General features: G+C 35.3%; 2 protein-coding genes across 12 annotated transcripts; one reads left to right on the forward strand and one right to left on the reverse strand.

The window, feature by feature from the left end:
• Positions 1 to 986: 986 nt before the first annotated feature.
• On the reverse strand, positions 987 to 23,776 carry dtna (dystrobrevin, alpha). Of its 11 annotated transcripts, none has more exons than XM_084102483.1 (23): positions 23,537 to 23,776; positions 19,293 to 19,360; positions 18,406 to 18,486; positions 18,026 to 18,239; positions 17,509 to 17,594; positions 16,375 to 16,529; positions 15,437 to 15,542; positions 15,149 to 15,315; positions 14,028 to 14,152; positions 13,661 to 13,744; positions 12,972 to 13,040; positions 12,152 to 12,244; positions 8,276 to 8,363; positions 7,963 to 8,051; positions 7,772 to 7,885; positions 6,494 to 6,590; positions 6,354 to 6,374; positions 4,747 to 4,933; positions 3,658 to 3,747; positions 3,491 to 3,563; positions 3,276 to 3,381; positions 2,130 to 2,166; positions 987 to 2,035 (listed from the first exon to the last, which is right to left on the reverse strand). In XM_084102483.1, the coding sequence occupies exons 2-22, from the start codon at positions 19,357 to 19,359 to the stop codon at positions 2,149 to 2,151; spliced, it is 2,130 nt and encodes a 709-aa protein (XP_083958609.1). In that variant the 5' UTR covers position 19,360; positions 23,537 to 23,776; the 3' UTR covers positions 987 to 2,035; positions 2,130 to 2,148. The 11 variants fall into 11 exon arrangements, 10 of the variants coding, with proteins under 10 accessions (XP_083958609.1, XP_083958606.1, XP_083958603.1 ...); XM_084102480.1 differs by lacking the exon at positions 23,537 to 23,776 and adding an exon at positions 21,168 to 21,299; XM_084102477.1 differs by lacking the exon at positions 12,152 to 12,244.
• ccdc178 (coiled-coil domain containing 178) lies at positions 22,888 to 55,068 on the forward strand (the record flags this gene model as incomplete). Its single annotated transcript, XM_084102064.1, has 19 exons — positions 22,888 to 22,909; positions 27,266 to 27,402; positions 27,616 to 27,671; positions 27,902 to 27,978; positions 28,469 to 28,642; positions 29,913 to 30,133; positions 31,480 to 31,622; positions 32,311 to 32,464; positions 32,683 to 32,778; positions 33,449 to 33,585; positions 35,255 to 35,438; positions 36,089 to 36,151; positions 36,331 to 36,492; positions 36,732 to 36,845; positions 37,004 to 37,149; positions 37,452 to 37,611; positions 41,800 to 41,949; positions 46,224 to 46,358; positions 54,798 to 55,068. The coding sequence occupies 19 exons, from the start codon at positions 22,888 to 22,890 to the stop codon at positions 54,951 to 54,953; spliced, it is 2,487 nt and encodes an 828-aa protein (XP_083958190.1). The 3' UTR covers positions 54,954 to 55,068.
• Positions 55,069 to 67,763: the final 12,695 nt, after the last annotated feature.

Raw genomic sequence — 67,763 nt, forward strand, 5'->3', positions numbered from 1 at the left:
ACTAAACCGTTCAATTCATATGGATTAGTTTTACGATCTTTTTATGAACTTTTTGAAGCGTCAAAGTGGTAGTTGTGTAGCTGTCAATGGAGGGACAGAAAGCTCTCAGATTTCATCAAAAAGATCTTCATTTGTGTTCCGAAGATGAACGAAAGTCTTACGAGTTTGGAACGACATGAGGGTGAGTAATTAATGACAGAATTTTCATTTTTGGATGAACTATCCCTTTAATGTGATATTTGTTGTCTTATTGGAAAAAATATCTAATTGCTCAACAAGGACATCTAGTGGCTGTTGTGTATATTGCATAAACATATTACAATTCACAAAGTTAGAACAGCATTTTGTGCAAAATTATTTGAAATGAAGGATCAGTTTTAACGAACTGATAGCCCAAATTACATAAAATACCATAACTTGTGGACACTTGAAGATATTTGTACAACATAATATTTTTATTTAGTACCATGCAAAATAACTGAAAAGTGCAACGGCTGGCAGCAGGGCACGAATGCTGTTTGTGTTGTGGCATATAACTGCTTGTCTGAAGTAAACAATGAGATCAATGTGACTGCTGAAGTGTGACAGTGGCAAAGAAAAAACATCAATGAAAGAGTCTGGAGATGGTCAAAGCCAAACCAATCTAGTGGACATCTTTACAAGGAATTCATATTCACCAACAAAATCAATCCAAGCATGATAATTATGTTCTAGATCAATATATCTTACACCAAAATATGCTTTTGTAAAAAGGCATCTTGTCGGTCCTTGAACAACATAACTGCACATTCAGTAGTGTCAGATGCTGTCACATGTGTTTGTCTCAAAATGTCTGCATTTCATTGTTTTTTGCAAATTAAATAATAGAGCATGGTAAATATTCCCTTTGGAGTCAAATAATATTTTCCTTTGAATCCAGAGGTACAAAGTTTTGCATGAATCTCATGAAACGGTCATATTTGCCTCTAAAATCCAAATTATTATTATTATTTTTTTTTTAAAGAAAGCATAAAAATCACATATATTTTGCATAAAACAATTAATTCTATATTTTAGAACCAGTAAGGTTTTTTTTTTGCAATGCAAATATGCAACATTATTTTCATGACGATGAAGTAGAGATACACATGTTTTACTTCCAAATTATTGTTGCAATTCAAGAATGTTAAGAAATGTATTATTTAGTATGAAATATGTAATCATATGGCTAAAATTGTAAAGTATATATACATGATGCAAGTATCTGTTACTACTACCTTAAATTTAGGCTGATTTAAATAAAGCATTGTATTACACTGAAAATAATATCACAATTTCAGAAATATAAATGGTCCTAAAAATAGGTTTCATTTTCTTCATGCAAAACATATTACATTTTTAATTTGGGGATTCTAAAGTTAAACGTGACCTGGTGGTGTATTCATGAGATTCATCTGTTCTTCTTATTAATTAAAATGTATGTCTTTAAAAATGAATAAATTGCAACAAAGTACACATACCTACCCACCTATTAAAGTAAACTAAGTCTGATCAGCTAAGGCAGTGTATTTGTAAGTCTCAAATTATTCCACTCTCAAAGAGAAACTGAAGCTACAACAATATCCTAATATTTTATATGCTTTAAAAGACCATCAGGTCAGGGTATTCTGCAGTTAATGTACAATAAAAGATGTTGTTTGTAAAGATAGCAGCTTCAGTAAAGATTCCACTTCTCCTAACAGATATTTAAATACAGTACAAGTTTTGAACAGATACACACGAAAACAAATCAAACTTGAACACATTAACACCAAGTAAATGAAATAATCTGGTAATCATTGGATTTATGGCACTGGTGGTGTTGTAGACAGTTCCATTATTTGAAATTTCAGTTCACAGTATTGTCTTAAAACATTTTGTCGATTCTAAAAATATATTTCTATATTTATAGATTGGGTTATGTACCACAGTATTGTTGTGAGTTGATGCTTTTCAGAAGTGTTGTATGTTCCAGCTCAGGTCTGGTTGCACAGTGCTTCAGAGTCGCTCCATCTCCCTGTGAGGACAGAAGAGACAAAGGAAAAGCCTTGGTTTGAACCATCAAACACTGCTGTATTGCATCTGTCACGGCGCCGCTGACGAATACTTACCATTGCTTATTAAACGCAGCTATTCTTGTAAGGTCACCTGGAAAAAACAGCATTGAGGAAAGTTTAAAACTCACAGAATTGAGCCGAGGCTTTCCGTACCACGATAAAATGATCAGAATATCTTGACCTGCATGGAAGGAGCATTAATATTTCGACCTCATTTGGTCGAAACGTTGCAATACATTCAACTTTTATAGGAGCAGAAATAGCAGTTTTGTTTTTTGCACTTTTTTCGTTGCATGCAAAACTCGTACAGATGCGGTTAAAATGAACATCATCTCGGCCCTCAAGAACAGGTGCCGGGGAAGCAGCCTGGGGATATGTTCATTACAATGAAATATCCATTTGCTTTAATGGATTTTTCATTTCTATTTCATCTCATTTCTATAGCAATTAAAAAGAAATCAAATTTGATAAATGATGCAGCGTACTCATGACACACCGTTGGCATATTTCCCAGAATATTCATCCAAAGTTTGATACTTAAAAATGGCTTTGGGGCAGATAACAATATTGATGTGAATACAGAAACATATGAGACATTATTTATCTTTTGTGAGGGGTTATCTTAAATATAAACCACTTGTTGCATCCATGTATTATTATTTAATTTAAGGCAAAATGAATGCTGCCAAACAACACTATCATTCAAATGTTTGGGTTCAGTAAGATTTAAAAAGAAGTCTCTTCTGCTAACAAATGCTGCATTTATTTAATAAAAAATACAGTAAAATAGTGAAATATTATTACAATTTAAAATAGCCGTTTTCTATTTGAATATGTTGCAAAATGTAATTTATTCCTGTGATCAAAGCTGAATTTTCAGCATCATTACTCACATGATCCTTCAGAAATCATTCTAATATGACGATTTGCTGCTCAAGAAACATTTCTGTTTATTATCAGTGATATAATATAATATTTTTGTGGAAACCGTGACACATTTTCAGTATTCTCTGATCTTATTCTTTTCTGTGACTGATTACTAACAGCATATTAATGCAAAGATATAAGAGTAAAATGGGAGCTGATGACGGTTGGTTCAGTCATTTGGCATGGATGACAATTTGCATATTCCAACATTTCACATGCAAACTTCTCTGGTGATCTAACTGCTGCATTACTGCGTGTGTTCAACTGTCTCACCTGTTCCTGTGCATGTCTGAGTCGTTCCTCCATCTTCAGGCTTCTGTTCAGCTGCTTTTCCAGATCATGTCCGTAGAATTCCCCAGGCTCCATCTTACCCGCTGCCCTATGAGAGCAGAAACACAGTGAGAAATGCCCAGGAGATCTGAACAACACGTGATCACACACTTCAGCAGGTGAAAACAGCAGGTGATTTAGCAACATGTTGTTGTTACCCTGATCTTGAAGCGCTCCGTGCGTGGAGAACGTCTGACGTTGAGAACGTGAGGTCTGTTTCGCTCCCAGCCTCTAAACATCATCATAGGCAAAGTTTGAACATCAGTGAATAACTTATGCTATCGTTGGTGGGCATATGAGATTGATCAGGCTCATTCAATATTACCTGAGTTAAGTTCTTTCACCAATGAAGACATTGTGTTGGTTATGGAGTCTGCAGCTACCAGGAGATCGTTTCTTAAATTCCTTCTGGAGCCTTCAAAAAATAAATCACATTTTTTAATATTAAATATTTATATTTATATTAATATTAGTATTTGTTAGTTGATATTTAATAATTTAATAATAATGTAATATTACTTAATATATTGCATGGTACAGTTTTGATTTATAGGTAAGTGCATTTAACTTAGTTTAAAGCAGTACTTCTCAGCCTTTTTCGACTCAACAACAATATTCAAAGGTCCCATAACCTTTCCATAATTTACTGGGGATAAGGTTTTTTTCTTCTATTCCATGCTAAAATATTTTATCATGGCATATAAAAATGTTATATTCATTTGAATAATACTCATTATCAAAATGGCCATGGACTTTTATGGTTTTATTAACTTGCTTAGGTCAATGTTTTTAACGACTTCCTCATTTTTCCCGATTTTCCAAGATTAAAATGAATTCTCTATTAATTAAAGAAAGAAAAAATCTTGAAATATCTTGTTCTAGATGTTTTGGCTTATTTTAATGTTTGTTTGGTCTCATTTTTAATCATTTTTAGGCCCCCTTAAAAGTTTGCTGAGCCCCCCCGGTTGAGAAACACTGGTTTACAGGAAGATTTGGGGTTCAATATGATCTAGTTAAGCTGTTTACATGGAATCTAGAAAAGCACTATAACTCCAAAATGATTTAGACAACTTCACAGATCAAATAATAAACATGTTTTTAGCTGCATAATTCATGTAACTCTTTTAAAACTATGTTTTCAACCTAGGATATTCCTGTAATGTCAATCTGCCGCAGTGTTGCCAAGTCTGCAGAACTGGGCTACTTTTATACCGTTGCTGCGGGTTGTTGCAACACTCCCCTCCCAACCGGGGATTTTTACCGGGGAACCTTCCCAGAACTGCCATGACTGGGCAGGTTTTGAATGGCAATTGGGCTGGTTTTGTTATGCAAACCTGGCAAACCTGATCTGCAGTAACTCTTGGTTTTAATTGGCTGAAACCGTTTTCAAATGCAAGAGGAACATGTTGGTTACCCAGAGCGAAGGCCTGCTGCACCTCTCCTCCAAGGCCCATCAGCGAGTCCTGAGGCGTTTGACTGGGTGTGGTATTGCCGGATGTTGATTGGACAGGCATGGGGATGGGTGTGGTATTGCTGGATACTGATTGGATGTTGATCGTGTGGCTGGGGGAGGAGCGAGGGGAGGGGCCAGGGCCTTGGTTCTAGGGAGCAAAAGGAGATTATATGATTGTGAGATAAAAATCAAAACTGCTTAATCCAGTTTTGTTATTTTTAACTAAAACTAAAACAGTTAAAATCTTTTGCAGGGTTTCTGCAGGTTTTATGAAGGTAAATTTAAGACTTTTTAAAGATCAAGTAAATCAAATTTAAAGAATAAATTTAATAATGTCAATATCTAAATGTAAATGTCTAGGGAGAAACAATGATTTGTTTTAGCAACACTTTTAGAGTTTGAAAATACAACAGATAAAAAAAGTAGCTTGAATCGTTCTGCTTTTAACCACTAGAATATGGAAATAACGTTTACTGTACCTTCTGATCGCACTGCACAAAAGCAATGTTTTTCCTCAGTCTCTCTGTCTTGTTTTCCAGTGCAAATGTATAAAGATTCCTAAATCAAGATGCATTTGCTGGAGATGCAAGATGATATAAAATATGAAGTCTTGTTTTCTGTTAAATTTATCAAAATGAAAAGTGAGCTTATGATTAAACAAGAACAAATATCTGCCAATGGTCTCAGAAAGTTTTCATAACTCATTGACATACTGTATATTTTGCAAGACTTCACATTTGCATCAAAAATGTATTTAAAGATGTTTAGATATTTGGATTGGAAAACAGGACAAAATTTTGCAGTGCATGCAACATTTAATGCCGTGACTATGAATTTAAGACTTTCTGCTCTGATTTAAGACCTTCATTTTAAGGTCTTCATTTAAGGTCAGCAAATGGTTTAGTGAGTCAAACGACTGTGCAAAACCCGTTGTTAGTGTGTGTTACTGATGGTCAAAAGAACAAAAACCCAAATCTCAGGTCCCTACATGGGATATTTTGCCAGTTGTTTAGCTAATAATTCATGTCTATAGCACAAACAACAATAAGGGACTTTGAGTTACATATGAAAGTTATTATTATTATTATTATTATTATAGGGTTAGAAGTTTGTTCAAAATCATACAAAGAAGAATTAGAGTATGTGATGGACATGCTGGAATGTAGTCAGTCTGAATAACAGCATGCGTAAACTTTGATTTGTGCTATGTGCTAATGAACAAAAGTAAGTTCCAGATGCCAAAGACACAACCAACACAACACATTTCCTATTATAGTTTAATATTAGGGAGAACAAACGCACAACATACATTTAATCTCAAGTCAGATTAAGTATATTAGTTGCACTTTATTTTACAGTGTACTTACAGTGTACTTGCCTAAGAAAGTACTGGCTAATATAAGCTAACTACATGGTTTTAAGTTGTGTTTAGGGGTTGGTTCAGGGTTAGTACCTAGTTATTACCCATTTATTGCAAGTACATAGCATGTATGTACATGGGGAACTGTAAAATAAAGTGCTACCAGTATATTAATACACAGTTTTGTTACTGGGGCTCTGAGACTTACAGCTCTTTTTAGCTCTTCTTCCTGTAGATGGAGCAGTTCAGCTCATTAACAGGCATTTCTGCATCTCCACATTCTAAATATAACTTCTAAAAATTGTGCAATCATCATTTGTTTATGTGTGTGTGTGAGACCTTTTCTACCTTTAACAGAAGCATGAGGTGTTCTAGTTGGACCATAAGTTCTCGACGGCTATCCTGAAGAGCTGACATCCTCTGCTCCAACTCCTCCTTCCTCTGCCTGAGACAAAGAAAGCCACAAGGTTATCGATATAACTTTGACATTAACATAAAATTAATCGTGCAATAATAAACAGCCTGATAGTGTTGATTATTTGCATGTGCTCTCTGTGCTGTTTATCACTACATTCAGTAAATACATTATGCAAATTGCGTAAAAAAATCTGTGCCGAACACAATTTGCATGGTGTAGTGCCATGTAGTGCCTGGTTTAAACACCCAATCACACCAAGTATGATAATTATACTGATAACGATAAAGATATACTTCTAAAAATCGTTCTAAATGTAAAATAATAGCAGAGCCCACACCACAACTATAACGATAATTGTACAGAGAAACAATATACTGTAGTTGGAATCACTTTTTTTCCAGTTGATGAATGATTGACAGCCAATCAGAATCCATCCTGCTTTAATGAGCTTGAGCATTTAAAGCGACAGCGCGCTTAAAATAATTAGAACGATATAGTCAGCAGGTGTGGACGCTAATATAGTTATCGTTATCTTTAAAGTTATCGTTCTTGGTGTGAACGGCTTTTATGGGTGGTTTATGAATAAGATGCATAACAACAAAGTGTTTAGAGAATTCACCCAAAAACATTTGTAACGGATGCTTTCTACATTAAAGAAAATACATTATTTATTTACCATAGCTCGTCCCTGGGAACCATGTTCTTAACTGTGGTATTTGCAGTAGGTTTCAATTATATGTAAAATCTATTTTACATAAATGTAACTATGGAGTTCATTATGAAAATAATAACATAAAAACAAATTTAGAAAACAAACTGCCCAACAAAACAAGCAGATTCTCTCACTTCCCTAACAGAACATTTAGTATGAATGTAGAACTTTTGCACCAAAATATCATGTTACTACAATTAATGTTACTAGAGTAAAACCACAGTACAGTGTCTAGTCTAAATTGAAGGACTAGAGCTTATTTAAATATGCATGCTTGATTCAGTTCACCATTGATTGGAAACAGGAAGGAGTCTCAGTGTTGCAAATTGCTTTTAAAGTACTCGTTCATGAGAGGAGCCATGATCAGGTTACACTCACTTTCAATGCAGTCTATCTCGTAACCATCAGCATCTGCTGTTCACCACATCCGATCAGGTTTCAGGTCTGATTCACGGCTGTACGCTCTGTGTGTGTGTGTGTGTGTGTGTGTGCTTACCTGAGCAGTCTCAGTTCAGCCAGTAACATTGGGTTTTGTTGGTTTTTGTCTAATGGAGGCTGGGAAGCTTCTTCATGTTGTTGTCTCAGGCGTTGTATCTCTTGCAAAATCTCCCTGAAAATACACAATTTATTAACTTTAAGAATGCAAATTCAGATCACTGTGCAATACCATAATAAACAGTCTCATACTTGTTCTTGTTCTCTAGCTCAGCGATGAGTTGCCGTTGCTGTTTATTGGTGTCCAGACAGAGAGAGATGTCTGCTGGGACTCTGGCCTTCTGTTAACAATAGTCAGATTATAGTTAAACAGAGTTGTTTACATGAATTTATTTACATATATCCATTATGGTTAAAGATGAAGTGTGACAAATTCTCTGCCACAAGCTTGATTGCACAAATAATTGCAAGTGTAATTTCAAATATAATGGTTGTTTCCAAACGGGTTTTTCAAACACTACCATTGTCCATAACATCTTATCGTTATTTTGATTGGCCGTCTTACCGCTGCAGCTCCATCAGCAGCCAATCGGGAGGCGTAACGGGCAATGAGGCAGTGCTCATCATCTTGGTTATTACTGCTCTCTTGGAAACTATCAATCAAGGAAAGGAACAAAGCTCAGTCATCTTTACAATTACTAGTTCAGAATCACAAAAGCATTTACTGCAACATTACTATAGCAATTAGTAGCCTATGCAAAGTTAGTTTATAATAATTAACTTCGCATACACACATACATATACTGTTTTGCTAAATATTTTTTGTGTTTTCATATTGAAAATCACAAGAAAGTTCTTGCAAAATTTATAAAAATAGGTTTTATAAATCAAAAGAACATATTTTTAGTGAAATAAGTCACCAATAATACCCTAACGGCAGAATAAAATAGCATTGCCAGCACATTTCAGGATCTAAGCAAAGCATGAAGACCATAGAGCCCCAGTTTCCCCAAAAAAACACTGCAAAGTTAGGAGCAAATGCAAGGATAATCTCCTTATTAGACATCTTTGCTGGGAAAACACAGTCCTAGCTAAGGGTGTTGCGTAATGAGGATATATATATATATATATAAATAATGCGCAATATACTGTAGCCAAAGGTATAGGTTCCTATAGACTGGAATAATCATGTCCTTGAGCAAATCAGCCTTTACTTCAGATAGAAAAACACACCTGTTTAAAGACTAGTGGCCAAGGCTAAAGTAGATAATTGGTGGAGTATTTTCTGTTTTTGCATCCCAAATAGATGCACAAATCTCCCCAAAAATAACACATACTGTACTTCTACACAAAATCCACACACGCAAAAAAAATATCCACTTACATGTTCAAAACAATTCATATATTCATCATTAATCAAATTAGAAATTTACAATTAGGTCAAAGGAAAATTAAAGGGTCAATTTAGAGTTTGGGATGGACTGTGTGTCCTCAAGGACATTTTTGTCTTTTTCAGTTTTGCTTTTTGATCATTTTATCCAAAGTGACATTGCATTCAAGATATGCATTTTATCACTTACATGCATTCCCTTGGAATCAAACCCATAATCTTTATCTAATGTTTGAGATACAGGAATGCTATATAAAGCATTTCAAACGACATAATTGAAATAGTAAAGTATAAATCTATAGATTATAAATCAATGATTATACATATAAAACAATATTATTGTGCATTGATTTTGCGTAGTTTATTATAACCATATACACTCACCTAAAGGATTATTAGGAACACCATACTAATACTGTGTTTGACCCCCTTTCGCCTTCAGAACTGCCTTAACTTGCATCAGTTTAAAGAATATATTTTTTTGCCTTTTATTATGATAGGACAGAAGAGTATCAAGAAAGTTTGACGAACCGGGACTTGAACTCGGGTCGTAATAAGCTGAAAAACAATGAATGTCTGTGCAGCGGGTACTGAACACTAGGCTATTGGGTTTAGCAATTAGCTGCAATGTGATAAATGTTAGTTTGTCAGAAATATGGGGGAACAGAATCCGACGGCAAAAAAAACAGTTGTCGGAATCCGTTCCCCCACTCCCATTATGAGAGGTGTTGATGTAATGGCTTAAAAAAATGCTGATTTTATTTTTGTGTGTGGATGGAGCTTAACTTGCATCAGTTTAAAGAATATATTTTTTGCCTTTTATTATGATAGGACAGTAAAGTATCAAGAAAGTTTGACAAACAGGGACTTGAACTCGGGTCGTAATAAGCTGAAAAACAATGAATGTCTGTGCAGAGGGTACTGACCACTAGGCTGTTGGGTTTAACAATTAGCTGCAATGTGATAAATATTAGAACCTCATTATGTAAGAAACATAGGGGGAACAGAATCCAAAGGCAAAAAAACAGCTGTCGGAATCCGTTCCCCCACTCCCATTATGAGAGGTGTTGATGTAATGGCTTAAAAATGCTGATTTTATTGTTGTGTGTGGATGGAGCTTAACTTGCATCAGTATAAAGAATATATTTTTTTGCCTTTTATTATGATAGGACAGTATAGTATCAAGAAAGTTTGACGAACCAGGACTTGAACTCGGGTCGTAATAAGCTGAAAAACAATTAATGTCTGTGCAGAGGGTACTGACCACTAGGCTATTGGGTTAAACAATTAGCTGCTATGTGATAAATATTAGAACCTCATTATGTAAGAATCATAGCATCTTGCAGTTGATGGAGATTTGTGGGATGCACATCCAGGGCATGAAGCTCCCGTTCCACCACATCCCAAAGATGCTCTATTGGGTTGAGATCTGGTGACTGTGGGGGCCATTTTAGTACAGTGAACTCATTGTCATGTTCAAGAAACCAATTTGAAATGATTCGAGCTTTGTGACATGGTGCATTATCCTGCTGGAAGTAGCCATCAGAGGATGGGTACATGGTGGTCATAAAGGGATGGACATGGTCAGAAACAATGCTCAGGTAGGCCGTGGCATTTAAATGATGCCCAATTGGCACTAAGGGGCCTAAAGTGTGCCAAGAAAACATCCCCCACACCATTACACCACCACCACCAGCCTGCACAGTGGTAACAAGGCATGATGGATCCATGTTCTCATTCTGTTTACGCCAAATTCTGACTCTACCATCTGAATGTCTCAACAGAAATCGAGACTCATCAGACCAGGCAACATTTTTCCAGTCTTCAACTGTCCAATTTTGGTGAGCTCGTGCAAATTGTAGCCTCTTTTTCCTATTTGTAGTGGAGATGAGTGGTACCCGGTGGGGTCTTCTGCTGTTGTAGCCCATCCGCCTCAAGGTTGTGCGTGTTGTGGCTTCACAAATGCTTTGCTGCATACCTCGGTTGTAACGAGTGGTTATTTCAGTCAAAGTTGCTCTTCTATCAGCTTGAATCAGTCGGCCCATTCTCCTCTGACCTCTAGCATCAACAAGGCATTTTCGCCAACAGGACTGCCGCATACTGGATGTTTTTCCCTTTTCACACCATTCTTTGTAAACCCTAGAAATGGTTGTGCGTGAAAATCCCAGTAACTGAGCAGATTGTGAAATACTCAGACCGGCCCGTCTGGCACCAACAACCATGCCACGCTCAAAATTGCTTAAATCACTTTTCTTTCCCATTCTGACATTCAGTTTGGAGTTCAGGAGATTGTCTTGACCAGGACCACACCCCTAAATGCATTGAGGCAACTGCCATGTGATTGGTTGATTAGATAATTGCATTAATGAGAAATTGAACAGGTGTTCCTAATAATCCTTTAGGTGAGTGTATATACTGTATATAAATTATGTGAGAGTCCAGGGAGACTCGATTATGTCATTCACTATGCTTCATATGAGCTGTTTTGGCACGATTCCTGTTCCCACAACACCAGAAGCTTCTGGAATTGGTGGATTATGGATAGTGTAGGATTATGGGTAGTGTAGTTCTTCACTGGGAATTCAGTGATTAATCATCATTTTTTTAAATGACACTCTATAGAAGCATATTGCTAGCTCATGGTAGTTCTCTACTAAAAATATGTATTCATTAGTGCTAAAAGTCAATCTCTCTGTGGTGAAAAGGAAGGGCATTTTTCCCTCTGGACTGTTGTGCTCTATGGCAGTGAAATGTAATATGATCAACACAGAGTAAAACACTGCTTAAACACAACAAAAGCCTAGCCAGTTAGCAAGCTGCAAACATAAGACAGAATTGTGGCCAGAACAGTCACCATCCCACATCTGGGATCCTTTCTACAACTCAGGAATTAAATTACGAACATTTCAAATGTGGAAAGACCTTCAAATGATAGTTTAACAATTAACAATGTTCTTTTGAATTCTGCGTATTACCAGATTGACATGGTGACCTAAGCTATAAAAACAGATTAGGAAGAAAAGTGCCACAGCAACCTCAGCTCACACTGACCATGAACGGTCCTTTCGGAGGAGATTCACATAAAGTCCGATAAGTATGTGCTCGTCAGCGAGCCTATCCGCAATATCGAGGCTGTACTGAACCCTGAAACAATGTTTCAGAAACACAGATGACGTCACAATGACTTTAAGAAGCAACTTTCTGCAGTTGTAATGGTGGAGTCTAAAAAAAACATTCTTATTATTTGAATGTATTAAAATACGGAAACAATTTGTTCCGTAAAATAAAATACGGAGGTTCCATTTGTTCACATTAATTAACATGAACTAACAATGAAAAAAAAGAAGCATTTATTTCTTCTAAAGCATATATTAATATTAATTAATCATAACTCATTTTAACATTTACTAATACATTGTTAAATTCAAAAGTTGTACAGTATCTATTAATATTATTTAATGGACGTGAGCTGACATGAACTTACAATGAACAGTTGTATTTTTTTTAACTAACATCAACAAAGATGAATAAATACTGTAACAAATGTATTGCTCATTGCTAGATAATGTTAGTTACTGCATTAACTAACGTTAACTAATGGGAACTTATTGTAAAATGTTACCAAAAATGCAAATGAAATAGGGTTGTGCGGGATGGAAGTACAGTCCATTTAATATGTCAATGTTGACAAAATGTTGAAAATATGCCAATTTTTTCTTGGCTGAACAAATGACAATCTGATACAAAACAATCCCTCACAGCCGTGTTTTTATTTGCATCTACTTGATAGCCCATTGATAGTCATTACATGATCTTCATAATCACTTAGACCAGTTGACATATAAACATTATTTCAACCAGGCTAACTTACCCTTTCCCTTTTAAAAGATCCGGGGTCGTCCGGGAAAACAGCTTCATTTGCGTTGTCTCATCAAGAGCACTTTTTACCCCCAAAATGACATATAAGAAAACAAATTAATGAACAACACATGTGTACTTAAACAAACATGCATCAAAAGCAGTGTTATTTTAGTATAATTTAAATTAATTGATATACTATTGCATTTTTTATGTGTATTTAGATTTTTTATTTTTATTTTAAGCTTTTATTTTTATATTTTCAGTTTTCATTTTAGTTTAAGTCTTAGTGATTTTTTTATGTTCTGGTCATTTTATTATTATATATAATTTAGTACTTCAACTTATTGGTAACACTTTACAGGTTCCATTTGTTGACATTAGTAAACTACATTAGTTTAACTAAAAACGAACAATACTTCTACAGCATTTAATAATCTTAGTTAATGTTAATCATTAACAAAGGCTAATAAATGCTGTAAAAATATATTGCTCATTCATTGTTAGTTTTAATTAATTAACTAATGTTAACAAATGAGACCTTTTTGTAAAGTGTTGCCACTTATTTCAGTTGGATGACAAGGAAACATTTCTAACTTTCATTCAAGTTTAAGTGTACAATATGTATCATTTATTTTATTTCAGCTTTATTTCATAAAAAAATGCCTGTTGAAAGTTTGTGCTGTCCAGTATTATACTCACGTTTTGCTGGAGTAAGGGTTTCCTGAGGAAGGCATGGAGTGAGAGAGCATGTATTCATTCCCACTGTTCACAGGTCTGGGAGGCCTGGAGGAAATAAAACAATAATTGAGGTGTTGCGACCAAAACGTGCCGTACTGTAGTGCCAAATATCTAGTTATGCCCATCAAATTATTGTGAAATCCTACAACATATGAGGATATATGTCTCTATATCACTTTACTTACCATGTGTCACTGTTTTTCAGCATAAAAGCGAAAAACACAAGGCAGGAAAATGTTAGCATGCACAATTCATGGGAAATTCATTGTACAGTAATATGGTCGACAATTTTACACTATCCATCTGAGCAAAATGAGAGTTTACGTACACAACATGAGTGAGGTTGAGCGGTTTCTCGGGTGTATCGGAGAACGTTGGGTAAGGAGGCTCTCGACTGGAGGCACAACTCAGAGATTTACTGAGAGCGTCTGACAGCTTCTTTGCTGGAGATTTCTGGAGAGAAATAAAGGACTGTATTGAACCAGAAGAATTAATATCTGTAAGAATACATATAAATGTTTAATGAAAAGTATTTTCTCTGCTCTTCTTTTTTAAATGTAAATGTTTTATGTAGAAATACATAGAGTATTATAAGAAAGATTATTTAGGTCTTAAATGTACAGTAACAGATAATACATGTTTAATTCTAGTCAGGGACGGGATGGAAAATGGTCACGTACAAATTATTTACTCACTTCCCCCAAAATAATATGTGTAAAATATATGTTTATTTAATTTCAGCAATTTTGTGTACATTTCCCTTGCCATCATTAAAATTATTGAACTGTATGTACACAAGCCGTTTTTAAGAAATTAATACTTTTATTCAGCAAGGTTGCATTAAATTGATCAAATGTAACAGTAAAGACATTTACAATGTTACAAAAGATTTATATTTCAAATAAATGCTGTTTAAAAATACAAATAAAAGCAAATCCTGCAACAAAAAAATTTGTATCACGGTTTCCTCAAAAATATGAAGCAGCACAACTGTTTTCAACACTGATAATAATCAGAAATGTTTCTTGAGCAGCAAATCATCATATTAGAATGATTTCTGAAGGATCATGTGACACTGAAGACTGGAGTAATGATGCTGAAAATTCAGCTTTGATCACAGGATTTTTTATTTTTATTTTATTTTATTTTTTTTACAATATATTAGAATAGAAAACAGTTATTTTAAATTGTACAAATATTTCACAATATTCCAAAACAAATGCGGCCTTGGCATCAGCAATTGAAAAACCCATATTAGTCAGCTTGACAAAAAAAGAAAGAAAATGTAAATGCTACCAAAGAGGGGAATTCATTGTGCAGAGTCAGATTTAGACTGGTGTCATGACATTTGGTATAAAGGCATAAAGTGATTTGACTGTTTGGATGACGGGACTCAGGCCGTCACTGACACTTACTCACAGTCACGCTCCCACAAGGCCGTTCACCTACCCATGACATGTACTCCTTCATCTGGTGCTGGTTGCTATGGCTGCCCGAGGCATGGCCCCTCCAGAAACACTCTTGGCAAAGTTGGTAATTATCACATTGTTGGCACCGGTAGCGGAATCCCATCATGCTCTGGCCGTGGCAGTAGGAGCACTCCACAGGATGGAAGACTAGAGAGGAGAGGGGCAAAATAAAGTCAGCACTACTAATCAAGCACAGTCACAATATTTGTCATTCATTTAAGTTATAAAATATAAATGTTTTGCTGCAAAAAAACGAAGAATGACGCACCGTTTTCAACATTTGCCAGCCGATGCATCAGCGGTAACCAAACCAGACACTGAGGAGGAGGATCCGACATGAATGTGTCAAGAAACACATTGAGCGAGACCTTTTTCTGTGGAAGGCCAGCGGTTAGTAAACAAATGAGTCAATAAATACCATGTACATACTGTGAAAAACAATGTTTTTTACATTTTTTGAAGAAATTGTGAATGGTGCTTGCCCACGCAAAACTTGCTGGTGGTTGCAAGGACTCTGCTATGCATTTGCTAGCTACATTTTTTGCTAGCTAAATCTTGCTTACTTTAAAAATGTGTTTTATTGTCCGCCGTGCATTAAAACACCATTCAAAAGTGTGTTTTTTAAAAGCTTTTTGAAAGAAGCCTCGTCTCCTCACTGAGATTGCATTTATTTGATCAGAAATACAGTAATATTGTGAAATATTATTAAAACTTTAAAAAAGCCGCTTTCTATTTGAATATATTTTAAAATGTAATATATTTTTGTGATGCAAAGCTGAATTTTCAGCATCATTCCAGTCTTCAGTGACAACTGATCCTTTAGAAATCATTATAATATGCAGATTTGCTGCTCAAGATACATTTATTATTAATATAAATGCTGAAAACAGATGTGCTGCTGCTTAATACTTTTGTGGAAACCATGATAATATTTTATTAGGATTCTTTGAATACAAAGCTCAAAAGAACAGCATTTACAACATTATAAATGTCTTTACTATCACTTTTAGCCATCCTTGCTGAATAAAAGTATTAATTTCTTTAATTTTTTTTTTAACTGATCCCAAACTTCTGAATGATAGTGTCTGATTTCTGATTTCTTAAATAAGTAATAGCACGCCTTGAATGTATATCATAGGCGCACATTTATGCATGGAAATATATGTGTGTGTGTGTGTGTGTGTGTGTGTATGTATATTCACAAACCTCTTGTGGAAAGCAGCTTCTCGTGGACTGCTCAGTGTACCCAAAAGATGGTCCCTCAAAAACCGTCATGGGCAGTTTCAGCACCTCTCTTAGGAACTGGTCAAACTGCGAGTACATCATTATACCGTTTGGGTCCGATATCTGTGAAAATACATCTTGAGGAAAAAAGACAAGCATCAGGAGTGATCAATTTCATTTTTTAAAAGAAACTATGTTCATTTAGATCCAGGTATATTTGAATAACTCAAAGCATGATGCAGGCAGGAAACAATTTTCCTTATTTAATGAATAGAAATCAAATCTAAATATCAGCATATTCTGTACACTACCCTAAAAAAGATGGGGGGGAGGGGTTTAAAAAAAGAAATGAATACTTTTCTTCAGCAAGGATGCATTAAATTAATAAAAAGTGACTTTTTTTTTTATCTGTTCTTTTGAACTTACGGTAACACTATAGTTTAGGGTCCAATTCTCAATATTAACTAGTTGCTTATTATCATGCATATTTCTAGGGTATTGGCTGTTTATTAGTACTTATAAAGCACATATTAATGTGTTTTATTAATTAATTATTCAGCATGACCATATTCTATATCCCTAATCCTACCCAATACCTAACCATAACAACTACCTTCCTAACTATTAATAAGCAGTAATTATGAGTTTATTGAGACAAAAGTCATAGTTAAGTGAGAATTGGACCCTAATCAAAACTGTGACCAAACTTTCTATTCATCAAAGAGTTTTATAAACAGTTTTCAACATTGATAATAATAAGAAATGTATCTTGAGCAGCAAATCAGCATATTAGAATGATTTCTGAAGGCTTCTTTAAAAATCATTTTAAAAAAATATTGAGGACCTCAAACTTTTAAACGTTAGTGTAACGTTTCATTACTAGGAATGAATCACCAGAAACTAGGCGAAAAGTTTTAACTACACTTCCAACTATACTGACATGGTCATGAGAGGCAAATATGACTTTCAAATATGACTTTCAAGTAACGACAGCTGCTCTGACCTTTAAAATGATGATAGAATGATTAATTCTGTCCATTCACTTAAGCGTCCATTAATCAGCATCAAACCACTGAACACTCATCAGTTCAAAGGCAAAGCCAAAGTGAAACTTACATCTTAGTTTATCCAAAATCTTCCCTCCACAGAGTGCAGCCAGGGCCATCTTGACCACAAAAACAGAGATCTTTCCCACACCTTCCCTAGAGAAGACACAATCGTCATCTAACACATTTAGGCCTGGTTTCACAGACAAGGCTTAAGTCTAGTCCCAGACTACAATGCATGTTTGAGCTGTTACGCAACTTGCACTGGCATACCTAAAAATAAGTCAGTGTCACTGTTTTGTCTCAAGATGCACACCAGTGATGTTTTTTCTAAGGCATGTTTATAAAAAGCTACTTAAATGTCCTAATTAAACTAAGGCCTAATCCTGGCTTAATCTAAACCCTGTCTGTGAAACCAGGTCTCAGACGGTCACATAGAGCAAAGTAAGTGATGTATAAAGCAATTCTAGTCAGATCAAGTGAAGACAATGAAGTGTCATGCAATTTTATTCTTTCTACACTTAAATTAATGTCATACTAGACAGATTTAAGGCAACTCTGCAGATGATTCAGTCAGGGTTTCTTACGGGTCGTAGGCCGCTAGCAGGAAGTTGAGGAGGAACGAGATAGACTGGTCTACATTGATCTGGTGGGTTGTGGGTAAGCGCTTGTTCAGCTGGTAAAAGATGGTGGACAGTATTGCTTGCAAATTTGACACTGAGAACTCTGTGTTGAGGTCCATGGAGTTGAGTCTGTTTTCCCGGAACACCTCGATAATATTCCAGATATCCAGCAAATGCACTGCAAGAAGCAAATAACAAATGGCAATATCTGGAACTGCATCATTGCCAAAGACTGAAGCTACTGTGAATACTAAATAAAGTTGCAATCAGAATGTTTGTGTAAAAAACGCTTTTTAAAGTTATATTACAGTAAAATCTTTTGCAGTAAACACCCTCAAACTTACAATTGCACCTCTTCTGAATGAATCTCAGCTTGCATGCTGTCCTATATGTGGACAATCTGATGGAGTCCAGATCTAGTGCACCTGTGAGATGAAAACATCACATTTACTGAACGTACAGTACATGGCAGACCATACAGTTGTTGTCTTAGCCGGTTTAAGACGGTCTAGCTGGTCTTCCAACCTAGTCAAACTGGTGTTTAGGTGGCTTTGGTAGGTGGTCAACAGTCCAAAACCTGTCTAAAACCAGCAAAACACACTAAACTAAACAACATAGCTTGGCTAGGTTGGAAGAACAACTAACCTAACCACTTTAGGCTGGTTAAGATTGGGTTTTTTTTCTCAAAAGGGGAATAATTTGAAGAACTGTTAGCATGTCTAGACTATCAATAAAAAAGTTGGGGTTGGTAATATTTTTGTAATGTTTTTGAAAGAAGTCTCTTCTGCTCACCAAAACTGCATTTATTTAATTAAAAAAATACAGTTAAAATTGTGAAATATTATTACAATTTAAAATAGCTATTTTCTATTTGAATATGTTGCAAAATATAATTTATTCATGTGATCAAAGCTCATTATCATTATAATATGATGCTGATTTGCTGCTCAAGAAACATTTATTATTATGATCAATGTTAAAAACAGTTTAATAATCTTGTGGAAACGGTGATATATTTTTTCATGATTCCTTGATTAATAAAGCATTTATTTAAAATAAAAATCTTTTGTAAAATTATTTAAAAAAAAGAAGAATATGAATTAAAAATATGAATCCTTTCTAATCTAATTTCTTTAAAAAAAATCTTACTGACCCCAAACTTTTGAACAGAAGTGTATTTCCTATTATCAGCATGTTAGCTTGAGTATGGATTAATTAGTTAAATACATACGCATTTCAGCAAACAGTAGTCTTCTGTCTGCCATGGTGCTTCTGTTGCGGCCTGACTCTTCAATCATTCTGCGAAACATCACACATACAGAAAACAAAAGGACAATGTGACAGGCGTCCCACAGCTGTGAAGGCAAACTGGGCTGAAAATAGACCTTTTGAGGAATTAACAATTATTATGGGTAAAGCAACATTTATAATGTATTACAACACTCTCCATAGTTTTGAGCTCTATGAAAACTCCACTGCAAATTTAATAAGACTAATAAAAAAATAAAACTGTATACAATACACAACAAGATAAACTCAAGATACTGAAGTGCTACATAAATGTCAGATCTGCCTAATTCGACTTGCTTCAGACAAGTTACAGATGAATTTGCAAGAAAATAGCGAGTTTGATCGGACCCACAACCTTTGACGTCAACAACAATCGATATGGAAAGCATTTTCTCCTCCTTTTTAAAAGTTGATAAGACTATTTACTTTGCTATCCTAACTATACAATTATTGCTAATTGCATTTCATCATTTGCACTGTATTTAGCATTGTGTTTCCCTGCTGTCTGCAACCCTACCAGAATAGACCTGTGACCCACTACTGACATGTTCCTTGGTGTAATTCATGTGTTTATCTCCCTTGCTTCTTCTAAAGAGACATTTTGTCATGATTCACATTGTAACAGAGGTTTTGGACTCCACTTGTGACCTTGATTAAAAATAACATTTACAAGATCACTGCCTTGTGACGTTCAGTACAATACCATCTTCTTTTACTGCGAGCAAACAACAGCTGTATCGTATGGAAGAAACTATTTAAAAGATAATTGCAATTTTATATCTCACAATTCTGACTTTTTTTCTAAAAAATAAAGTCAAATTCTAAGGAACAAAAAGACTGACTTTTTTCCCCAGAATTGCGAGTTTAAATCTCGCAATTCTAACTTTTTTCTCGCAATCGCAAGTTTTTATCTCGCAATTCTATCTTCTTTTCTCAGAATTGCAAGATATAAACTCGAAATTGTCAGAATTGCTAAATATAAACTAAATTGCGAGTTATAAAGTCAGAATTGCGAGATTTAAATTCACAATTGCGAGTTATAAAGTCAGAATTGTGAGATTTAAACTCACAATTGAAAGTTATAAAGTCTGAATTTCGAGATATAAACTCACAATTGAGAGTTATAAACTCCGAATTGCGAGATTTAAACACAATTGCAAATTATAAAGTCAGAATTGCGAGATTTAAACTTACAATTACGAGTTATAAAGTCAGAATTACGTGAATATACAGTAAACTCGCAATTTGACTTATTTTCTCAGAATTGTGAGATATAAACTATGTCTTAGATTGGTTCGTACCATCATAACCTTAAATGTCATGCATTAAAAATGCTTTAATACTATGAAAACTTTAAAATCAGGTTTTCCCTTCTCTTTAAAACAGCACCTGGATTAAACCATAAGAGGAAACATGAGGTTGATCTACTAGAGAAGTTAAACTCCATCCTTCACAAAGCTTTTAATGCTCAATTAACTTTAAGGAATGTTCAATCACAATCCCAGAGATCCAAGAGTTCAGAACAACACGGGGACAAAGCACTACACATCCAGCCATCGCTATCAAATTCACCTGCAGATGTGAAAAATACCCAGAATGCACTGCAAAAAAATCCATCCATCAGTAATGTGACACTTATCTACCCTATTGAACTCACATCAGAGATAAACAAGCTGCCACAGCGTAATTAAGTGTAATTTAGTGATTTGGTACACTGTTTCAACACTGCATCTATCACGTTAAACCAAATGGAAACGATATAAACAAACCGTTGCTATAAAAACAACAAGCACACATGACAATTCAAACCAGATACCCTCCAGACAGCACCATAGTCCTCCTCTTGCTTATTTACGAGTGACCAATACAAGTCCAAAAGGTTTTAATAATGCTTTTCGTCAAGTCGAAACACAACAAAAGCGGCCCTTCGAGTTCTTGGCAGCCGACTGAAACAAGAACCCGTCAGGATCCAGCATGTGTTGCCTCTCTATCTTTAACCTCCAATGAGAGAGACTCACATTCTTGTTGGACTAGCTCTGGTTGCAAGTTTGTACCGTCCCCTAACCCTCCACTGGGAGGCCTGGTCCTGTAAGAAGGGCCGGTGGAGTTGTTTGCAGTTTAAAAGACTCCTGTGTGAAATTATTAGGCAAAATGATGAGGCTACGCAAGAACGGCTTGCTAGAGAGGACTGTAATTCAAGCCCTCTAATGGGACATTTCTACAGAGATCCCATATTTCACAGAGTCACTCTTCTAATATTTCTCGCTCTCTCCCTTTCTCCTTTTATTGTGGCTCTGGGATCTCCAGGTCTATAAATATCCTTTTGGACAGTCGGTGGCATCCAGGCATTTTGAGGCCGACTCCGTTTTTTGTCACTCTCTGTGATTTATTTAGTATGGCAGGTTGAATGAACAACATGAAATTGTGCTTTTTGATGTTGTTCGCCCTTGAAGTCGGTTGGCATATAATACGTCCAGATCTGACCTGGAGGACAAAGTCATGTTCTACATGAAGCAGCTGTTCGGAGTGTCTTCACAGAGTAATTAGCACTAGATTACTTGCATTAGGCCGTCTGTGGGAGGAACTGATAGCAGCTAATGTTGCTGCATTTTTCCAAAACTACATAATGCCTCTATTTGAGAAACGACATTGCTACAGTACATGTCCCATATGAAACTAACATCAATGCAAGCTAAATAAATATATATATATATATATATATATATATATATATATATATATATATATATATATATATACACACACTGTCCGGCCCAACAACAAAAAAGTCGCTGTTAGGATTTAAATAGGCAAATGCTTAAGAGTCTATGATTGGATCATTATTGCAGTGATTATTATGTTTCTATCATGTTATATGTTTGGCAAGAGTTCTTCTAACCCTAATTGATGGAGTGTGTAGCTTTTCATTTCTTAAACAACCATGTAGGAAGACACATCATGGTCATATTCCAGGATGACAATGTTAAGATTCATCAGGCTCAGATTGTGATAGAATGGTCGGGACCAGACCTTAAATTCATTGAAAGTCTTTGGGATGTGCTGGAGGAGACTTTACAGAGTGCTGGACTCTTGCATTGTCAATACAAGATCTTGAGCAAAAAAGTATGCACCTCTTGATGGAAATAACATCACAACATTTATTTCCATCAAGAGGTGCATCAATGTTTGTTCTGGCAATGCAAGAGTCAAGCATTCTGTAAAGTCTCCTCAATTTAAATCCAAACAGCGACCTCTTTTCTTTGGCCGGGCGGGCAGTGTATATATTTATGTAAAATGTGGTACTGTCTTGAGTTGCTTGAAGTCCTAAAATCTATGTCAATTGACCAGTGGTCACCACAGTCAATGTCACAGAACTTTGAGATTATTATGCATTATCTAAAACACATAAAGCTGCAAACTGGATTCCATGAGAACTCTATCCGCAGCAAAGTGACCCATTACTCAACCTAACTGATTTTTCCACCAATCAGACACAGTAACTGCCTGTATGCTACTCTGATTGTCATGGTACCACCATGAAGCAGCACAGCACTCTGGGTAAAGTCTCACAGCCCTTTCAGACTGTGATTTACATGTAGCTGTTTACAGGAAAGTCTTTCTAATGTTGTCGATGCTGTCTTCTCATTCATCTCCAATTGTTTTAACCACATGAATAGATGAGTTCATGCAATGGTGCACTTCAAAAACAACATCTATTTAATACAGCACAGCAAATAAAGAAATACCTTTTATGAAAGCAGATTAACTTTATGTGCATGTCCTATTATCTATTTTCCAAACATCTTAGTATTCAAATTCCACTTAAAGTACAGAAAATATAAAATGGCAACAATGTATAGGCCATTTGTAAGATGAAATTTTATGAAAAAACAGTAGCTAAACCAACATACACTATATACAATTCTCAACCAAATGTAAACAATTGTATGAACGTATTATGCATGCAATAATAAGCCGAATTTATAAATACTTATATTACCAAAAATAAACAGAGTTAGACATCGTAGCTCTGGGATTGAAGCCAGAGCTTGATTTAGGACATAACGTTCCAGATACAGACTATTAATATCATACTTGCAGAATCTGCATTATGCCTGTTAGTAGTGGACTGTGGAGCATTCACAATGAGAGAGGCGTCTGGTTCTCTGTGCACTTGCTACTCACCAAACGCCTGTCATCGCCAAAACGGGTTTCAGTTCTGTTCCTCTGCGTTCAGTGAAGACCATCTGCGGTGAAACGAAGCACTTTATCGACGAAGATTTCAGCGTATAAATAAAAAAAGTGTGTTTTCACTCGCATTAGACTCGGCAGAGAGCCGCGGTTCTCAGACCTCCTCTCTCTCTCACTCTCTCTCTCTATCTCTCTCTCTCTGCTGCTCATTTGCTTTGATGTGACGTAATGCGCCTCTCGCGATGACGTAATGCGGAATCTCTCCACTGAACAGCCATCGGTGCTCTGCAGAAATGTTAAAACATATTACTAAAAATTAAACGGTTTTTTTTTTCTTATTGTATAATATAGCCGATTATAGGTTTTAAGAATATTAAAAAAAAATGGCTTGGCCAAAATGTGATGAGCAAGTAATCTGTGGGACAAATGTTTTTCAAATGTATTGTAATATAATATATTTGAATTTTAAAGACGAAAAATTATAAAAGTTATCATTTATTATCACAACGAGCGTTTGCTGTTGTTTGCTTTGTTATTTACATTTTTAATTGCTTTTGAGCCAATTAGAGGCATTTCCTATATATATATATATATATATATATAACTTTTATGTTAGATGCGACACACACACACAGGCAAAGAGAGAGAGAGAGAGAGAGAGAGAGAGAGTATATATATAGGCTACTCTCTCTCTCTCTCTCTCTGTGTGTGTGTGTGTGTGTGTCTATGTGTGCGTCGCATCTAACATAAAAGTACAAAAAATAAAATATAACTTATGTACGTGTGTATATTATATTGCGATTAATCATATGTGTGTGTACATTTATTTTTTTATTTTTTTGTGTTTAGCTTTATTTCCATGCTCTTGAAGCATTTCTTTACATTCTTACATTTTTTTTCTTCTTCTTCTTCATTATTTTTATTTTATTTTTTTGTGTGGCGCAGTGTGTCCTAAAACTTTTCATCACCCAGACCCGGAATAAATTTAATACTTGAGTATTTATCATTCAACATCAAAACCTTCGCAACCCTGAAAGGCTTTTTTTTTCACTTTCTCAGTTTTGTCTATTGTGTCCGTAGTGAATGAAAGCCTTCCTGTTGCCTAGTAACCGCGCGCGCACGTTGGAAGCGGGGGGCTGGAAACAAAGTATATAACAGGTTGCGACGTGACACAAAGCTGAGATATGTGTCAACATTTATCATATCGCGCTTGATGGGTCAAACATTAAATAAATATCATTCACGGCTGAACGTTTAGCGTGGAATAATGTAAGTATTGAGAGCGTGAATCACAGTCAAACCTGTTGTGTTGCTGTAGTCAGCTGATGTGCCACTACCGGTATTAACCTTTTTTTAACCTGGCGTTCATTAATAATTAACTTAAGATAATAGTATTTATTTAGTGCAGACTGTAGTTATAGAGCTGCTTTGCTTCATGTCAGTGCCACAACACAAATATATGAGCCAATGTTTACCACATTAACATCTTTTAAAAATCAAAGTAGTCTACCATTGTAATGCAATCTGATACCATTACTGTACCGCAACAGTAACGTTACTCAGAGAGTGTTTGACAGCTAAGCTTAGAAAGGCATTTGTTTTACGACAAAGTGATCAATAGTTGTTTACTGATTCATTAAGTCATTGATTTTTGATTTTCATAGATGCTTCTTGAGAGATGCCTGACATAAAGTTACTCAAATTTCCTTCAAGTGAAGAAGCAATCTTACCAGGTAAAATGCAATGTTGTTTATCAATGTTATTTGCTTAGCATGGAGTATAGAGGAACCAGGAGGATCATAATATACATTCCCAAACTGTTGTGATTATGATCTAGCAATATACGATTAGCCACAAAAAGAAGCACATATACATGGAGGATACTGTAAAATTAGTTACAATGTGCTCCAAAAAGTTGTATTTCCATTTTTCCCCCAACAAGCCAAGACAACATTAAATCTAAATGTCCCTATTTACTGTCTTAAAGGGTCAATTCATCCAAAAATAAAAATGATCCCATAATGTACTCATCCTCAAGCCATCCTAGGTGTATATGACTTAAGACAAACACAATCAGAGTTATATTCATAAATAACCTGGCTCTTCCAAGCTTTATAATGGTAGTAAATGGCACCTTGGTTTTTGAAACCCCAAAAGCACATCCATCCATCATAAAAGTAATCCATACGACTCCAGGGGGTTAATAAAGGCCTTCTGAAGCGAAGCGATGCGTTTTTGTAAGAAAAATATTCATATTTTTAACTTTATAAACTATGATCACTGGATCACTATGTACTCTATCCTCTGCGCTTCCGTGTTTATCAATACATAATGTGTCGGGTCAGAGGTCACTCTTCCCCCAGAGCTAGACTCACGTACAACCGTGACCTGAAGCCAGTGATTATAGTTTATAAAGTTAAAAATATGGATATTTTTCTTACAAAAACGCATGGCTTCACTTCAGAAGGCCTTTATTAACCCCCTGGAGCCATTTGGATTACTTTTATGATGGATGGATGTGCTTTTTTAGGGATTCAAAATCTCAGGTACCATTCACTCCCATTATAAAGCTTGGAGGGCCATGACTGTGTTCGACTGAAAGAAGAAAGTCATATATACCTAGAACGGCTTGAGGGTGAGTAAATTATGGGATAATAAAAAAATGTGGGTGAACTAACCCTAACCCCCTAATTTTGAACAATTCTTCCATCTGCATTATTCTAAATGAAAAACAAATCGTTTTTGTAGTTTTTCATCAGTCTCCAGGTGGATAAAAAGGCCATCCTTTATTGAATATATGCTGTTTCACTCAAAAATGCATCAGATTATGGACATAAAATAGGTTGTGCATGCCATTTCATATTGACCTTAAAGTTATCATGAAATCAAAATTGACAATTCTTGCTTTTTTTGGAATATTGGAGTATTTATTATAAATGATTTATCAGTTCACAATCTGCACATCATAATCTTTTTTATTTATTTATTCATGTGCCCTTATAAACTTTGATCAAAATAACTTCCCCTCCTTCTTGCAACAACATCTCTTCTCTGATGATGCGTTTATTGGCGAGAGGGCGGGGCAACCTGTCACTCACATGAAGTCGACCAATAGCAAACCACAACCATCCAATCAATTCCCCATGGAAAAAATAATTTCAGGAAGAGGGATACGTCACAATAGGAAAGAAAAGACTATATGTGACCCTGGATCACAAAATCAGTCACGTCGCACGGGTAAATTTGTGGCAATAGCCAACAATACATTGTATGGGTCAAAATTATCGATTTTTCTTTTATGCCAAAAATCTTTGATATTAAGATCATGCTCCATAAAGATATTTTGTACATTTCCTAGCATAAATATATAAAACATTTATTTTTGTGAGTGAATCCAGCACAATCGCGACATAAATGGACAACTTTAAAAACAATTTTCGCAATGTTTTGATTTTTTGCACCCTCAGATTCCAGATATTCAAATAGTTTTATCTCGGCCAAATATTGTCCTATCCTAACAAACCATACATCAATTGAAAGCTTATTTATTCAGCTTTCAGATGATGTATAGATCTCAATTTCAGAAAATTGACCCATGTGACTGGTTTTGTGGTCCAGGGTCACATATCACAATTTCCGTTTCATCCCAACTTTAAGGTTTCAGTGTATATGGTGCAATGCGAGATCTTCTCGATCTCTGATCAAAGTGAGTCTGTGTTTCAGAGCAGGGAAAGCTGCAGACGGTTTGCTCCAGTAGGCGTCGCAGCTGTGCTCTGGTTAACACTCCAACACCATGTGTGAACAAAGCAGTTTGTCACATTCAGGAACTGCAGACCAAACTGGAAAAATGGGGCCAGCAGGTAAAATCAAACATAACCCGATGATGGACTTTATTATTTAATATAGGGCATCATTATATAAGACCCAAACACAATAATGCAACTCCTAGATCAAAACCAATGCCACACAGATCAAACCCAGATTGAGCTCACAGTTATATGGATTGAATCACGTTATTTTCTCTGCTCTCATATTACATAATGACTGAATAATGAATGTCTCTTGTCTTCTAGGGTGATAATGCTCAGCATGACACTGCACATGAAAACAGCCACAGCATCATTTGGAAGTGAGCCATAAAGCATTATAGATTTTCCACATCACATACATCAATTTTAACAATTTTTCCAGTAAGATAGCACTTATGGTCAGCAGTCTTTATGGTTTATACCCATTATACAGTATGTGGACTGACATATCATCAGAAAATAATTTTAATCCTGTTCATAGTTTAGGCTAATTTATTACTATTAAAACTTTTTTGATTAAATAGTGTATTTTTCCTTTGTGTTTTTTTAGATGTGTTTCTTCTGAAAGCAAAAATGCGATAGGAAGCACAAAGCTGCATATTGAAGGCATGGGGCTTTGTGTACAAGGTAATGACATTCTTCCATTTTAATATTTTGCTTTTTTGGATTTTAAAAGACAATTAATATTATCAAAAAATGAAAAATATTGAGCTGGATAATGACACTAACTTTGCAACATTGACACTGTTATTGAACTAAATTGAATCAACATTGAACTGAGTCGAGTAGAATAAGGACACTTGTTTTCTGCCGAGCTGCTTGTAGCTGAATTGAATTTGTTTCATAATTGATGAATTTTACAGCATTAACACTGTTATCTTCCTGTTTTATTAATGTGAAGCTGCTTTGAATCAGTCTATATTGTACAGTATAAAGCGCTAAATAAATAAATGTGACTTGACATGAACAAACGTCTGCCACTAAGTAGTAGCATGCCTCATCCCGTATCACATGACAACAGTATGGACAAGCACATATTAGGACTTGTTATGTCTTTGTTACTTGCTAACACTTGAGTTTTTGAATATTGTGGTAATAATTTGGTAATTGTAAATAGATAGTGAGGATGTCCTGATGGAGGTGATGAGTTTGATCGAGCGTCTTGAGTTGGATCGGAGAGATGCAGAGAAGGCTCTACAGGAAGAAAAAGAGAAAGCAAAGAAACTTTTGGAGAAACTGGAGAGTCTCTGTGTCTGGAAGCAGAATGAGCTTCCCATTGCAATGCAGAAAGGTCAGACTGGATGTTGACCATGACACGCAATAGTTGTTGAAACAGTTTTTCATAAGGTCATAAAACCCCTTTAAAACATGATTAACCCTATTATTTCCTTGGTTGCAGTGTTTTTAGCATTAACTAAAACAATAAATACTAAAATCATTTACATTCATTAAAAAATTAATAGAACTAAAATAGAATCGATTTTTTGTTCAGTTAGTTACAAAGTCACAATTTCACATTTTTGTTTAGTTTAAGATGAAGTACTGAAATGACTAAAACTAAAAGTGAAATAAAAACTAATAATGTCTAAACACTCACAATGAAATTATTACAACTAAAATCAAAACAAAATGTAAAACTAAAACTAATTCAAAATATTAAAAAGTACAATCCTTCCTTTGTTTTTGCTTTTTAAATAGCCATTAGGCTTTATTTTTAGAGGGAGGAGATTATATTTATTTATATTCATATTTAATATAGCATTTTAATGAACAAGGGTCATACACATTTTGGTCCATTTTTCAGGAAGAGCAAGACTGTACATTTTAAATGTGTGTATATGATTAAAAAAAAAGTTACTTTGTCAATTTGTTGCGTTACTCACTTAAAAAGTAACTAATTGCGTTACTTTTACTTACTTTTAATGGAAAGTAATGTGTTATGCTACTTTTGCGTTACGTTTTCTCACCTGGGCTGGGCTTGCTTGTTTGTTTTTTAATAAGATTAGATAGATTAAATACATAAAGTATATTTGCATTATTTAACATTTAATAATTGCTGGTCTGCGTAGTATTCTGAGTTTGCATTTCACTGTTTTGATTCATTTTGAGGAACACTGAATGTGTTTTTGTGCAAGTGAGTAAATAAATGCCTGCTCACATTTAGTTTAGAACTACAATAACATCACGTTTACACAGCGCACACGACGTCTCCGCATATTAGTGCAGGTGTCAGTCAATAAATGGGAAAACAAAGTAACTTGTGTTACTTATTTTAAAAAGTGACTCTAAAAAAGAGATTTTGTTGCAAATTTAAAAGTAATACGTTACTTTACTAGTTCCTTGAAAAAGTAATCTGATTACGTAACTCGTATTACTGCGTAACTCCCAACACTGTTTAACAGTAAACAAGCATATAGATGACCTCAAGCTAACAGAGATGGACTAAAAGTCACAAAACTTTATGCTATAGGGTATTTTAAAGAGTTTATTCTCCAAAATAATGTCTTTTCTGCCCCATTCCTGACTTTTCGCATTCGTCTGTCTTATATTTGCACCGTCAGAGCGTGAAGCCTGCAGCACAGACATCGCTGAGCTGACGTGGCAACTGAAGATGAGGAGAGATCAGTTGCCGCTGGTGAGAGACAGGCTGACCAACACAGAGGTGCTGAACCGACGTCTGAAGGAGGATATCGATTTCATGAGGAAACACGGCCCGCTCGTGAACGAGAGACTCCAGCTGGAGACTGAAATCATCAAGCAGATCCGAACAGCACAAAGTGAGGTGTGTTTACTGCGCTGCCTGTTTGTTGGCTTGTTTGGAAGACCTGAAATCAATGAGACAACCAAAGAAGGGATGTCGAAGAACTGAAAGAGTCTGAAACGTACAGTACTAGAGGAGCGCAACAGTGACCACTCACTTTTTCAGTGCAGGTTTTTTTCTCGTTTATTTTCTTTGTATTTCTTAGAATTTTTCAATAAAGAGTGCTAAGAATTTAGAAGTAAAGTGCATTTCGAAATTGGAAACTTTCTTATATGGTGTTCTTTTATGTGTAAATTAACTATCCACATTTTTATTTTAGTATTATTTATTTACAAATTCATACAAATTTATTTATTTATTTTCAAAATAATATTAATATTTTGAAATTGTATTTATATATATATATATATATATATATATATATATATATATATATATATAAAATTTCAAAATATTAATATTATTTTGAAAATAAATAAATTTGTGTGTGAGTATATATATATATATATATATATGTTTCACATATGTGTGTGTGTGTGTGTGTATATATATATATGTGTGTGTGTGTGTGTGTGTATATATATGAATAAAATGTCAAAATATTAATATTATTTTGAAAATAAATAAATAAATAGATTTGTATGAAATGGTAAATAAATAATACTAAAATAAAAATGTGGATAGTTAATTTACACATAAAAGAACACCATATAATAAATTTTCCAATTTCGAAATGCACTTTACATCTAAATTCTTAGCACTCTTTATTGAAAAAATATATGTGTGAATATATGTGTGTGTGTATATATATATATATATACATTTTCATTGTATTTTCATTTTAAGTTTTAGTAATTTTGTCTTGTTTTTGTCATTTTTATTAGATTTTTAATCATTTCTGTTCTTTTTTAAATATGTATTTAGTTTTTTGTATTTCATTTTCTATGTTTAAGTTTATCTAATATTTATATTTTATTTTATTTCAGCCTTATTTCATTTAACTTAACATTTTTATGATTTTTAATAGTTTTAGAAATTGTAAAAATTTAAAAGTTTTTCAAGAGTGTTTACCGATCACATTATTTGTAATGCCCATTTCCATGGTAACCACGACTTGACTGATTGGTGGATCGTTTCCCAAGACTTCACAGGAAATGTATAATTTTAAGTTGAAATAACACTGACTTCTACAGAAGCTTTTAAAACCACCAAACAACCTCTGAGCTCATGGGCTGTTTTGGGAGATTTTTACTTCTGGAAACGAGATCTGTTATGAAGTATGAAAGATCTTTTATTACAGACCACGCCATGTTGCCATGATAAACATTGTCTGACTGTTAAATTTTTTCATAAACATGTTTCTCTAGGCCACTGAGTCTTTTTCAAACATCTCCCACAAGCTAAAGAGTCTTCAGCTGGAGCTTAAAGAGGAGGAATTCAAAGCAGACTTTGAGAATGAAGAAATGAACAAAGAAATTGAAACGATGCGAAATCATCTAAGTGACAAACAGTGAGTCGATTTTCGTCATTTATACACTGACATCAGGCCTGTATTTTATTTCAGTAAACGCGTGTTATATCAGTCCAGACAGAAGGTGTCACTAAAATGCTGTTCTCTCCATCTTCAGAATTTAATTCCAATCCATCACTTTGTAGGCAGGTTATAATATCAATATCAAAAATATGTTATGCAAAATCAACCATTTTATAACATATTCTACTAATGTAAGACACTTTGTAAATCACATTTAACACATTCTAATTTATGTTATCTTCATTAAAGGCTGAACCAGACATTTCATGCCATACTTTCGTCCCACATTTATGAACGGACACCTTGAATTGTTTCATTTCTGTAAATGTTTCACATGGAAAACCGCCAGATGTTGCTAGAATCAGCCATGTGGATTTTTATATCAGATATTTTTACATTAGATTGATAGATTTTAGGATTAGTCCTCTACACTTGTATAACCAGCCTCTGCTTGTAAAAACATACTGACATTATGCAAATAACGAAGTGATAACTTGCTGATGCAATTTCCTTTAGTTAAAACCTTTATGAAATACCGATAAAACAATTGAACAATTGGTGTCATTTATAGAGTAGCTGCGGCCCTCCATCTGCAGTGTGAAGTATATTGACGTGTAAAGTTGATTGCAGGGGAATGACACCATTTCTCTTTCTCTGCTTACAGGAGTGAGTTACGCCAGCTGCAGTCACAGTGTGAGGTGTTTCACAGAAAAATTAAAGAGTCGGTAGAAAAACTAACATTGAGAGACGGCCAAATCAAAGCCTTGGTGAAAGAGACGCACCAGTTTGAGAGGAAGGAAACAGACGTCAGTGATGAAGTCAGTATTAATTTACAATACGTTCACCTGACACCTTTGCTCACAGGATATTTGAATTAAAATATTATGAAGACATTGTTTCATCATAAGAATCATAAGCTTATGTTGACTGCAATATTTTTTTTTTATGCTTTATTTAAAATTAGTTCACTGAAAGAGCTTTTGTTCATTTTTGGATTCCAAATATTACACTTATATATTTCACACCCTTTTTCCAGGTCAGAACATTAAAAGCAGAAATCGATGAAAAAGAAGAGATATTGATGATAAAGAATAAGGAAGTAATGCAGCTTCAAAACCAAATGCAAACATCTGTAAGTATAACAGCCTGTTCGAGACACAGCTTGTTATTTTAGATGATATATATCAGAGGTGAAATGATGTGCCGTGTTGGAGATGTCAACCCTCACGTCCTCTGGAGGGCAGGAAAGGCCCACGATTCCTTGCACCGATCTGCCGTGTTTGTTCTCTTAGAGCCTCCATTTTGTCTAAGCCCTGATTTCACAATTACACTACGCTTGAGTGAATGAGCCGCAGAGCGCTCAGTTGTTTCTTTCGCAGTTTGCTCATTCCTTTTTAATTTGTATTTCCTGCATTTTTGATGGTGTTCTGCCAAAACTGAGTTTGAAAAGTTTAGAAACTTTCCAGGAAACTTAGTTTGACCATAGGTGGTGCTATGCGATTTTTCTTTTGAGTTTTCATGAATGTTTGACACATGACTGTTATAGATTTGAAATATGAAATGAATTGAAAATAAGTTTATGCTTATGTGCTAGAACAATCAGTGGCCCTTTCTAGCAGTCGGTGTGTGTGTGTGTGTGTGTGTGTGTGTGTGTGTGTGTGTGTGTGTGTGTGTGTGTGTGTGTGTGTGTGTGTGTGTGTGTGCTAGAAAGCAGTTATATATAATATGTGATCTATGATCTTCTGTGTGGTTGCCTTTAAACTAAAACTCTAAAAAATAATGGGCATTACTGTGTTTATCAGAAACTTGAAGGTGATGAAAAGGTGTCTGAATTGAATGCAATCTCAAGCCAAAAGCAACATGACTTATCAACCCTGCGAGACAAAAACAAAGAGCAAACCTTGGAAATGGAAGACTTCAAGAGAAAGACCAACCAAAGGTTTGTCCCATAAACTACAGATAATATTTTGTTTTGAATTAAAATGATATTCTTGGATACAAGTAATTGTCACTAATAATTAGCTGTGTCTGCAGTGTTTTGCAGTAATTTGTTGTGTTATGACAGAAAATGGCAAAGCCTGCATTTATTTCTTAGTAAAATTCAGAATACAATATTTTATTGTAAAATTGATATTTAATAGCACAGTTATGTAGAATTATAAAAAGCTAGTAAACTGCAATAAACAGTATTATACTCAGTTCACACACACAGAAAAGTCAAGCACAATAACCTAATTTTATTGGTCAACAACAAGATTTTTCATTGACCTGCAATAACTGAAATCGATCCAAATGAAAAACAATCCGTTGTTGTTACTTCCCCTAAACTGTCCATGGTGCGGCAACGACAAATGACGTTGCCTCCATAAGATCTATGAAGGCCATATGTTTGCACACACAAGCCAACAGTTTTGCTCATGTGTTGCCGTTTAGCTGAAACTCTAACACATCATGAGAAACTATATCTGGATAGTAATTCTTCCCAACTTGAACTTATGGATCAACATTACATTCCATGTTGGAGACTCGAATGACAACACTGTGAGAAATGTGCTGGAAATGTCTTGTGGTTCATTGGTCTGTTGTGTGTGTTGGATTCTTTAATTATCAACAGAATCTGTGTTCCGCAGATCATGTCATGAAATCATGCAACAACTCTAATTCCACTTCATTAAAAATGTGTAGGTGTGTGTGGCATTGCTTCTAAAAATGAAAATGCTGTGAAGCAGCACAACAGCATGAACTAACACAATGATTCTTAACTGGTTTTGCATCAGGATCAGGACTTTACATTGGACATCAAGCGCCAACCCAACGCAGTACCAAAATGATTAAGCTTTCAAAAGATACATTATCAACCTTATTTTGCAATACGGAAGTAAGCTATTTTCTGTGAATGTGCAAGACTTCATTAGCCGCTATACATAAATAACTAGGAAGATTTTGCGCTACAAACCAGTGTGTTTTTGATTACAAATACCAGTTTGCTATATCAAGTTGCATAGCAGACTGTTTTTGCACAGCTAAAATAACTAAATAATGGATGACACCCGGAAACCTTGCATATTCAAGTTCCAAATGACCGCACCTGCTCTTTTACGTTAAATATAAGGTAGATAATCAAACATTGAAATTTATGGATATTACCCTGAGCTGTATAGGCCCAATGCAATATATATATAGCAAAATTTTCAGCATTGTAAAGTTGTGCAGTTGCATTTTCTTATTATTAATTTTTGATATAAATGATAGTAAATATTCGATCTTTAGAAGCTTTTTAACAAAATGAAAGCTTGATGCTTTTCTTATTTGAATGATGTAGTTGGCTTGTTTCATGAAAAAAGATGCTGAAGATATCTTATTGTTCCACTGATATTGCTGCTTGTTGTTAATACAATGCATTATGAACTAAACTCAGTTCTAGAATTTAAGTATTGTGTCATATTGTAACTATTCCAGTAATTAATCTTGTTTAATCAGTTGGATGTCACATATTCATGGCTGTGAAATTTGCTGAATGCTGTGCAAGCATTTTTTGTGAGCAGGCTGTACTGTACATCGTGGTGTGGATCTCATGGGACAGACTATATTTTATGATGTTGTTCCAGCAAACAGGCAGTGAAACAGTTACTGATGGATCACGAGCACATCCTGGTCAAGATCAGTGTGAGTGAGAAGCAGTGGAAACCACACAAAGACGAGTTCGACAGAGTGTCCGCCGAACATTCAGACACCAAAGCCAAGCTGGACCAGCTGGAGCACCAAACCTTTCTGGAGGAGTTGAGGAACAGGGTAAGAGGACACATGCCGCATGCAGATCTAAAGATGAGTTCATGAGCAAACGGCGTTCTCAGAGAGAGTCCGGATCCAAAAATACAAATTCTGTCATCACAACCTTCCACACCTGCATGCTGTTATTTTTTCCCATTGAAAAAGTAGATGCCTTTTTAGGCAGTCCCAACTTTAGCCAGACTAAATTATGCCTGCTCTGACCCACCGAACCCCCTAGTATCAAAGTACACAATATTTGCTCAGTAATTGCGGTGTAAATGCATTTGTGCCACCTCTACTGTAAGCAGCATTAAACAGTCTGTGTAAAGACACCTACAGTAAATGCCACTTCAGAAGTGCTTTTGTGCCACCTCTCCGGTGCAAATTTGGCATTTGTCAAGCTTCAAAAAAGATAAAACACCATGAAAGTACTTTTACATGCTCTATATTCCAAGTCTTCTGAAGTCATACGATAGCTTTATGTGAACAACAGACCTAAATATAAATTATTATTCACTGAAAGTCTTTCATCGGCTGCTGCTTTTATCCTTTTGTGTTTATAGAGAATTATAGTATAGTAGTCACGTTTGAGCTGTCTTTGGATTTTGTTTTTGTCTTGTTCTTTGCTTTAAAATTAGCTGATGTTTGATGTTTTTATTTTTGGGGAGCAGCAACAGGTAGACAAAATGAAGACCCTGGTAATGACTGAAATGACCACAATAGATATTCTCAAGGTAAAACCTGACTTGCCTGATGAATACAATAATACTCTTTTAATAATCTTTTAAAAAATTATTAAATAAATGAATAATTCATGAAGCAATATCAGGATTGCACTAGTTTGTGTGTACTGTTTATGTATCTGTTAATGCTTGGTATAGATATATTGTAATTGATGACGTTTTACGTTCAGGGTAATATGGACGTAGAGACAGCTGAATATAATCGTGAACAAACAGACTGTGAGAGAGTGAAAGAGGAACTGCAGAAAAAGTATGAAGGTGCTTTATCTACAACCTCTCAGCTAGAGACAGAGGTGGAGCAACTGAGACAGACTTATAAAGAGAAGTCTGAGGTAAATCTGATCAGCATAGAAGAAATGTCACTGGATTATCTTTCAAGTATTTGCTTATTTCAAGTTTAAATTTCACATTTTGGCCAATTGTAAAGTAAGTGGAAATTTACTGAGAAAGTTAGTAGGGTCAATATTGATTCATGTTGACTTAAAGATCCAGTGAAGTTATTGAACAAAGTTTCCAGTTGCATAAGGATGTATTTTCTCTTTATATATGAATTATTTTATTATTTTCTCAGACAACTGAAAAGTTAAAAGCAAAACTGAATGACCTACAAACTGCACACAGAAGCCTCTCTGATGATTTCGAAGGAAAAAAGAAACACCAGCAGGAATTTTTGAATTCTGTGAAGGTGAAAATAAAATTACACTTGATTTATATTACAGTATGAGATATTTGACACCCATGTCCAACGATATTGAAGATTTGTACTTTACAGGCTTACTTAAACTCTTACTTAATTCCATATTTACTCATTTAATGATGGTATGTTTATTTATTTGCTGTTAGGAAAAACTTAGTGTGGTCTTATTGAGGTATGAGGAGATTTCAAATCGGATCAAGGAGCTCGACCCGAAGTCTAAGGAGTTAAATCAAGAATTAGACATGATGGAGCAAACCATCAGCACTATGCAAGACGCTATAGAGGAGCTACAGTAAGAAATACAGATATATTGTTATGTGTGTGTGTGTGTGTGTGTGTATGAAGAGTTCAGATGCAAAAGCTCTCATATAAGATCTTGTATATTTTTCAGTTCAGTAATTTCACTTAAATGACAATTAATAGGTAATTTTCATTGCCATTTAAGTGAAATTACTGAACTTAAATATACAACCTTCATAAAAATGATCATTCTAGAAGAAAATTTCAGATGGCACTTAGAGGCTTTTGCATCTGAACTCTTCATATATATACACAAATTTCTATATATTAGAATGTATTTGTTGTTTGTTTCAGGTGTTTGTCAAACACTTTGGCATTCAAACATGGGACAGCCACAGTAGTGATGGGTAACGTGAAAAGGGATATAGCGTCCTGTGAACAGAGGACGTCTCAACACGCACAGATTCACTCAGCGCTGTTCGCTCAACGCCAGGCTGTCATGAAGGACACAGAGGTTAAGAACCCTTTCTGTCATATTTACATTTATGTCAAGATTATTTTGTCAGGGCTTCCTGTAAGGCCTAGAACAGCTTTTCTATTTAAATACTTGGTATAATCCAGGTTAACAAATGTTTTCTTTACATATCAGACAACAGATCATCTGAAGCTGAACGAGCATGAGTGCATTTGATTGGTTAGGGGATTTGATGTGCTCCAATCACCATTCAAGCAGAAATTACCTTTATAAATATTTAGATTTCCTTTGTATGAAGATGCACTGTGTAAATTTTTATGGAATACCTCGTGATGCCAAATGATAAATTCCAAATATTAACGAAGACATTGAGAACAAAACATATGTAACAGAAAACCCTTTTGTCCATTATTATCTACTGTTAGCTGGTACACAAACATTTTCATAAGTTTAGAAAAACTTACAATATTAGTGTATTAATAGCTTCAAAAATGCTAACTTTTTTATGTATGAACAACTTTAGAGACAAATGTTTACAAGTCCTTTGAGGTTCAGAGACTATTGAATTCATGCTATTCATCAGGTTAATTTTTATGTTTTCTTTTTTAAATAAATAACATTTATTTTGACATTATAATGGTTTCATTCTGTTTTGTGAGATTAGACTGATCATAATGGTAATGTTACACAGAAACATTTATGGTGTTTCACTTGTATTTTATGCTATTTTAGCTTTAAATATAATTAGATTTGTCCATATAAAGAGTGCAAATGAATTTACTTTCACTAGTCCCAACTGGATTTCATTTATAAATACATTTTGCAATTAAAATGCCTTTCAAATGCACCCCTATGGGATTGTGTCCAAGTATTAAACTTGATCGCTTGTGACCAACCCTCACAAAGGTTTCCGCAGTTTCAGAGGATTCTTAAAGATTTTTACATCACAAGTTGTACACACGAAAAAGGCTGACAATACGTTGATATTGTCTGTTTCTGTGATAATCACAATTTAAAGAGCCATCTCAGTGTCTTTAACCTGATGTAGGGTGATTTGTTTAGCGTGTGTGTAATAACTATCCTAATGCACCTTTGCTCTGGAATATCCGACACTCAATAACACACCTCTACTAACATTCCCTCTACTAATTTGATGAAAGCTCTTATAATTTTTTGTCAGAGATAATATGTTATGTTTTGCATGAAACCCACGTATTATCACTTCATTTTCGGAGGAAAAAAGCTATTTATTGGGGGAGTTGAGTTTCGGGATTATGGCCTCAGTCAGAGCCCGGCGTCTGATGAAAGTCTCACATGGCTTATCTAATGTGAAATCGCCATGTGGTATATAGTTTCATTAAACGGTGATCAAGAATGCATTAGTTCAAAACAAGAAAAGGCAATGGGGCTTAATCCGCCATGCGCGCAGAAGCAGCAAACTCCAAACAAGTTGTTGGTGCGAGACAGGAGCCGAATTAAAAGTCCTCCCTCATAGAGCCAGTCTGCCATTAACTTGCTGCAGGGCAGCAGAGCAGAGAGTCTCTTTAGACTTCTCACAGGAAACAATAAAGCGGCACAAAGATTCATCGCCCAACAGACACATTTTGACTTTTAACACTTCGAACAATGAGAGGCTGTGTCAGAATTGGCTGACCTGAGGCGCATTGTTGAGACGTCACAGTCATGAGATGTTAATGAAGACAGGAAATATGGATAGTGACGCACAGCACTGGATGACGACCACAGCGTCATGTGTTTAAGATGAGAGGGACACTCTTATTAGGAAGAGGCTTCTTTTTTTTCTTTTTTTTTGTGTACACAGATTTTTCTTTTCATGATTTTTCCATCATCATGATTTTGTTCTACATAATTTTTCCTTGTTGAAAGCATAACTCTATGGAAGCAAGTATGAAAAATTAAACCCTAATTGTGATTTTTAAATAAACAAAGTGGCTTTAAGTCTTTATAAAGCTTAGTTTGCAATTTCAGATCTAACAGTTACGACTTTTTTTTGTGATTGCGACTTTTATGATATATATATATACAGTATATATATATGTGTGTGTGTGTGTGTGTGTGTATTAGTGCTGTCAAATCATCTAACATAAAAGTTTGTTTATAATATGTGTGTAAATATATATATATGTGTGTGTGTGTGTGTATATACATATACATATATACACACATATACACACACACATATATATATATATATATATATATATATATATTATATAAACAAACTTATGTTAGATGCGATTAATCATGATTAATCGATTTGACAGCACTAATATATATACATATATATAATTTTTTTTTTTTTTTTTTTATTGACCATTTGGCATTTTACATTGCATCACCAACAAAGCCATGGCTCCAACAATTGTTGCTCTTTTTACTAACAATTATAATTTCAATAAAACCAATTTTCATTTTAAAATGCGCTTGGCAGATGCTTTTATCCGAAGCAACAGATTCATCCGCATGTGTGTTCCCTTGGGAATCAATGCCATGACCTTGCCATTGCTGGCTCCATTAAGGTCAATGTCAAATTTACATTTACAAATGAGTTTACAACCCATTTTACTTCCATGGTGATCTTTTTTTACACAGAGATTATTTTCTACGGAAAAACTAGCACCAATTAATTGAGCTAAATAAGACAAGAAATGAATAAAGCAAGTAAATCCGTTTTTTTGTGTTGACTTGCAGCACGGATTATAACCTTGACAGTGGTAACCATTTAAACAGTTGTGCATTTCCTTGCACGATGAGTTGAGATGCGGTAAATGTAACTTACACTTATGGACACACTCCACTGTGACTTCCTCACAAGCTGAATTAGGGTTTTTTTTTTCTTTCCCCTCATCATATTCTCATGTAGCTTGTTTACTTGATGAAGTCAGACGCTCAGTGAGTAGAAAAGCTGTAGGATGCAAAGTGCAGACACCATCAGTTTCTTATGGCCAATGAAGTGTAATTTGTCCCATTTACATTTCAGAGGTGCATCAGACGGGTTTTGTCAGCACTGCATGCAGTAATTAAGCTTTAAATCAATAGCCGGCATTTGTCATGTTTACTGCCACTCTCTGTGCTGGGTTAAACTCATCAGTTTAGCGCTGGGTCGTTTTACTGCCCAGCCACACTTCATTATTCCTTATTCCCAGGTAGAGCAGAAAATGTTCTTCTCTTTCTCTCTTCATCTTTCTTCCCATAGCTCTCTCTCTCTCCTTTCTTCACGTATACGATGCTGACACAGGGTTGTGGAGACAAGCAAATCAGACCGTTATTTATTGTAATTTGTTTACATACTTCCTCAAGTGCTGGATGATTACTCGAGTTACTGTATTCGAATAGGTTTGGTTTCACTATTTGGGTGTAAAACAAACGAAATGCAAACAAATATGAAAATGCTGTAGACACAAGATGCACATACAGTTGCAAAAAGGCACACAAGCACCATAAATGTACACTAAAAATATAGCGTAGAAAACATTTCTTGTAAATTTCACAATCAATTATAAAGAAACATCAAGTAACACATTGAATTAAAAGTGAAAAATTTAAGTAGAATGAATGTTGTCTTTTAAAACGTACTCCAATATTATTTGTTGTATTTACAACTTTGAAAAATCTTTTTTTTTACAGTGAAAAGTGGTCCATGCGACAAAATTGTGTGAGAAACCAAACAAAATGTAACTGTCCATGGTATATTCATATGAGTTTTGTGATAGAAGTTGCAATGTCTAGTTGTGGACTAATCATTCTTTTGAATCAGCTGTTTTTTAATGAATCAGTTGATCCAGTTCACAAAACTGAATGATTTGTTCATGAATCAGACTAATCCGGTTCTCGAGTTCAACTCACTGACTCAATGATCCAGTCACAGAGGTTAACAGTCCACTGGAGGGCAAGATTATCAGCGAATAACTTAAATTTCAGTCTGTTTCTCACACAAAAAGCTATGGCTTCAGTACACTTGAAATAGTGCATAAGTCATATAATCAGCTTTTGGATCCTTTAATGAAGCTTCAGTCCATTCATTGTAATTGCATGGAAAAGTGCATCTTCAAAATCTCTTTGAAAGCCATACACGTTTGGGATGACAAATGATTTTTCATTTTTTAGTGAACTATTTGTCCCAGTTTTTCCATGCTGTCCTTTCATTATAACATGTTAGAGTCTCTCAGAAGCTGATGGAGAACATCCTGTGCAAATCTGTTCCAGGTTCATCTACAGAAACTGCTACAAGACAATCTGAAGTTAGCGCAAGAGTACCGAGAACTGCAGAGAGCTCTGATGACAGCCAGACAAGAAGCTGTTTGTGTTTTTGAAAGAAGAAACAGAGCAGAGGCCTACGTCCAAGATCACAAGCAGGTAACACATTTCTTTCTCTGACTTCTTCCATATGCATGTATACATCAAGGCTATTTTCTGCATGTGTGAATGATGTGGTTGTCTATCTTTGTCATCAGAGATAGACAGCAGGCATGCAAAATAGTGATGAGAGAGAGGACTAGCGTGCGCAGGCGTGCTCCACACAGCCTGTCATAGGTGGTTGGTTTTAGTTGGGCAGTCAGCTAGGAGGCCACTGCAGTAATCTAATCACGATGAGATAAGCTTCACGACAGCGTTGCTCTGGCGTGCATGTGTGTTTATTCCATCTCACATGGCAGTGAGAGGAAACAGGCGCGTGGCAGATGCAAACGCTCTCAAGAACCAGCATCTCGGGAACGTTTGGGAAAATGATAATATGACACGTACGCCCATCACTAAAGGATGTTGCTGGTATTCATCAAAGCTGTATTGTGTAAGTGCAGTGTGTATCTATAGAGTGCAGTGCATTTGTCATTCCCAAACACGGGAATGGCTGTGTACATTGGTATATAACAACAAACACTTGTCAATGTAAAGATGCTTTCAGTGAGAGGTTAAAGCTGAAGTGTGCCATTTCTATGCTAGAGTTTCACATTAAGGAAATGCAAAAATAATTACTGTATTCAGACAGGTTTCCTCAAAGCTCCCCTCATCTGCCATTGGTTGAACAAACAGGTAGTTTGGTCAGGATGCTCAAACAGAGCAGTTAAAGGAAGGGTAGGTGATTTGTTCCAGATTTTTTGTTTTGTTATGCTGGTTGACAGTCTCTTCACATCCTGATAGCAATCACTAAGTTAAGTGGTCTAAATGTATTTATATTATGTATATATATCATCCGTGGAAAGAGTAGGACCATAAAATATTCATCCAATCATTGCATTCGTTCCTAATGGTGGCAGTTTTTGATTTATGTCTGTACCTGACACGTTCACCAGAAAGATTTGTTTATTTACTGATTTGTTCAGTCGCTCTTTCTGTAGGTTACATCATTATACTGTAGTTGGCGTCAAAGTAGATGTCTTTTGTTATGAATCATTCAGTGATAGGATTCGTTAAAAAACAATTGTAGCACTCTATTTTACAGTCCTGTTCCGCATGTATGTATGAGCATGTACTTATTATAGCAATAACAAAAACTGGGTTATAACTAGGTGCTGCTAACCCTGAACCTACCCCTAAACCTAACCTTAACCGCCGGCCCAAAGTTGCAAGGGTGGTTTTTCCGCTCACATGCGCTATAGGAGAAGCGAGATGGCCACCGTTCAACCCGAAAAAAGTCATATAACTATTCCAATGACTCTGAAGCTGTTCAGTTAAGGTAAATTAAGCTAAAAAAAACTGCATATTTCCCCTTTAAACCTAACCTTTCATGGGTAAGTACACTGTAATACATGTACTATAAAATAAAGTGTAACCAAAACAAGATTCGTTAGTTGCCCATGACCAAAACATATTTAGAAAGCTTTTGGGAAATCTACTAAAGGCCCTGATATACTCATGGCGAAGTTCTTTTTCGTTTAAGCAGCCGGTGATTTTTCCAGAAAGTTTGCTTTGGCAAGTTGTTGCGAACTCCCAAAACGAACTCCAAACAAAGTTAATTTTGGCCTGATTTTGGTCGAAATGATTTCGCTTCAAGAATATCGGGGCCTTAAGAGTCTCTAGAAAGAGTGTTTTAGCATTTTCCCCACAAATGATGATAATGCAAAATATTGTTTTTGGATTTTATCTAATATAGAAAGCTTAACATTTGAGTTACCTCTTTGCGTCATTTTACATCAAGAATGAGTTTGTTCATGAATGAGATGCCTTGTTCGTTCAGCTCATTCAGTTCTTGTCTCGTTCAGACTCAAATCAAATATCAGTGAACTGAGTTTTGTTCGTTGGAATGATTCATTAATTTAATATTTAATTTAATTCGTTAGGCTTGTTCGAAACACTCATTTGTTCATAAACTAAACCACCAAGGGCAATGTTTCAATAGCACTAGTAATTATACATTGTGTGATAATTAACCTACAAATGTCTTACTTGATATCTTCACATATTAAGCTATGATAGGAGAAGGTATTTAAACAAAAAGAAAAATGGCACACTTCAGCTTAAAAGCTTTGTGTCTCTCATACATGACATTAGTCCACGGATTGTTATTGTTATGGGACCATTGTTGTTGCTAGAGATTATTACTAGTTATACTGATCTACACATAATCTGTCACTTTAAGTATATAGCTTCTTTTTTTTAGCTGTAGATCATTTTAATATGATTTGTTATTCTACTGCTGATGGTAAAACTCTACTGAAGAGCAAGACACATTGTTTGTTCCCCAAAAGACTAATACTCGTACAACTCCTCATCTAACTACATGAATGTTATCAAGTGAGAAATGCATGCAAAAGGCAAATCCTGTGGACGGGATTCTCCACGCTCGTGATCAAAGCCTGATTTTCTTTTACTCAGTATTCAGCCTTTTTACAGTTTGTTGTTTATTTGCAGACTGCTGCGGCTTTCTCTCCTTCAGAGCGGATGTAGTCGCATCTCTTAGAGGTTTACGACGAGCTCTTCTTAAAGTTCTATACGTTTCTATAAGGACGTGTAGGCCAAGCTTGCGCTCAGTTAAATATGGATTCTTATGACAGCTTAACATTTTTTAAAAGGTTTTCCATGCCATGCCAAGTATGTATAGGGTCCATTATGAATAGTCTGAATAGAATGTATATTTATCAGATTAAAACGCCTGCTCCATATGAAACTGTCACACATTTATCATGAGAAATAGATTCAGACGGTGTTTTAAAGCACTGTTTATGTGGCTAGAAACAGCATAAAATATCATATATATATATATATATATAAATTAGGAATATTTCACCCAAAAATTAAAATTTGAAATATTTCATGGAAGAAATATATGTGTGTGTGTGTGTGTATTTATGTAAATAAGTTATTTTCTGTTATTTACAAGTATAGCAATGCACATTTAACGCGTCTAAATATCTGCATTAGTGTGCTAGTGACAGATGGCATTTAATTATTTATGTGGTTTTATGTGGCATCCTTTGGTTATGCTGACAAACCTCTTTGTTTTGGACTTTTATCAATTGACTATAGGCACTGCAACTATGTCCTCAACATCAACATATCACTTATATATGGAATACGGGTTATCATATACAATGACGTACTGGCATTTTGCCAGTTTAGTTGGATTTGCCAGTTTAGTCTGAATGAGAGAGCTAGAGCGCCCCCTTGCAGTGGTTAAATGTACAAACCATGGGCCTAACTAAACATCCAGAATCAGTTTAATGCTTGTAAACAAAAGGTTGGTGTCAGGTTTGCTATTGTAACCCTGAAAGCCTAACAGAAATTGAATTGTCTACATCTCGTCTCGAAAGTTGGGTTGTTACAAGAGGCAAGTATGTTACACTGTTACTTGGTATCTTGCATCACTTTGACTGGAGTCTTTTCGTTTTGCACATTTCTTTCTACAGCATATTGTAACTATTGTTACTTGTAGCATTAATAGGATAGTGCAGTTTTTTTTGTTGACACGGCTCCATAAAGGACATATTTTTTTGTACTCGTTCAGTTAAAGGCTGAGCTAATTCGCTTTAGTTTTTTCATGCTCCGAAGAACACATTGCCAAGCAATGATAAGCTTAAAGGAAGAGAGGAGAGATGGGGCGAAACAAGGGACGACATCCCTCCGAATTGAAACCCCCTTTTTTTCTGGAAAACTGCACAAATAATAAAGAGAGCAGCATGCTTTCTTCCTTTCTTTCTTTCTTTCTTCTCTAATCTCTCTCTCTCACACACACAAACACACTCTCTCTCTCATTTTTTTATGTTTTTTCCAGTATACTCAGAATAATTTCTTGTTGCGGCAGGGGGTTCATGACTTTTTGTGTATGTGTAAAATATGTCTGGAGGGGATTGGTATAAAGTTAAAGTGAGTGAAGTCGAAATATTTTACTCATCAGCTTTGCAGTCACCGAGTTTGCCTGAGCTAGAACAAAACCGCTGAAGCATTTAGAGAAAATTAACCCCCCATCCTGGCAGCCAGATGTGACTGGTTTCCGCCCAGTGCACATGAGTGGGCAGGGAGAGCAAGAGACTGTGAAATTCCTGTCAGCCCCGTGTACTGCAGAATGGGCTATTGACTGCTTTCTCTATTCCCCTCCATCATTCTTCTTGAACACTGCCATTAATTTCCTCTCCTGCCTTACCAATTCCCCCTCTCTTTTTCTCTCTCTCCCTCTTTCTTTCTTTCTTCCTCAGCTTTCTTTGTTGCAGAAGAGGATGCACAAAGCCATACTAAAATACTTCAAACACCGCAGCGTCTACAGCCAGGCAGAGCTGGCCCGCTTCCAGACCCTCTCCAACCAGAACAACCAGAAAATGAAAGCCCTCCAGGTATGGGCTCTTTAGTACCCCTACACACACACACACACACACACACACAACACTATTTGTAAGTATTGCAATATATACTACAATGGGCCCCATTCAGGTTAATGCTTGTTGAGTTTAAGATGAGGTTGGTCCTTGAAGGAATATTTAACCCAAAAATTATTTACTCACACTCATCATGTTTTTCTTCCATGAAACACAAAAGGAGATGTTTGGCAGAGTGTGCACATTGCCATACAATAAACACTTTTCAGTGAATAAGGACTTACATTTTAGCTGTTCCTCACACAAAGCTATTCTATGACATTGGATAATAAATATTGCACACATGGACTATTTTTATGGTCTTTTTTTGGAACTTGAGAGTTGATGATCACCATCCACTTTAATTGTATGGGAGAGAACAGCGTGTACGTTTTTAAAAACATCTCCTTTTGTGTTCCACAGATGAATAGAAGGTCAATGGTCACTTTTATTTACGTGACGTGACAGTCAAGCAAAATAATCTCCCCTGTCAACTAGGGCGTAAAGTTTATATGATTTAATAATAATTAGGGATGCACGATATATCGGCTACCATATCGGTTTCGGTTGATGTATTTTAATTTTTAATGTAAAGGTTATCGGCCCGATAAGAAAATTTGGCCGATGTATTGAAGCCGATAAATAATGGATTATTTTCTTCAGCTGAGACACTTCAGATGCGCTCTGTTTAACATGATACTTTTGCTTGAAATATGATCACTTCAAAAAAGGAAAATACAGTTAAGTCCAACATGTGCAGCACAAGTCTGTCATATAGACTACATAAAATTATAATAGTGTGCTTGGGACATGTCTTTTAATGGTGAGACTTTTGTTTTTGTAATCAGGCTCTCAAAAATTATATAAAAATGTTGATTTATTTAGATTAATCGGCCAATATTTTGGTTATCGTTTTTCAAATATAAAGAATTATCATTTCGGCCAAAATGTTCATATTGGTGCATCCCTAATAATAATGATTGTAGATTAATAAAAAAATGACATGCATCATATAATAATATACAAGTCCGATACATTGGCCAGATCGATATATCAGAAGATATTTGGCCATTTTAAGATTATCGAAACTTGGCCAGTCCACAGAGCCATTAGAATTCACTTTTGTCAGACCCAAAATCTAGTCTAGTAAATAGAAATTTTGTTTTCAAATATCAAATCTTTGAAGTGAATTTCAAGTAAGTATTGTGTTAAAAACTTCGTAACATAACATTTTTCGCTCTTATCACACACATATCGGCATTTTATCCCATTCTCTGATTATTGATATCGGCATTGTATAGTGCTCTGAAAAAAAATCTATATTGTTTGATCTCTATCATTAAAATATAAAATTGCATAAAATTAAATATAAAATTAAAATTGAAGAACATCTTAAAAAATTCAGCGATCATGGTGCGAGGTGCTAGCGTCCGTCTAGCATGTTTAGACCAACAATACATAGTGCATATATCTAAATGTCTAACGCATTAACAAATGCGAGGTCGTTAAAATTATATTTAAATAATGAATGAAATTAGAATTGCATTTAACAATATTTTGTATATTGGAATAATGCAACCGCAATGTTTGAATGATCTAACACAAAAGGCATTTGGTCTCAGTGGAAGGTGTACTATGCGTGCTTATAATGAGGTGAGCGGCGGTGTGTTTGTGGCTCAGTCAGGGGAGGCCAGCTCTGGAAGTCAGGCTGGTGAATGGAGCATGAAGACGAGGAGTTCTTCAAGCTCCTCCGAGTGTGAAGGACAAAAGGAGCAGCCTTACTCTAAACTTTGTCACAGCTCTGTGTTGATCTCCTCCCCCAGACACAGACTAGCATTGTGTATAGGAGACTTTACATTGGGAAATAAGCAAGGCATAGCAATAAAGCATCACCATTCTCAAATGACCCAAAACTATGGGAGTCGTGTAGAAGCTAACCTTTGGTTTAAATCAGGGGTGGGCAAACTACGGCCCGCGGAAAAAAAAATTTCCCTAAAATTTTTTCTTAAGATCACATTCATTTTGCCTTTTTCTTGCAATACTTTGCGTTATATATATATATATATATATATATATAGCCTATATATTGCGTTGCATATATTTGACAATCGGAATATCAGATATTTCATGCCATAGCTAACAAATGTAAAAAAGGAAAAATGACATAAAAGCAGATCATCATTCATTCAGCGCTGTTGTGGCTGCGGTGTGTCATGTAACAAGCAATGACGCATCACCATGGAAACCAAACAGACAGCGACTTAAGCGCATAGACTTGTTGCACGTTAATGTTTTTTCCTTTTTTGGAAACTCGCAGAGAAAAAAATGTTTGGTAACCGCTTGTACACCCGTTTAGTTTTTCCTTTGATTTGTCTGCTATTTAGTTTCTTTGCTCCTCTGGATTTGTGGATGTATCCTGACTGATTCCGTTTACTATACGCTCCCCTGTCTGCCATGTAACGTTACAGAACCCGGTTTTGTTCATTAAATGTTCTGATCTGACTTTGCTTTTTATGTTTTATTTTACTTAAAATAAATTTGTATATTCGTTTATTTCGTTTTTTCCACAAATGTATGACTTTTGTAAGTGCAAATTGATTGCCATATGCAGTTTTAATAAAGTTGAATTAACGTAACCTTCTGTCATTTTTACTCTTCTAAGTGTACACTTGCAGGTGTTTTGTTTCTAATTTACTGTTAGGTCCATTAAATAATAATAAGGATAAACAATATTTAAAAAGTATAGGCTATAATGATCTAACATCTGACTAATTAAAAATTAACCTCAAAACATAACATGCTAAATATAACAGTTATCTAGCATAAAAAATGTATTGTCAGAATGTCGTCTCTCAGTTGTTGAATTTCGCGCAGACGTTGCCACAACGTAAATGTGTTTGCTCAGCCCGATCTCATGAAAGTGCGAATACCACGAATTGTATTTGTAGTGCTATGATACGCAGTTTTCGCGTGCATATGATACGCACTTTATGGCGTGTAATAGGTACGCACTCCACACCCCTAATCCTAACCAAGGGGTTTACAGTGTATGTAAATATTATGTATATATTACAGTATATGCACACAAAAAACATTTTTGGCGTATAAATGGCACGAGAAATAAAATTTGTGGTATAGATACGCACTTTCATGAGATTGTGTTTCATAATCTGCTACTGGGCCGGCCCTCTGTCAAATTTTAAAACCCAGTGTGGCCCTTGAGCCAAAAAGTTTGCCCACCCCTGGTTTAAAGGCTTGTGATACTTTATGGTATTAGAAAGTTTAGTTTGTCTCAGCTTCCTATTGTCATTGTCTTTGTATTGTGTAGCAACTACCATACAATGGCCAAACAGTCCCTGGCATATGGGACATAGAGGCTGTGAGGGCCTCTGCCCTGTCTAGGGGCCCCTCATGACATTATGAGGTAATTAAATATGCGATTTTACTAAATGACAAAAATCTAGGAAGATGAGTGGAAAATATTTGAGCAAAACAAGGGATTAATGAAAAGTATTTAAGAGAGGGATACATCATCCATAATAATATCTGTCTGTCTGATCATTTTGATTCAAGTGGTCAAATATTTTGTTTCCGGATCGAACATAACCTTTTTAAAGCAAGCCATCTTGGTAATGCCTCAAACAGCTATTTTCTAGCCATTCTAGTCATGTTTCAATAACATTTCAAATCACTAATATATTCAGGGCCGTTGTCAGAGGGACATCCGGGAATGTTGTCCCGGGCCCATGTGAAAAGGGGGTCCTCTTGGACTTGGGGAAAAACAATTAACGATCATTCATATCTCAACAGTTATCACTTTGCAAACAATAATTGTTCTTTATTTTTGCACGCTGGAAAACAGAGTCAAGTTTTTACACCAACAAATCAGCCACTGAAGTATGACTGCTGAAAAAACTGTCAATGTTTTGATTTTGCATTGATTTTATTTATTTCTCTCTATATATTCACCATTTTTAAATACATGTCATTTACTTTTCTTAAATAGACTATTCATTTTTTGCATATATTTGAAGTATCATAAACAAGTGCCACGTTCACACAGCAGCAGAATCCGGTTGTCAGTCCTGTATTTGAGTCCTCAATATGGTTTCACAGACACACACTTCACAGTTATTTACATTTTATATATCAGGACTCACAACCGCATTCTCGTAAAACCCGTGATGTGTGAACAGAACCGGTCGTGTCATTCAGTCTAAGACCAGTTGCGGATTGTCTTGTGTGGTTTCGCTTTCTTTCGATAACTTACAGTGACGGAGATATATGCTGTGTGTCATCTGAGAGTTTTAGATACAGCCAGAGCTGTTCCTGTCAGTTTTGTGTGACTCAACTGCTTCGCTCTTCACCCGGATATAAAAGCAGCTGTCGGTTAATGAAGATTTGACGGATGAACTCTGTTGGACACTTGTCATATCAAAAGTATAAAAAAAGACTTTTCAGTTTTATAGATGTCGCCATCTTTGATACTACTTTGGTCACTGTCGCTATGGTTACTGGTATATACAGGCTTGACTCCCGTTGCACGTTCATACAGACAGTATTAGAGATGCTACTATAAGTTGCTGTTTGAACGGGATGTGACGTGTGTTTTGATGGCCAGCGCTGTAATAGAGCTATATATGTTTGAGCCCGAATCAGATTCAAATGAACCAATGCAACCACAACAACTGTCTCCAAAGACAAAACACTAGGCACTGCCATAGCTTTTAAAAAAAGATATTTATATTTCAGATGCTTAAAAAAGCTCTCAACACTAATATTGACCCTGATCCAATTATAGCCCTATTTGGGGTCTCCCCTATGCCTGATTTGGTTCCCCGAGATCATAAACTCATTGCTTTTACTTTTCTTAAGTGGAGGCATGCTTCTCCTCCAACACATGACAGGTGGATACAGGACATTTTCTACTGTATTGGACTTGAAAAGTTAAGATACTCACTCTCTGGTTCACTTAAATCCTTTTACAAGACTTGGGATCCCCTTTTAAATTACATTAAGGGTTTACCTTGTGCACCTGTAACTGGCAATGTTACATGATTTACGTTTATTAGAAGGATCTTTTAATTTTTTCAGTTCATATTTATGTTGTTTCCTTGTCCCTTTTTCCCTTTTTCTTCTTCTTTTTTTCTTGAGCTATTGGATGGGGGGGGGGATCATGTAAGGGATTAATAATGGACAATATCTTACTGTGTACTGTTTATGATGTCTTATTCTGCAGTCACTGAAAACCAATAAAAAAAGATTTGGTGTAAAAAAAAAGATATTTAGAAAAAGCATGTTGGATAATTAAGAAGAGTCCATTTTGAAATGACATGAACAAACAAAAGCATTCTCGTTCAATCGCTCAGGCACGTCGGTTAAAAATAAACTTCAGCCAGGCATTTCTAGCAGTTTGAACTCTCTGAAAGTTTGTGGAGGTGCAGTTTGTCGTCATCCAGGGACAGAACAATACCAGATGCTCTTACGCAACAGCAGTATCGCTCTTGTGATTGATGCAGACATGAGTTGTTAAGAGCACCATGACATCATACACACAAAAAAATCAAATCCTGCCGTTTCGGAAGAGTGGAAACAAAAACTCATATTTTAAACTGGGGAGTTAGATTTGAGATATGAAACTTGCAGATTGTTTTTAATGTAGAATAACCTCTTATATGTGTAAGTATCATTATAATTTAGATTTTCCATTTCATGCCACCTTTAACCGTCTTAAACTATCGCAGTGTCCTGTGTGCAAAGACTTTTTTTCTGTCCGAACACTTTCCCTAAGAGACCACAAGCAAAACCTGTCCACCCATCATGAGGAACCTCAGCCGACGAGGGTTGCCGGTGGCAAAAACTAGTTCCACCGATCTGTCCCTGTGTCTTCCTGAGGAAGAAATGACTGCTTCTAAGCAACTCTACTGAAGTAGAGAGATAGGGGGAAGAGTTAAACGAAATAGAGAAAGCGTACAAGCCTGTCATCTCGTAACGCCGCTGCAAGATTGGGCACTCAGTTCCGGGTTATGCAAGTTTACACCAGGGATAGCATAATTGACAATTGCTAACAACAGAGAGCAGGGTGGAGAGTTGTGAATGGCCAGTAATAATTGGAGCGAACGCCCACTGCGCTGCTCTCAAGGGACTGTAATCCAAGATCTTGTTTCTGATATAATTGTTAGTCAGAAAATTTCTGCATGGCTAGGCCAGCTCAGTTCCCAAGCTGGTTGACAGTGCAAGGCAGTTTAATAGAAAAACTGGTTGCTGAGGTTTTTAAAACAGGCATGCACTGAACCAACACGCAGTTCACCAGGAGAGTGGCGCACACCGTCTTTCTCGTTCCTTTGTTTGGTCTTTCTCAATCTCCTGTCGTACAGTACAGAATAAAAGCGACTCAAGTTGTCAGCGTCGCTCTTTTATAGGTTTCTGGGAATGAGTCAAAGTTTGACTAGTAAATGCTGTATCTAATCCGTTTTACAGGCACAAAGCATATTTCTTCATTCACGACCCTTCAAAAGTATGTGTATTCTGACCAAAAAAAAGAAGGATAATACATTTTATATTTGTATATTATATTTTAGTGTAGTATTTATACGTTTTTTTGAATAATGACAGGGTTTTTTATGTTTTCAAAGGGCATTCCTTATACTCACTAAGGCTGCATTTATTTGATCAAAAATACAATAAAAACAGTGATATTGCGAAATATTATTACAATTTAAAATAGCTGTTTTCTATTGTTATATATTTTAAAATGTAATTTATTCCTGTGATCAAAGCTGAATTTTCAGCATCATTACTCCAGTCTTCAGTGTCACATGATCCTTCAGAAATCATTCTGATATGATGATTTGCTGCTCAAGAAACATTTCTGATTATTATCAATGATGAAAACAGTTGTGCTGCTTCATATTTTTCAGGATTCTTTGATGAATAGAAAGTTCAAAAGAACAGCATTTATTTGAATGGGAGTTTGCAGTGCATATACACTCACCTAAAGGATTATTAGGAACACCATACTAATACTGTGTTTGACCCCCTTTCGCCTTCAGAACTGCCTTAATTCTACGTGGCATTGATTCAACAAGGTGCTGAAAGCATTCTTTAGAAATGTTGGCCCATATTGATAGGATAGCATCTTGCAGTTGATGGAGATTTGTGGGATGCACATCCAGGGCACGAAGCTCCCGTTCCACCACATCCCAAAGATGCTCTATTGGGTTGAGATCTGGTGACTGTGGGGGCCATTTTAGTACAGTGAACTCATTGTCATGTTCAAGAAACCAATTTGAAATGATTCGAGCTTTGTGACATGGTGCATTATCCTGCTGGAAGTAGCCATCAGAGGATGGGTACATGGTGGTCATAAAGGGATGGACATGGTCAGAAACAATGCTCAGGTAGGCCGTGGCATTTAAACGATGCCCAATTGGCACTAAGGGGCCTAAAGTGTGCCAAGAAAACATCCCCCACACCATTACACCACCACCACCAGCCTGCACAGTGGTAACAAGGCATGATGGATCCATGTTCTCATTCTGTTTACGCCAAATTCTGACTCTACCATCTGAATGTCTCAACAGAAATCGAGACCCATCAGACCAGGCAACATTTTTCCAGTCTTCAACTGTCCAATTTTGGTGAGCTCGTGCAAATTGTAGCCTCTTTTTCCTATTTGTAGTGGAGATGAGTGGTACCCGGTGGGGTCTTCTGCTGTTGTAGCCCATCCGCCTCAAGGTTGTGCGTGTTGTGGCTTCACAAATGCTTTGCTGCATACCTCGGTTGTAACAAGTGGTTATTTCAGTCAAAGTTGCTCTTCTATCAGCTTGAATCAGTCGGCCCATTCTCCTCTGACCTCTAGCATCAACAAGGCATTTTCACCCACAGGACTGCCGCATACTGGATGTTTTTCCCTTTTCACACCATTCTTTGTAAACCCTAGAAATGGTTGTGCGTGAAAATCCCAGTAACTGAGCAGATTGTGAAATACTCAGACCGGCCCGTCTGGCACCAACAACCATGCCACGCTCAAAATTGCTTAAATCACCTTTCTTTCCCATTCTGACATTCAGTTTGGAGTTCAGGAGATTGTCTTGACCAGGACCACACCCCTAAAAGCATTGAAGCAACTGCCATGTGATTGGTTGATTAGATAATTGCATTAATGAGAAATTGGAACAGGTGTTTCTAATAATCCTTAGGTGAGTGTATTTAAATTGCCTTTATATCGGATGGAAATGCTAAGACTAGCACCACAAAGCAAGCTACATATATATCGGTGACCAACTATACTAGCCTTTCCCAGTATTATACACTGAAGCATTAATGTCGATCGTCTGTTGGCTCCCGCTCCACTACAGGTTTTTGTACTGAATTAGCTGACACTCATTGATTCCATTTGCTTGCCTATTTAAACAGGAGGAGTTGTCAAACTCAATCCGGCGCCTCTCTGAGTTCCTGCTCTCGCTGACAGATGACTCAACTACCAGCCATGTCCCGCAGCCAGCAAACAGACCCATCGCAGATGCCTACGGATCGAGCAGGAAGATGCCTACAGTTCAGATAGCGGAGTAATTGGACGCTCACCTGCGCCAGACAACTTACTTAAACCCCCAGCATGCTTCACTCTCTCTCGTCCGACGCTCACGGCCCAATCCATAACAATGAAGCAGGTGACTTTCATGCTACTGTCAGGAATGATCTAATTTTAGCGGGGTGAATGATTGCAATTGGCTTTGCCTCATCAGATAATTAATCTATGTCACCATTAATTGGAAAAGAGAATAATTAGGGGGCTGTGTTGACAGAAATTCTACGCTTCTCTAGATTCTTGGATCTAATTACACCTACTTAAACCCCTCTGACCTTAACTAGCGGATAGTATACCTGCGTAACCCTAACCAGGCTCGGGTTGGTCTCGACCGCCTCTCGCACTGCGTCCTTTGTCATTTTTTTCCTCCTTTTCGGCTTGTTTATCCTCTCTTTTCCTGTCTCCTCAGAGAGCTGTCTCCCTCAATCACTTTTCAATATTCAATCTTAATTTTGTGTAAGTTTAGCATTTTCAATGAGCTGGAGATGAATGATTAATGAATAAATTTGAATGCTTCATTTTGTCCATGGATCATTAGTCAAGTCCTTTGTGGGAAGGACCTGCGAAAAAAAAAAGAGGGAAAATTATTGAGACATTAGCCTGAAGCAATCCAGGGGTAAATAGTATGCACAGAGGGATGTTGTGTGAACGCTACCCACTGGCATTCTGCACAACCCCACGGAAACGCAAGCCTTCTAATTTACCCCGCTTCACAAGACTGATGTGCTCTATCGACAAATAGGTTTCATTTACAAAAATGAGGTTTCATTTTGATGGTTTGGTGTATGCGGCTTTTTACTTTTTTTTAGTTCTTTATTTATGTTACCCTTGTGTTATGTGCCTCATCTGGTGAGATGTAAAACAACAAAACTATTAATGAAATGTCAGTTACAACTGACCGTAAAAAAATCTCATAGCTAAGCAAAGACATTAAAAAATGACATCTTTGTTGGATAATTAGGATTATCCGTTACATTGTTGAGTAAAACTTCTCAATAAGGTTTTATTTGTTAGCATTATCGACTACATTAGTTAAGATGAACTAACAATGAACAATACTTGCATTTATTCATCTAATTAATGTTAATTTCAGTATTTACTAATGGAGCCTTTTCAGAGACTGTGATGACGTGTCCACAGTTGTTAACGTTATTAAAGCGATAGTTTACCCAAAAATGAAAATTCTGTCATCATTTGCTCAACCTCATGTTGTTCCAAACCTGTAAGACTTTCGTTCATCTTCAGAACGCAAATGAAGATCTTTTTGATGAAATCTGAGAGCTTTCTGTCTCTCCATTGACAGTCTACGCAACTACCACTTTAAAGGCCCAGAAAGATAGTAAAGACATCATTAAAGTAATCCATGTGACTCCGGTGGTTTAATCTAAATTTTATGAAGCTACGCGAGTGCTTTGTGCAAAAAAAAACATAATTTACCATTTATTATACAAAATATTAATCTCCAACGCACGTTCACCTAACACTGTCCGCTCTCGCGTCAACTTATGAGATTAATATTTTGTAAATAAAGTGGTAAATTATGTTTTTTCATAAAATTGAGGTTAAATCACTGGACTTACATGGATTACATTAAAAATCAGAGGTGTAAAGTCCAGGGTCAGAAAGTCAAAGTCCTCCTCTGTATTTTGTTCCAGTCACCTGGATTTGCTAATTAGCACAGTTTTTGAGCCAGGAGATGGAATAATGGGTGGAATAAACATATGGCAGGACTTTTACTTTCTGACCCCTGGACGTTACACCGCTGACTTTAATGGTGTCTTTACTACCTTTCTAGGCCTTTAAAGTGGTAGTTGTGTAGCTGTCAGTGGAGGGACACAAAACTCTCAGATTTCATCAAAAAGATCTTCATTTGTGTTCCGAAGATAAACGAAAGTCTTACAGGTTTGGAACGACATTAATGTTAAAAATTAGACCTTATTGTAAAGTGTAAATTGCAAAGCAACACATTAAACCTTATATACTCTTTAAAATAAATGTTCCAGTCAGAATCAATAATGAAACATCAAGCACTTTTAAAACTCAACTCTTTTAAGAAACATGTAGCAACTTAAGATTCACATACAGTAAAAAAAAAAAAATAGTTGATGATAAGAAATTAAGATGCTACTATGAACTTTTATTTTGAAGTGTGTATAGCTGTGACAGTTTTGGGTTGATTATGTAGATGTGGAAATGACATATATTCCCTGCAAAGTGTTAAAAGATTCATTTGACATGAATGAATGGGCCCAGAAGCATACATACTCCCATGACAGCAATACAACTTTTTTTAAACAGAATACAGACAGAGAACTTAATGGATGACTGAGAGACATACTATTTCTCTTTAAAGTCAGCGAAAGAGATCCTTTGGCACCTTTGAGACTGCCAGAGTGGATGTGCATTTGCAGTGGATAATAATGGGCAGCAACTGGACTCATGCTTTCTGTGATCAGCAGAACAGCACTAACTAGTCCTACGGTTTATACTGTAGACACACACACACAAACACACACACAAAAAAGACGATATTATACAACGAATGGCTTTGGCTGTAAAATTTGATTGGATGAGCAATGAACGAAACCGCATTATGTGAACATACACCAGTGGAATTCTGTATTAATGAACTTTGATTGATACTTTGCTTGTCAACTCTAAACTACTATTAGGTTACTGAACTGTATTACTTGATGGAATATTTATTTATTGTGATGATGATACTATTCACATTAATGTTATTTTGTTAATTTATTAGTAATAATAATAGTGATAATAATGTATTATTTCATTTTAAAATTTAATTCTAAATATGATTAAAAAACATCCATTTGGGCCACTCAGACAGATTGCAATTCCAATTGTTACCACTAGTGGCACACAGTCCTGAGCCGCGTCTATATCTAACCCTTGTCAACATCATCATCATCATTATTATTATTATATTAACATTTATTAGAAACTTAAAAACAGTTAATAAACAGATATATATGTTCAATAAATAATGTATTAATAATAATAATTACTATTATTATTATTTTAATAATTAACAATAGTTATCTTGAAACTTTATTATATAATAATTTATTAGATACATGAAAACAGTTAATATATGTTTAATAGTGTATTAATAATATAATAACTATTATTATTATTATATTAATCATTAATAATAATTATTATATTAATAATAATTATTAATTTAAAACTTGAATTATTATATAATCTTTGAAAACAATGAATAAGCAGTCAAATATGTTCAATAAATAATGTATTAAAAACAGTTCATAATCTGAAACTAAATAATCATAATAAGAAAGTTGTTTGAAATACACAGTCAGATCAAAATTCCATACACATTATTATTTAGATAATTATTATTTGTTAATAATAATCATTTATTTAAAACATTATTATATAATAATTTATTATAAACTAATAAACAGTCAGATATGTTCGATAAATAATGTATTAATAATAATTAATACAAATTAATCATAATAATTTATTTGAAAACAGTTGTTAAACAGTCAGATAAGGATGCCAATGTTTAATAATTTATTATTATTATTACTACTACTATTACATGGAATAAATCATAATAATCATAATAATATCATTAAATCATAATAATATATGAAACTTGTTTGAAACAGTCATTAAACAGCTTGATAAAATGCCAATGTTCAGTAAATAATTGCATATTATTATTTTATTATTTATTAATTATTATTATTATTATTAATAAATGTATTATTATTTATTTTTACATTTTAATAATAAATATTATTGAAAACAGCCGTTTGGGCCACTCAAACAGACTGCAATTCCAATTGTTACCACTAGTGGCACACACACCTTAGTCAGGTTTGGTTCTGTATCACATGGATTTTTGATTTAGTCTAGTTCTACGCTTTAGTAGAGTAGGCATATGAAATTCAGGTTAACATACAGCAACACATGACTGCATATTGAGGATACATATGCACAATTGTCTTGTATTGATGTGCTTCATATCATGCTATTTTTGTTTGTGCACTAAACTTTGTTGGCACCTCGGACACCCGGGTCATCTTTTTGAAGGATGGATTGTCTCTTTGCTTTCTCTTCCAGGTCAGGCAGCCAGATTTTAAATTAGAACACTTCCCAAACACATTTGTCTGCTCTTCCTGCCTCCAATCAATCCTGTAAAATAAATGACACCAGGCCAGGAAACACCACTGCCATTAATTTCAACAGAAACATGCATCAAACCTTACAGTGGGTTAGCAACAGCCAGACGACTCTATTACGCATACACACATGCTGTATTGTACACTAGCTTTTCTAAGCCAAAATCAAGATGTATTTAATGGTTGTATAGGTGTTGTTATTTGACCAATTTGAGGTCACAGTTAAAGGTATAATGTGTAATATTGTTGTTATTTTCAATAATATGAAAGGACAACTGCAAGTCAATTGTAAATTGTAAGTAAATTAGCATTGGGAAAGTTGTGTTTAAATACAATCATCATTTTTGCAATTCCATTTGGTGACGCCAGCGCTGCAGAAATTACACACTTCAACTTTAAGTCAAATCAGATTGAATGCACGATTAAAGCTAGACTTTCAGTGTCAAATTTATAATATTCTGACGGCCAATTCAATAACAGAGATCATAATTACAAGACAGGCTTCATGCTGCAACACAAGTCAGATGACAACCCTTGAAATGTGTACAGATGCTGAGTCTGTGTGTATTTAATTGGAAAATAAGACACCTGAAAATGTGGAAAAAAAAGAAGAGCGATAAACAAATTCGTCATGAAAATAATATATGTTCTCTTTGTCTCCACACTTCCCTGCCTCCCCACACATTCATCTTAACAGGATAATAATTTGTGAAAGTCTCTGACATTTGTGGCTAGCTAGCATGGTAATAAACCCCTGGCTCGGAACGTTTTTTAGTTAATTAGAGTCAATCAATCCAAACTTTTGCTCACTTACCGGTGTGAAACAGCAATATAATGAGCAGAAATCAGCACAGTGATTGGAAATACAAATTACAGCTGTTTAAAGGAAACCACACAGTCTACTACGCGGCCAGCGAAGCAAGAGCCTGCTGGGGACATCTTGAAGGGTTTGGTGCCAATTCGATGGGTGCAGTAGGGGGAAAGATATGAGACGGAGATGAAGAAAAAGAGGGGGAGAGAAGCTCAGCAATGCAGATGCTGAAGGACGGATTCAGTCAAACCGCCCTGACGGCAATTAAACACGAGTTACGTTTGACAAAATCTCTTTATTAATGCTTGCGCCGTACTGTGGAGAAATCATGCTTGGGTTTGGGCCTAATGTGTCTGTGGATGTAGTGTTATTTCTGTGTTTTCTCATTACAGATGTCATTAACGTGTGACGTTCATATGTAATATCAGTGATGAGCAATTTAGCGGACAGGTTTTGATTGGACGGATGCATAAAGGTATGTTATGAACACGCTTCACTCTTTTCTCATAATCGAATTGCTACATTTTTTTCAAGTTGTTCAAGTAGTTTTTTGTAGTAATGACGACAAAAGCACCATAAAAGAAGTCTGCTGTACTCGTGCATTATATTCCAAGTCTGCTGAAGCCGTCCGATAGCTTTCTGTGAGGAATACGCTGAAATTCATGTCATTTTATCATGAAAATCTTCCCTTCCGCCAAAGAACTCAAATCTCAATTGTGCCAAATGCTGTCTGCTTGAATGAGATTTGAGAGCTTGTATGGATACAGAAGGCTTGGGAAAAACACAGCTTGTATGGACCAATTTTATGGTGCATTTTTTGCAATTTCTCTCTATATATATATATATATATATATATATATATATATATCAGTGATGAGTAATTACAAATTGCAGTCCATTACTGAATACAAATTACATGATACATTTTTTAGTTATTAACGTAATCTATTGTGTTACGCATTTTAGGTAATGTAATCTGACTACTTTTTGATTACTTTTAGATTACTTTTGACCTAACTTGTTTAGAACGTTGATTTGAATAGTATAATCTTGTACCATATTGATAAATCATTTTTGTCATCAACAAAAAGTGCATTAAACATTACATTACATCAGGGTTGCCCTAGGAACTGCAGGGGGTTTATAAATTCATGAAAAGCTAATAATTAATTAAATCATAAATAAGTTAAATTAAAAAAACAAAAAAAATTATTATGGCCTCTCTATTCTACATGTAATTATAGTCGCCTGACTAGTGGCAATCTGTGTGTGTAATTCCACAAACTTTTTGAGAAAGGAAAATGTAATTAATAAAAACAATAATTAGGGAGACAATGAATTCTGAATAATTTACTGCCATTTTGTGAATATTAAGTGATGAAATCAATAAAAAAAGTAACTGTAGTCTGATTATGAGTATTTTAAAGAGTAATTAATTAATCTAAAGTAATTGATCTAATTACAAGTATTCAAATTTTGAATTCAAATTCAATTATCCAGATTATATGTAATCAGTTACTACCAAGCTCTCTCTCTCTCTCTCTCTCTCTCTCTCTCTCTCTCTCTCTCTCTCTCTATATATATATATATATATTCTGTGTTTTGCATCATTCACACACATGATTACATCTGAAAATCCTCTAAATTCAAATGTGAATGTCACAAGATCAATGTTTTGGAAATGCAGAATACAAGTTACTAAGTCCGCCCTGTACATTATATATATATGTATATATATGTATTCATATTTTTCTAAAAATGCATAACAACATGGCAGAATTCCTGAATCTGACTGTTTTTAGCACTCCATTTCACCTCAAACTTCATTTCTGAAGTTCCAATAAGTGCTAGCTGAGCTTGGCAGCCTCGGCTTGACGTTGTCTTACAGTTATTATTGTTAGACTATCCAAGGAGCGCAGATAATGCAAAATGCTCTGCATGCCCTGCGTTTGTTTCACTTTTCACTGGAGGGAGTAATTGTGTGGCGCTGACCATATTAGACAGAAAGCACATTTTCAAAAGGGGAACCGCTGGCGTCAGAACAAAAGAGCGGAGAGAAATTAAAGACTGCGAATGTTGGTGTAAGATTAGCAAAAGGAGGGCGATGATGCTACTTTAGATGGAATAAGGGTTGTGTTATAGCTAAGGATGACCAGTATGTGTGTTTGTGTACACTAAAAACAGGTACAGTATATACTTTTTATAATATTACATTATTACAAATTAAAATAACATATTTATTTAATCTTTCATTTAATAAAAATAAAAAAAAATATTAAAAAAATTATAAATTTATTCCTGTGATCAAAGTTGAATTTTCAGCATCATTACTCCAGTCTTCAGTGTCACATGATCCTTCAGAAATCATTCTAATATGATGATTTGCAGCTCAAGAAACATTTATTATTATTATCAGTGTTGATAACAGTTTTGCTGCTTCATATTTTTGTGGAAACCGTATATCCATTTATTTTTCATGGTTCTTTGGTAAATAGAAATTACAAAAGAACAGCATTTATTTGAAACAGAAATCTTTTGTAACATTTTAAAAGCCTTTACTGTCACTTTTGATCAACTTAATGCATCCTTGTATTAAGTATTAATTTATTTCTGACCCTGAACTTTTGAACAGTAGTATATATTAAATAAAATTAAATATACAAATGATTATTGATTAATAATATAAATAATATATAAATTATACAGAATATGTCTGAGTGTGCATTTATACGTCTATGCTAAATTTAATTGCTAAAACACACTGGTAAAAAACAAAAAAAAACATTTTTGCAAATATTTTCATGTTGAATGCTTCATTTTACATAAGAATATTTGGTAAGACTTTAAAATAAGGTTCATTAGTTAATGTATTTAATAACTAACTTGAACATTTGTTACAGTATTTATTCATATTTAATAAGGTTCATTAGTTATCATTAGTTAATGTATTAACTAACATGAACTAACAATGAGCAATACATTTTTTACAGTATTTATTCATATTTGTTAATGCTAGTTAATAAAAATCCAGCTGTTCAGTTTTTGTTTATGTTAGTTCACAGTGCATTAACTAATGTTAACAAATACAACTTTTGATTTTAATAATGTATTAGTAAATGTTGAAATTAATATTAACTAAGATTAATAAATGCTGTATAAGTATTGTTAATTCTTACTTCATGTTAACTAAGGTAGTTAACTAATGAACTTTATTGTAAAGTGTTACCGAATGTTTTTGTGAATCAATTTATACAGAAATGAGTATGCTTGTGTTTCAGATGCAACTGAAAATCATGTAAGATACACTCACATGATCAACCTCAAATCACATATTCTTATAATCATTTAGCATCTGATTCTTTTCATACTTCCAATTCCCACGTGGTTTTCTTTGTTCAAATTTTTTCTATATATTTTTTAAGGCTGAGAGTGTTTGGGCGCCGCTTTAATGAATAAAATCTCCCAGTTCTCCCCAGAAATAAGCATCAGCTGTGCTCCGCTGGCTTTACCTTCCCCAGGTGATCGCGCCACTGCGTCCACGGCCGCTCCAGCGCACACGGATCCTTCGCCGCTGCCAACCCTGAGGGTGGCTACCCGCTAGTGGCACACACACACATGCCAGTGTTCCTCCAGTATCCCATCATGCCTCTGTCCTAGCTGCCCAGCTGCTCCCTAAGGTACACCCCACTACCCTGATACCTCCCTCTCGTTCTCTCTCTCTCTTCTTCTGCTGTTTTCTTTGTCATGAGTGATCGTCTGCAGGTCTCTAAACACCAGGGCCCACCTGGACTGGGAGTCGCCCATTAGAACCCCATATGTGATGGAGACACAGCGCGCCTAACTTCCACACCTAATCAACACCCCTGTGGGCCGCAGTCTCAGTATGTTCCTCAGAGATCATCCAGATACAATCACTGAATATACACCACGTATTAGCATATCACAGAAATTATAAAATGATCTGTCATAGAACCTAGAATCAGTGTTATATTAGTATCAATGATATTCTATGTGAATTGGATTTTCTGTTTCTGTTTCTGTTTTCATTTTAGTTTTGTTGTTTTTGTCAGTTTTTTGTTGTAGTTAGTACTTCAACTTAAAAGTAAATGAAAATTAAAAATATTTATATATATATATATTTATAAATATATATAAAAAAAACTATATATATATATATATATTATATATATATATATATATATATATATATATATATATATATATATATATATATAATAACATTTTATATATATATATTTATATTTTCCAGTTAATGTTTATCTTATTTCAAGTAATAAAAATATATAATAAAATATAATAAATATATATATATATTTATATATAACAATAGCTAAATAGTTTAAAACTAAAATCGTAAAAATATTTTTTATTACTTGAAATAAGATAAACATTAACTGAATATATATATATATATATATATATATATATATATATATATATATATATATATATATATATATATATATATAATTTCAAGTAATAAAAAATATTTTTATGATTTTAGTTTTAGCTATTGTTTATGATAATAATCATGGCCTAGTAAAATAAATAGACTGATATTTTATTAAAAACCTATATTACTTTTATTAAACGTATTCTATTTATTACAACTATTATTTCAACTTTATTATATATAATTATAATTTAATATTATTTTTGTATTCTTTAAACATTATTCTTTGGGGGATTATTTTATTAAAATATATTTAAATTATGTATATATTAAACCTTTATTATTTTTTTCTTTCTTTCTTCTGTAGTGCTTTTTTGTGGGAAACAGTCCACAGAGAACAACTAAGTTTTGTAATTAGTGTTTAAGGCTAAGGCAAGTATCACTATTCCTATTTTTCCTAGAGTTAGTGATCTGAAAATCTCCTAACCCTAAATAATAAACTCCACAAATAGCATAAACCATCATCCACACTGTGATTGGGACATGAATGCTGTCTCAAATGTTGATATCTGTATGATATTTATGCCTGGTAGATGATACAAACAGGCAAAACAAAAAATCCATTCAAGCCTAACTAGCTTACTAGTCTAGACTGCTATTTTATATGGTTTTGTATATGAAGTCTGCATACTGGTAAAGTGAGACACTTTCTAATAATTTGACTTTGTTTTTAAAATATGATGTAACACAGCTTAGCTGCTCACATTATAACATTTCATAAAGCTAAAGATGTCACCATACAGAGGAAAACAATACAAGAACATGGTGTAGATACAGATTTGTTATTGATAGTGGAAGTAATTTGTTAATTGCAGTGATGCAAAACCTCATAAGCACTGCTCCCAGTGCTACGCTAACGAGATTAGCTTTAATTTATTAACATCATGAGTGGTGAGGTGTCATCTAATGCATGCCTTGATCAGGTTTGTTACCATTAAAGCCATGAATGGGGTTCCTTTGACCTCGTATTTAGAGGGGCATTTCAACAATGAAGGCATGTAATTCCACACGAGCGTACAATTTTATCATCTAGTAATGATAACGAAACGCAAAAGCCGGAGTAAATAAATTTGCAGCGTTCCATTTATTTAAACAAAATAATTCCTGTTCCAGCCAGTGGCCTAATATGCAAAAGCTTTTCACATACTTTGTGCGAAAATTAGATTTAATAAAAAATAAATAAATAAAAAAGCCACTTTCAGAGGTTGCCATCCCACCACACTTAGTTAACAAAAATATTTTTTACAAACAAGATGATATCACAACACTCCATGATATTAATATGATATGTTCCCTGATCTGTAAAGCAGCTGGTTATCTTGCTTGGCACCGATAAGAAAAAGTGCTGTGGATTTCCAGTTTGTGAGCACATTTGGGCTGAATCTTTCACACGTCACAAATTGCAGATGGGAAGCAGTGATCTCGAACAGCCGATCACCTCAGCGTGACCATCTGACACCTTCCATTTAGGAAAATAATACTTTCTATCTTAGCATACTCTCTCCTCTGCAGCCAGGCAGAGGAAATATGCCTGGAAGAGTTTCAACCTCAAACTTTCCCTTCGCTTGGACCCATTCAGCCTTGTTTCTTTAGATAGATTGTTTTAGATTGGCTTTCTTTTTGTGTTAACAATGTGTGTTTGCAGCGAGCGCATGAATTTGCTGAAGGTACATTGTAAATATAACGTTTTTATGCATTAAGAGAGCATTTTTTAAGTCATGCCTTGATGTGCTGTATGATTTTTAGTATTTTAGACTAAATACTAAATACCCCCCCCCCCCCCCAAACCAACCAAAATCATGTTCTTGTAGCTCAACTAGTGCAACACCAAGGTCACTGGTTCAACTCTCAGAAAGCACAAATGCATATTGTAAATGCAAAGAATGCAAATGAAAAAAATGCATTTTTTTTTGTTTGTTTTAATTAATGCATCATGATTGGGATTGCACTCGCAACCTTCAATTTTAGCATCATTAATCTATCATCATTCTCAGTTGTGCTTCTAGGAGCCTTATTTCGATTGGTTATAGACAACATTGACGTGTGCTGTCCTGTATATGCATATAGGGTAACAGTATTTAACAAAATGTTAAATTAAAAGAATTGGCTCTTTCACTTCATGAGTTATAATTGTATTTAATTGACCAGATTCCACAATAAATTTAATTATTATTTGAATTGGAACAAAGGGAAAAGGAATTTACTAGAAATGTTCTTTCTATCTATCTATCTGTCCGTCCGTCCGTCCGTCTATCTATCTATCTATCTATCTATCTATCTATCTGTCCGTCCGTCTGTCTATCTATCTATCTATCTATCTATATCTTTCTATCTATCTATCTGTCCGTCCGTCCGTCCGTCTATCAATCTATCTATCTATCTATCTGTCTGTCTATCTATCCATCTGTCTGTCTATGTATCTATTGGTCTGTCTGTCTGTCTATCTATCTATCTATCTATCTATCTATCATTCTGTCTATCCATCTATCTATCTGTCTGTCTGTCTGTCCGTCCGTCTATCTATCTATCATTCTATCTGTCTGTCTATCTATCTATCTATCTGTCTGTCTGTCTGTCTGTCTGTCTGTCTGTCAATCTATCTATATATATGTCAGTCTATCTAGTTATCTGTCTGTCTGTCTATCTATCTGTCTGTCTATCCATATATCCATCTATCTGTCTGTCTGTATGTCTGTCAAAGTCTTTCTCAATACAATTTAGAAAAAATATATATATTGGGGTTTTAACCTTAAAAGCAAATGACTGGCAAGTATTTCAACAGTCTCTGCCAAGCAACTATATTCAGATTTTTGTATCCATATCTTGATTGAACATTTTTTCTCCATGCTTTGAACATCACACATACAGTACACGCACCTTCATCCTGAGTGTGACATAAAATCCAGTTCCACTGACGTCTGGCCTGCGGTCCACTCATGGGTGCAGTGTCTGTAATTTGAGCGATAAATAGGAGTTGGTTTAACAGTTATGGCGAGAGTTGTAAATCTGGTCTGCGTTTCGTGGTCTCGGAGGGTTTAATTAGCCCACAGATTCCACTTCTAACGTGACGAGGCTCGCTCAACACCCCTCCGTAACGTGGCACAGGCGAAGTGCCCCTCCGTCTAAAGTCCACCGGCCCCCGGAGAGCCTTGTAGCAGTACAGAGCTTAAAGATTCAAACATGGCCATCTCAGCCTGTATAACAAGTCAACAGAGAATTAGCTGATGTCATATCAATTGAGCCGCTCGGTCTCTTCAAGTCACGAGCACAGACTCTTCACTGAGGAGGAGTGAGGAAAACTGTCATTGTAATCCCAGGTACTTCAAATAATCCGTCA

The sequence above is a fragment of the Abramis brama genome (genome assembly GCF_963993115.1).
Source record: "Abramis brama genome assembly, chromosome: 24".
Lineage (NCBI taxonomy): Eukaryota > Metazoa > Chordata > Actinopteri > Cypriniformes > Leuciscidae > Abramis > Abramis brama.

What these genes read in the sequence shown, in the direction of transcription:
- dtna (XM_084102476.1), bottom strand. An exon ending in ACTACTGTTTGCTGAAATGC is followed by an intron (nt 18,487 to 19,292) that starts GTATGTATTTAA and finishes TTCATCTCACAG; the next exon opens with GTGCACTAGATCTGGACTCC. An exon ending in GCTGAACTGAGACTGCTCAG is followed by an intron (nt 6,591 to 7,771) that starts GTAAGCACACAC and finishes TCTTTGTCTCAG; the next exon opens with GCAGAGGAAGGAGGAGTTGG.